General features: G+C 38.5%; 2 protein-coding genes across 2 annotated transcripts; both read left to right on the top strand.

The window, feature by feature from the left end:
- The first annotated feature begins 34,612 nt into the window (after nt 1–34,612).
- LOC113287484 lies at nt 34,613–38,006 on the top strand. Its single transcript, XM_026536255.1, has 2 exons — nt 34,613–35,420; nt 35,553–38,006. The coding sequence occupies exon 2, from the start codon at nt 36,120–36,122 to the stop codon at nt 37,107–37,109; it is 990 nt and encodes a 329-aa protein (XP_026392040.1). The 5' UTR covers nt 34,613–35,420; nt 35,553–36,119; the 3' UTR covers nt 37,110–38,006.
- Nucleotides 38,007–42,324: 4,318 nt separating this feature from the next.
- Nucleotides 42,325–45,604, top strand: LOC113287483 (multiple organellar RNA editing factor 8, chloroplastic/mitochondrial-like). The gene is made up of 4 exons (XM_026536254.1): nt 42,325–42,835; nt 43,070–43,167; nt 43,259–43,324; nt 44,737–45,604. The coding sequence occupies exons 1-4, from the start codon at nt 42,426–42,428 to the stop codon at nt 45,360–45,362; spliced, it is 1,200 nt and encodes a 399-aa protein (XP_026392039.1). The 5' UTR covers nt 42,325–42,425; the 3' UTR covers nt 45,363–45,604.
- The last annotated feature ends 26,485 nt before the right edge of the window (nt 45,605–72,089 follow it).

Genomic DNA, 72,089 nt, shown 5'->3' on the forward strand with positions numbered 1-72,089 from the left:
AGTTTGTTTATTTTGTATTCCATATGTATTGATAGTTTTGTCACTAAAATTGATAAAGGGAGAGATTGTTAGAGCATTGCTCGGTCTAACTTGCAAGCGTTGCTATCTCAAGCTTGTTTGTCAAGTTTAGTTTCCAAAACTAGAAGTCTTGATTTCTCGTCTACTTATAGCTAAGTCTCGGACTATGATAGTAAGTGTAGTTGAGCTCTAGACTCCACGGCATTCATCATGCAAAAACGAAGAACTACTCAAGGAACTGGTGGATCTTCATCGACAAAAAGGTATGTGGAGACTTGAACTTATCTATCACTCAAAAGTCTATCTATTTTATCTCCTATCTTGAGACAAAAGTCGTATTTCTATATAGACTTCGATTATACACATTTGCTATTTTGATCCGAGTTTATCTCGCTTATCTATTTCTCGAAATATGTGTTGGTAAGCTTTTGCGTTGGACAAGTTCATCTTTACTCGTGACGAAAGTCATGTTGATTGTTTCAATCTCTTGAAAATCGCTTTGATGTATGAATAACCACTATATAACATCCTCTAAAAATGTTTCAATGATTGAAATGAGAGTTTAGAATGTATAACATTGAATGGATATAAACATTGTATGTGAACTCATACTTGTGTAAGTCCAAATTCCTTGAACCAAAGTATGCGTACTTTACTGGATTAGGATGTCCGGAGCTAAGTCCGCGTACCCGTACGCGTACTACCGGAAGTTCACATCCCGTAAATTTCTGCGTGAGTTTGTGAACTAAAAACAAGCTCAATCCGGGTACTTAGGTACGCGTACCGGTATGCGTACTTAAGTGGGTTATTTTCTAAAAACGGTTTATTCGTGAACTAAGACATATATAAATTAAGGAATGCAACCTTTGCAAACCGTGGCTATAATGTGAAAAGACGAGGGTACCCAAATACACCACAATATTTTTATTTGATCACAACCTATTCAATTTCTACCGTGTATAAACCTCTTGCAGATACAATCACTCAAGGAATATTTCAACACAGTATCCACTTGAAATAGGGTTAATCCGGACTGGCCTAACTCATGAATAAATATCAAAGTCAAGTGGAGAAATCCAATACACTTTGTGTGTTAGTCTATGTATATGAAATCGGGACAATACTACAACAAAGTGTTCACTTGATAATTGTATGGTATAACCGAAACCTTATAAGATAAATATCCAGTGCCTAGTTAACGTATAAGTGTATTTGCTTTAACTATAATATAAACACAATTATAATGAGGAAATAAAGTAAAGCACACACTAGAATTTTGTTAACGAGGAAAAATACAATCTTGTAGAAAAACCCCGGGACCTAGTCCAGATTTGAATACTCAATGAATTAAGACGCTACAAAAAGGTAAACTTGCAAATTCGTGTAGACAATACTAAGTAAACTAAAATCCTAGTTACTCAGCTTCAAAAGTATTCTTGTTTGATAATATCTAGCAGAACCGAAGTTCTCAATAGATATTTGATACTAGATATCCTAGCAGAACAACGTTCTCTTTAGGACTAAATCTAGTATATCTTCTTAATGGTTCACAACAACTTCTTCTTAAAATCTTCAAAGTCTTCAATATTTGATTTAATCTTCAAAGTTACAACCTGCAGAAAAAAAGTTGATTCCTTATTGATTAGTCGTACAGAACGGAGTCTGTTAGCAATGGAAAATCAATGAATCTATCTACGGATCTAGAAAAACTTAGATCCGTAGAAACGTTAAATATTTGATCTAGTTTAAGTGAGCCTTATATCATAAGAGAAGGTTCTCAAGAATAAACAAACTAGGTGCAATCAAATATTCAACAACCGTTAGTCAATCAAATCAATAATCGAAAACTAAAATAACAATGCAATTATCTAGTTTCCCACCAACGGTACTCGTAGAGCTTCCCAATCCCAAAGAAGTCTTTAAAACGAGCGGTCATAAGAGATTTCGCCTAATTAAGGTACTTTCCTCTCCGAATATATGGCTCCACCAGTAACAACACAACTAGGTAGTTTTGCTGGCTCTGAGGATTAATTTGCTCGAAATGAAAACTTCAATATTTATAGACCAAGGAATTTTTCAAAACCGAAAATATTCTCAAGATATGCAATCTATTTCCAAACTTGGTTTTCATAATTCCTGGAAATGCTTTGTCCAAATATTGACCGAAATCTCGATAGAAAATCTCTGATTAGTAAATGCACATTACCAATTTTTATTTTCTAAAGATATGCATTTTAATTGTTGGAAATTAAAAGCATATAAAACTAAAAACCTTAATTAAAATATTCTCAATTTATTTCGATCCGGGATTCTCCTTTAGTTATTAAGGAATATATTTAAATAATAAAAGATAAGAATTACTGCACATGTTCAAAGTATGTCGACATCTTTACTTTGTAAATCCTTTTTCATGTTTACAATCTTGGAACCGATTTGCCACACTTCCAAACGAGTTTAGCATTGGTTCATTTGATTTCCAAGAACTATGTAATTGATCAAAAACATTCAATCACCATTCATGGGTTTAACGGTTCTACCAAAACAAGTTTCGGTTCTACCTCCAAGTGGCTACTAGGATCAGTCATATAAGTTTCCAAAACATTGTTAACTAAGTACCAGGATCGGTTACCACTTATTTATGGTACTTACTTGTGATCGGTTGCACAAGTTACATGATCGGTTACATCAATTACTAAAACTTGGTAACCTACTACAAGGATTGATTACACATCTTGTGATTAGTCCCAACCAAGTTTTAGGATCGGTTACCCAATGACTAGGAATGGTCACACCAATTACAAATATCGATCATACCATCTAGGGTGATTACTTAAGATCGGTTTCACTAATAAAAGTCATACCAATACAAAAGTCAGGCATTGTGAATAGTTTTACCAAGATACATAAACAAGTTATGAGCGGTTATACTAAACACACATATTGGTAAACCAAAGATTTGCAATGAATAACAATACCAATAAGCCTAGCGATTTCCCTTTCGATTCATAAAACAGGTTTATGAATTGTACTTCCTTTAAACTAATGTAAAACGTTGTTTCCTATGACGAAATCTTCACCCATACCCATACATAATCACAATAGCATTCATACGATTATGTCGATGTCTTATATACGAAGTTCAAAAGATAGACGTTATACTTGGTATTGTAATTCCTTAATACTATGTCTAACTAGAGTATGGTCATTCATAGCTTCGCAATTATGTTTTCAATATGCACGACTTGAAAGATACGTTATGAATAAAACAGTTCAAGTCAAATATTACTAACATCAAGAGGAAGGATGATGTCGTCGTTGTATCTCTTTACTTCTTCACATTCTTCAAGTCTTCACGTAATACTTGTAAGTCTCATATCCTAGTAACTTTCCAGCTAACCTATACGAAGTTGACTCTAGTAAATAATCAAGAGACTATTTAAATGAGTTTTGATTCACTAAAATATGACAACCAAACTTGACATACCAACACTTGGAGGGTTCAACCGAGCAATGCTCTAACAATCTCCCTCTTTGGAAATTTTAGTGACAAAACTCTTACATCATATGGATAAACAAATTACAAGAATTCATTATACATACGCTTGATTCCAAGTTTCAACAACACAATAACCTGTATACATTCAATCCATAAATGCCTACGTTGACATAATAATAACAAAGCTAATACTCCCCCTAAAGGTAAGATAAGTAGATTTTCAATCCGCACATCTTTGTTATTCCCTTTGTAGTCCATATAACTACAAGTATCAATATGATATGTTACTCCCCCTTAGTATATGCTATACTCTTTCGTTAGATATAACGTTTAAGCATCATTGTCCTTTCCTTAGTGATACTAAATCACTTGTTTACTCCATATATTTCTCCCCCTTTTTGTCACAAAATGACAAAGGTACGAGCAAATAAAGGATAGACCGAAAGGACTTACAAATCTGAAAAGACTTGCAACCTATAAGAGTTAAGCACGAGGGTTCCACACACCACTTTAGATAACCAATAGCAAAAACCGAAACTACAAAGTAATATTGTTTTGGTATGTTACCAAGGAAACAATTTCCCGAAGCAATTTTCCCTAATAGTTTAGCAAATCAAAAATTGACTAAGCACCTTAATTCTTTTGCTAAACCGATTGCACAAATACAATCGCTTGTTCGATAAGACCAAAATAAAGATCATAATTAACTTTATTTTTCTCATCAGGTTCTAATTATTCAAATAATAACTTATACCTTTCACTTTTAAACAAGACAAGTACTAGGTTAGTTAACTAGCATTTCTTGTTAAGGCCTTCGATTAGACTTGAATAACCGAAACCTCCATTTTGGTAAGTCTAACTAAGATCGGAATTAACTTAGTTTCTCTTATCCGGAATCGAATTGGACTAAAAAATTCATCCCGAAAACCCTTTTTTATGTCATAAACAATTCATACAAACCTAATATATCAACTTGCATAATTATTTATCTCAACCGGAAGCAATTGAAACAAACATAGACATTATAGTACCGCAATTGCACCGAAATTTCATAAGCCTAAACGATTGATACCAAACCATAAAGAAAGATAACAATCGTTTTTCTTAACCGGAAACAATTGAATCATACACACATCCATACACAAATAATGGAATAAACATCAATTGTACCGAAATTTTGTTAAGAAAAAGCAATAAATATATGCAATAAAATCAGGTTTTTCTTAAACAAGAAAACAATTAACTAAAAAATTCGTTACCTCAAGTTCCGCATCCTCTTCTCCATTTATTCACATATTTCCAGGGAGGAATATCACCATGTTGTCATCCTCTTGCAAGACAAAATAACAACAACAAAAACCAACCTTTACCAAAGAAAGGTTGAAAACCGGTTTTAACTAGTGCGATGCAATAGTTGAAACCCCGAAACACATATATTTTTATGCTAAACCAAAAATGATTCAACATATTGTGACTTTTTCACACATGAGTTTCAATCGGAACCCCTTATGATCATTTGATAAAGCCTACCAACATGGGCTAGAACTTAATCCTGCTAAACCAAAAAGTCACCTAAACCATAAGGGTTCACACAATATGAGATCGAATATTAAGGTTATGAAAACCGAAAGTAAACATCCCATAAACACATAGAAAAAATTCATTCACATAGATTCTTGGAATTGGCCATACCATACGAATTCATACACAAGACTGTTTTAGGCATAACGTTTGCATACGAAGTCCAAATTCAGAAATTTTTGGCTCGTTTTAACCGTATAAATAAGAGATACGCATATATGATAAGTAGATATCAACATCATAAACTCAAAATTACCGTTTCTATCAAAATCGCAAATATAGATAGAGAAAGTATGAGTATAGAAGAAAATAAATCTCCTTAAAGATGTTAATTAGTCATATAATAACTGATAGACACATTTTTGTGTCTAATTTGTCCTCAATGTATGTATTGTTGGAACTCTATTTTTGTACTAATATTGTGTTTTTATGTATTTTTAGGAAATAAACATTTTTGGAAAATTCGGCTCGAAAAGTTGATTTTGGCACCCGGAGGACAAGTGTTATTCGGACTCTCGCTTTTGGATAAGGGGTAACCTAATTACTAAGGGGCACCCCCAGGTCACCCCCAAGGAATCTTCTATTCGCACCCCAGTCCAGGATAGGGGGCATATCATCTTCAACCTTTTGAAATTCAAATTTTGGCGGGAAAAATTGCTCTTGAACTGCCGTGACTAAGGTTGAGAATTTGAAGGTGTTCCAGTGAGATTCAACGGCCCAAATTAAATGGGTTTGTTCCTAGGGCCTAGACAGAGATGGTATGGGTTTTGGATTCGGTCAAATTTGGTTAGATAATCGGTGGGAATCAAAACAGGGAAGATATTCTCAAATAGGGAAGATATTCTATTTTTGGAATTGTTGGATGGAAGAGACGTGCATGGGTTAACTCTATTGGCTGGAAACTTCTCCTACAGCTCAGAGATGATGCGTGAAAGAGATAAACCAGGAAACAATCCGTAACAAATCAGAGAAATAAAAAAAAAAATTCGAAAAATATTCATTTTATGGCCGAATATTCTTGGAGTTATTACAAGGATTGGAGCGACCTGTTGTGTATAAATAGGTCCCTAGTGTCGATCAGAAGAGGTTAGGCAAGTTTAGGGAGAGTTTGGAAGAGAATAGAGGCGTAAAATCGAAGAACCAGGCGCTGGAAGAAGAAGTTGTTCTGCTAGTGCTGCTGAAGAACACGAAGAACATCAACCCACGTGCAACAGTCGCAGAATACTGTCGTTGTTTTACAGCACTTTGCAATACAGCAGTCTTATTTCTTCTGTGTCGTTGTTTCTGGACGCCTTCTGTGGGTCGCAGAATCCTGTTTTATAACATTTACTTATCTTTCTCTTCATTGTAAACACTTGTGAGCATCAATGAAATATTTTGAGAGGTTTTCCAACATGATGAGCGGCTAAATTCTTGGTGATTGAGGCAATGGAGGATCTATTCACTCATGTTTGATTGGTAATATTTTTATTTATAATTTCTTTAATTATTTACTTTATTTAATTCACTTGGATAAATATAAAAAAAAGGATAAAATGGTTTTCTTAATTAGTTGTGAATCAGTTTGATGTTTTATGCTTAGAATAATTCTTTGATAAATCATGCTTAAGGATTACAACTTAATATTTGGACACCTTTTAAATTAAAAAGTGATTTAATAAGAAAAAGAGCTTAATAATAATTTCTGAAATATTATTTATAACCAATCAACTTGAAGTGGTAGTGAATCCTGAGCCTTAATCCTTCTAAAATCTTGACATTACTATCAAAAAAAATTAATTTCCTTCATTCATTTATTTGTTTAAATCTTAAAAAAAAGAGTTACCTTCACAAGTTCGAAAAGAACCCAGTTTTTACCACTATCTACAACAACTTTTGAGTTACATCAAATTTTTGGCGCCGCCGACGCGGACCTGTGCTTAGGTAGAATTTTTTTTTTAGGTTTATTATTTTTTATTATTTTTATTTTTTTTTTCCTTTTTACGTTTATTTTTGTTTTTGATTTGCAGGTTCGAAGTGGAGTACTAAGGACCTTGGAAGGAAAAGCTTAAAGCGGAAGGAACGAAAAGAGAGAAAAAAAAGAGAGAGAGAGAGAGATTTTTTATATTTTTTAGGTTATTTTTTTTTCTTTTGCACTTTACTTTGTTTGAACTTTGGACTGGACTCTTGGACTTTATTATTTTTTTTAAAAACCCTACGGAAGGGTAGTTAAATACAAACTGTGTGCAGGGAAGGACGGTGATTACAATATCACCTCGGCCCCTCGGGTTCGTACACGGCATAGGAGTCGTGGTCCGAGTCGACGATAACGGTCATCCCCCGTCTGGTACGGGAGGTAAGTCCAATCGAAACACTCGTGAATCCCCTGCAAGCGAGTTACTGTACTCCTTAAGGTGCTAATTGTTTGAGGACGAACCGGACTGTCTTTATTTTCCTAGTAAAGGGCAAGGCCTGGCCTAAACAAGATAAGGGTTCGGATTTCATCACCGCTCCCTTCTTGCCCGCTTTAGGATAACAAAAACTAACGCGAACCCAAGCTTTAAAATCTGATTAGAAAGAGACCTATAGGGTATCGAGCTTGTTAGGAAAAATTTTCGAAGGATATTGGTTATTCTTTTAGCATACTTCGAAGTTCATGACGGTTTCTGTGAGTTGAATGCGTGACTGCGCCGCCTTGTACTGCGGTGAGGCCTTGGGTATCAAAGCTCCACTAAGCTTCCCTCGCCTCGATTCAACTTACTTTGACTCGGATTGATTCCAGAGGGGTTTGCTTAGATTGTAACGAATTCCCCTTCGAGAGATAGAAGTTGGTCTAGAAACAATCTAAGTGATCCATCATGCTTGTTGTTTGCTAGAAATCTCTAGGTTTGCTGTGGTAAAGTCGAGTCAGCCTGCTGTGTGATTGCTAGAACCTTCCTGTTAGGATTTTTATTTCTTTTTGATTTTTTTTTAGTGTATGCCCGATTTTGTTAATAGGGATTGGAAAAGAGATACTCTAGGTCGATTGATTAGCGAAAAACCTAGTAGTTATTCTGATATAAGCAGGGAGCTCGAAGATTGTTCATTTGAGAGCCCTGTTTTTGGAAACTTCAGTTTTAAGAATCTGTCTCTTCGTGAAAATCTCATAACTCCTAGTACTTCTGTTGTGCCAGCGATGGCAACTTTGAAAGATTACATGTTCCCAACTAGGACCAACCGAGCTTCATGCATTAAATTGCCAGCCATTACGGCTAATTTTGAGATAAAACCTAGTATTCTTCAGATGATCCCTATATTCTTAGGAAAGGATGATGAGAACCCTTATTTTCATATTAGAGACTTTGAGGAAATTTGTGGGACAATTAGAATAAGAGACCTTACTGATGAAGTCTTGAAACTTAAGATGTTTCCCTTTTCCTTGAGAGATAAAGCCAAGACCTGGATGAACAACCTACCATATGAATCCATAGAAACATGGCAGGAACTTATCGCTGCCTTATATATGAAGTTCTACCCTAAGCATAAAACTGCAACTGTTAGGCAGAACATTAGTACTAGTATGCAACAAGAGGGAGAGTCTCTTTATAGATTTTTAGAGAGATTCAATGATCTTCTATCCCAGTGTCCTCACCATGGATTTGATAAGATGAAACTTGTAGAGATTATTTATAATGGTTTGGACTATTCGACCAAAGCCATGGTCGAATCTATGTGCGCTGGTGAGTTCACTAGTAAAAATGTTGATGATGCTTTTACCTTCTTAGGAGCTATCGCTGAAAAATCCCAACAGTGGGAGTCTTGTGTTGAACCCCCTAAAAGACTCTTGGTCAATAGAAGTAGCACTAATGTGGTAGATACAATTTTTGGGTCACATGCTAAGTTTGATGCTTTATCTAGAAGGTTAGAAGCTTTGGAATTGAATCAGCCTAAAAATAAGTCCCTTGTTGAACCTAATAGAGCCTCTCAAATCTCTAGTTGTGGAATAGAGCCCGATAACTCATTTTGGGAAGGTCAGGTTAGTGAAGAGCAAGCTCATGTTGTCTATAACAATGCTAGGTTTAAAAACCGTCAGAAGTTTGACCCCTACTCAGAGACCTACAACCCTGGTTGAAGAAACCATCCTAATTTCTCTTGGTCTAAGGGCCAGAATCAAGGCCAGTCTAGTAATTCTCAGCCTCCCCCAGGCTTTGGTTATACTAAGAACTCTTCAGGTCAGACCCAGAACCCATCTGAGAATAGAATAACTATCATAGAGGAAACCCTTAGTATATTAAGGAAGAGTCAGGAGATGCTATCACAAAGCCAGGAAATGTTAGTAAAAATCCAGGGTAATTTTCAAGAGGAAACCAAACAGAATTTTAAGAATAGTGCCCAGTCTTTTGCTAAATTAGAACTTCAAGTCGGCCAAATAGCTAAGTATATTAATGAGAGAGAGAAAGAAGGTTCCCTAGTCATACTGATCCTAACCCTAGAGGAGAGAAATCATACAGTCATGTTAACTCTGTTACGACCCTTAGGAGTGGAAGGAAAGTTGATAATAAGGTCGACATGCCTGATAGTGAACATGCTGTAGTTCACCCTTATGAGCCAGAAAATGAGGAGACTGATAGAGTCTCCAAAGATACCAATGAGGGTCCTGATGAGCCCGGCTTTATTCCCAAAACCCCGTCCCCCCAGCTGCTAGTTCCGACTAAGAGGGAGTCCAACTTTAATGATATATTGGAGGTTTTTAAGCAGGTTAATATCAACCTTCCATTATTAGATGCAATTAGGCAGATTCCCTCGTATGCCAAGTTCCTTAAGGACTTGTGTACACGAAAGCATAAGCTCAGTGTCCAGAAGAAAGCCTTCATAGCTAGTCACGTGAGTTCTATTATTCAGAATACCACTACTCCTAAGTATAAAGACCCAGGGTCCCCTACCATTGCTTGTACAATAACTAAGTACCGTGTTGAGAAAGCTTTGCTTGACTTAGGAGCCAGTGTGAATTTACTTCCATATAATGTGTACCTTAAGCTAGAACTTGGTGAGATGAAACCTACTCAGATGACACTTCAGTTAGATGATAGGTCCGTAAAAATTCCTCGTGGTGTGATCGAGGATGTTCTCATAGAGGTTGACAAGTTTATTTATCCAGTGGATTTTGTTATCCTAGATACCCAACCTGTCCCTGACCCAGAGAACCAAATACCAGTAATTTTAGGTCGCCCGTTTTTAGCTACATCCAATGCGATCATTAACTGTCGAAATGGTATTATGAATCTATCTTTTGGTAATATGACTATTGAGTTGAATATTTTTAATGTCAATAAGCTACATTCTGATCTAGATGACACGTGCATTGAAGAGGTCAACATGATAGGAACCTTAGTTCCGAAGTCTGTACCAAACACCAAATCGGAAGATCCATTAGAGAGTTGGCTAGCCCGTTTTAGCATGGATTTCGACGATGATAACAACATTGAACAAGTAAATGCTCTGTTGGATTCTATTCCTATGTTAGATACCGATAGATAGAAATCTAGGTTTGAACCATTACTAGCTACCGAATCTACCTTAAGCCCTTATTTCGAAGAGCCTAAAGATCCTCCTAAGTTGGACCCCAATTATGCATTTGTAGGCCCATCTGAAATTTTGCCTATAACTTCCGATTTGGATAGTGATCATGAGATTAGGCCAGTAACCGTTCTTCAACACAATAAGGAAACTCTTGGGATGACCATAGAGGATATGAAACATATAAGTCCTATAGCTAGTATACCTCAAAAGAATTTAGAGGATGAACCACCTGATTATAACTCAGAGAAAGCAATTGACCTTTTTCAGGAACCGGATGGTCTAGAAATTAGGAATATTGTGACTAGTTTATGTAGAGACACCCAAAACTCTAAGTTTGGGGGTAAAGATTGTCAATTATCCCCAGAAGAAGTCACTAACTTGGGACTCAAGCCTAGTGCATCTGAGGTATCGCTTGAGTCTATTCAGACTCCACAACCTGATCCGCCTGATACTGTTCAGGAGGAAATCCATATATTAGAAACCCGTTTTTCGGATGAATCTATTTTTCAAGACACTCTTATGAAGCCCAACTGTAGGCTCTGGATAGATCCGGTTGTCTTGCAAGAAACCTTAGATGAGGATGTGCTCCTTCTGTTCATTTTTCTGAACCAGTGCAGTTGTCTTATATTGGTGTTAGCTCTATTTGGTATTATGGACCCACAACTTTTTCGGCTATTGGTATATGACTTTGGAAGGTGAAGATCCTTTTTGAGGTATTTGATGTCTGGCTGAAGACTTTAAACTTAGCACTTCTTGGGAGGTAATCCAATCTCATGCAACATGGTAATATCTTTCCTTAACTCTTTTTCTTCAAGTGGTAACAGTTTCTCCTTGTTCATGCTTTTAATTTTATCTTTAGAACATCGAGGACAATGTTAGATTTAAGTTTGGGGGTGGGGAAGAAACTTTTTGTTAGTTTTTAGTTGCAATAAATAAACTCCAGAGCCTAGAAATTTATGCGTATTTAGGATGGCACTAACTAATCTAAGTGGATGGAAACATTTTTGTTTTAGGAGTTGAGGAACCAATCTGACTAGATGGAAACATCTATAGAGTTTATTCATAAAAGCACAGAGCTCGGGTGTTAGAAATAACATGATAGTTTCGCCATATCTCGTCGAGTCCTTTTCACTTTCTATTTTTAGTTTTCTTTTATTTCAAGTGATTTGGTGGGGCACACGATTCAAGTTGTTACCTTTGCTAGGGTGAAATAGAGTGACTGAGTTACCTTTTCCAAAAAAAAAAAAAAAAAAAAAATTTAGACCAGACCAGTAGACCAATCGGAATAAATACTAACACTTGGATAGCAATACGTGTGTGTTCTCCCTGTCTCCGTCGCCTAAACAAGCGTGGAATGCAGGATCCACGGGAATCACCATGTAATCTGCTGACAAGAAACATGCGCTTCGGTCCACAAGGTCCAATCATGTTGTTAGTTCTTAAATAAATGTGTGTTTAATAAAGTCGACCACTGGTACCCTTGTATATGCCAGTTGTGTTGACCTAGAGTTAGGATTATTAACCACTGGTTCCCTTGTATACGCCAGTGTGTTAACATTAGTCAGGCCGGTATCTCAGTCATTTAGGTTAGGTTCATCTTGGCAGAGGCCTTCAGACAGATATGAGAAACACCGTTCGCTTTTCAACCATCTACATTTTTCTTTTTCCATCTTCTTAATCTTTTCATGTGATTAGTCTGACTCCGAGTATGATGCCCATCGTGAAACTATCTTAGTAGAGCTCTGTCACTTATATGAATTTTAGTATGCTTGAGTGCAAACTCGTGTACAGCAATTGGAATTTCGCATCAGGGTACTTCCTCCTATAATTAATAAGTATGCCAACCAAGGAGATTCCTTAGTGCCTTCCAAGGTTCGTTGTAGATAGATAGGGTCTGGAGTAAAGGTTTTGTGGGTACACCTCTGATAAACCCTCCGGAGACAACACTCCGCCACTAGGGCCACCTAGTGGTTTAACGGCTTGCTGCACATGCTAAGTGTAGTCATTTTATTAGATTTGCTCGAGGACTAGCAAATAATAGGTTTGGGGGTATTTGATAGACACATTTTTGTGTCTAATTTGTCCTCAAAGTTTGTATTGTTGGAACTCTATTTTTGTACTAATATTGTGTTTTTATGTATTTTTAGGAAATAAACATTTTTGGAAAATTCGGCTCGAAAAGTTGATTTTGGCACCCGGAGGACAAGTGTTATTCGGACTCTCGCTTTTGGATAAGGGGTAACCTAATTACTAAGGGGCACCCCCAGGTCACCCCCAAGGAATCTTCTATTCGCACCCCAGTCCAGGATAGGGGGCATATCATCTTCAACCTTTTGAAATTCAAATTTTGGCGGGAAAAATTGCTCTTGAACTGCCGTGACTAAGGTTGAGAATTTGAAGGTGTTCCAGTGAGATTCAACGGCCCAAATTAAATGGGTTTGTTCCTAGGGCCTAGACAGAGCTGGTATGGGTGTTGGGTTCGGTCAAATTTGGTTAGATAATCGGTGGGAATCAAAACAGGGAAGATATTCTCAAATAGGGAAGATATTCTATTTTTGGAATTGTTGGATGGAAGAGACGTGCATGGGTTAACTCTATTGGCTGGAAACTTCCCCTATAGCTCAGAGATGATGCATGAAAGAGATAAACCAGGAAACAATCCGTAACAAATCAGAGAAATAAAAAAAAATGTTTCGGAAAATATTCATTTTATGGCCGGATATTCTTGGAGTTATTACAAGGATTGGAGTGACCTGTTGTGTATAAATAGGTCCCTAGTGTCGAGCAGAAGAGGTTAGGCAAGTTTAGGGAGAGTTTGGAAGAGAATAGAGGCGTAAAATCGAAGAACCAGGCGCTGGAAGAATAAGTTGTTCTGCTGGTGCTGCTGAAGAACACGAAGAACATCAACCCACGTGCAACAGTCGCAGAATACTGTCGTTGTTTTACAGCACTTCGCTATACAACAGTCTTATTTCTTCTGTGTCGTTGTTTCTGGACGCCTTCTGTGGGTCGCAGAATCCTGTTTTATAACATTTACTTATCTTTCTCTTCATTTTAAACACTTGTGAGCATCAATGAAATATTTTGAGAGGTTTTCCAACATGATGAGCGGCTAAATTCTTGGTGATTGAGGCAATGGAGGATCTATTCACTCATGTTTGATTGGTAATATTTTTATTTATAATTTCTTTAATTATTTACTTTATTTAATTCACTTGGATAAATATAAAAAAAAGGATAAAATGGTTTTCTTAATTAGTTGTGAATCAGTTTGATGTTTTATTCTTAGAATAATTCTTTGATAAGTCATGCTTAAGGATTACAACTTAATATTTGGACACCTTTTAAATTAAAAAGTGATTTAATAAGAAAAAGAGCTTAATAATAATTTCTGAAATATTATTTATAACCAATCAACTTGAAGTGGTAGTGAATCCTGAGCCTTAATCCTTCTAAAATCTTGACATTACTATCAAAAAAAATTAATTTCCTTCATTCATTTATTTGTTTAAATCTTAAAAAAAAGAGTTACCTTCACAAGTTCGAAAAGAACCCAGTTTTTACCACTATCTACAACAACTTTTGAGTTACATCAATAACCGAGAGTTCATGTGCTTAGTTTTTCATGTGTTTACTCACCTTTAAAAAGATTGAGCACCAAGGTGAGCATGCACATTCTAACAAAACTAGGTTGTGTTGAATTGAGCCTTGTCTTGTTCGTCACGAGTGACTAAGACAGAATCATCATTCTTGACCTCTTGTTTGGTTTGTTTTCTCTTGTTCCATCTCTTGTTTTTCTTATTTGACTTGTGATGAGGAGTATCATTATCACAACGTTCACCAGTACAAGAGACTTCAGACATGATGTCACTCTTTAGTCTTTCAAGAAAATCTTGTAATTATTGTCACCAACAATTAACAGTTGAGAGTCATTCTTGTGACTAACTTTTGGTCCCTTCTTGGCTATGGAGGACTTTGGGACCCATTTAGAGTTGGGTTTCGCAAGAGCATCTTTCTCCTTCGTACCATTAGGATCATTTTCCTTTTGAAAATTTTGCGAAACATCCTTTCTCCAATTTGGAACATCAGATCTTGTGTTTACATTTACAAAGTTATATCTCTTTCTATATTCGAGTCTTTTATGAGATGATCTTGTCGAGCGATATGCAAAATTTGAACTATCATTATAATAATTCTTTTGCCTACACTTAGAACAATATCAATCTGAGTTCCTTTGGGGAGAAATCTTAGCCAATTCGTTTGATACAAAAGAAAGTGTATCTTTTATCTTACGAATATTGCATCCCCATTCCACATGACCTTTATTACCACAATAACAACAATGCTTAGTAACATACGAAGTGTGAGTGGAGCTTGACGATTTTTGTTCTTCTTCTTCTTATCTTTGTTCAACATTGTTGATTTTTTAATATTAGCAGAAGTGCGTTCTTTGGTTGCCGCATTTGAAGAGTCTGGTTAAATATGATTCTTAGGCTTGACTGGTTTCACTTCTTTACAAGAAATATGAGCATCTTTTACATTAGTGGAAGCCTCTGGTTGAGAAGAATTAGTAGCTTTAACAAATTTTACCTCTTTGCTAATATTTGAAGCATTTATTCCCTTATAGACCAATTCTCGTGTATCACGATGATTTCTACTTGCTTATAACATTGAGGTTAAATTGTTTGAGCTATCATTGAACTGTATCAGGTTCAAATTTTCTTCTTCCAACATCTTGATTTTATCAAGAGCACCAGTAAAATCAGCTTTAAGGCATTTTTCTCATGAAAGATATTCACTTTCCTTCTCATAAAAACTCTTTTGTTGAGAGTTAATCCTTGCATCATATTCAACAAGTTTCTCTTCCAAAAAGTGAATTTGTTTAAGAGCAGCATCACGCTCCCTTTTTAACAATTCGGTTTGAGACAGACTAGCTCTTGTTTTTTCCTCAAGACCATGTATTTGTTGAGAAGCATCTTCCCTAAACTTTTTGTGATTTTGACACATACTTTCACATTCAATAGTTAATGCTTTAAAGTCATCCCATTTTTTCTCAAATATCTTTTTGGAAGTAAGGAATTTCTCACAAACATATTATGAGGGTGGTTAAATAACCTCTTGCGATACGTTAACTGAGTCTTTCTTTAGTTTTCGCTCTCGCTTAACTCTACTTTGACTCATGTCTTATAGGTTGGATCGCACCAAACACAGATTGTTAGATCTTTTCGTGTTTGCCTGCTCTGATACCAATTGAAAAGACGAGGGTACCCAAATACACCACAATATTTTTATTTGATCACAACCTATTCAATTTATATCGTGTATAAACCTCTTGGAGATACAATCACTCAAGGAATATTTCAACACAGTTTCCACTTGAAATAGGGTTAGTCCGGAGTGGCCTAACTCGTGAATAAATATCAAAGTCAAGTGGAGAAATCCAATACACTTTGTGTGATAGTCTATGAATATGAAATCGAGATAATACTACAACAAAGTGTTCACTTGATAATTGTATGGTATAACCGACACCTTATGAGATAAATATCAAGTGCCTAGTTGACGTACAAGTGTATTTACTTTAATTATAATATAAACATAATTATAATGCGGAAATAAAGTAAAGCACACACCAGAATTTTGTTAACGAGGAAAAATACAATCTTGTAGAAAAAACCCCGGGACCTAGTCCAGATTTGAATAGTCAATGAATCAAGACGCTACAGAAAGGTAAGCTTGCAACTTCGTGTATACAATACTAAGTAAACTAAAATTCTAGTTACTCAGCTTCAGCAGTATTCTTGTTTTGATAATATCTAGCAAAATCGAAGTTCTCAATAGATATTTGATACTAGATATCCTAGCAAAACAACGTTCTCTTTAGGACTAAATCTAGTATATCTTATTAATGGTTCACAACAACTTCTTCTTCAAACCTTCAAAGTCTTCAATCTTCGATTTAATATTCAAAGTAACAACCTGCAAAAACAAACTTGATTCCTTATTGATTTATCGCACAGAACGGAGTCTGTTAACAATGGCAAATCAATGAATCTATCTTACAGATCTAGAAAAACTTAGATCCGTAGAAACGTTATTCTTTGATCTAGTTTGAGTGAGCCTTATATCAGAAGATAAGGTTCTCAAGAATAAAAAAAACTAGGTGCAATAAAAGATTCAACATCTGTTAGTCAATCAAATCAATAATCGAAAACTAAAATAACAATGAAATTATCTAGTTTCCCACCAACGGTACTCATAGAGCTTCCCAATCCCAAAGAAATCTTTAAAATGATCGGTCGAAAGATATTTCGCTTAATTAGGTTACTTCCCTCTCTCTCTCTTTTCTTATTCTTTCTTCTTTTTATTTTTCTTTCTCTTTCCATTTATCTGTTCTTATGTCTTCTTCTTCCTGTTGATTTCAAATTGAAGATTAGAGTTAGTTGTTAGTGAGGATGAGTCACCGAAGCTTCATAGCTTGATGATTTGAAGAAGAATATGATGCAGATAAAGAATAAAAAACAGGTAATTTAGGGTTTCGAGTTGATTGTTGTTTATTTATGAAGAGCGTCTTGAATATAGGTAGGTTCATTCTTAATTGAACTATAGATGATTGTATGAAGTTTAATTTTAGTTTCTCTAAGAAATTAGTTTCACAGGTTAGGGTTCAATGAATTGAAGGTGAAGAATAAGGTTTCATGAATTGGGTAGTTCAGATGAAGATGAAGAATTGAGAAGTATTATTCGGATTTGAGTTGTTGATTTAGGGTTTTGAATCTTATTTTGGGTTGGTTGAAATTGAAAAGCATAATGGTGGATTGAGGTTAAAGTTGGGGTTTTCCTGTTGATTTGAGTTACATGAAGAAGAGCTAGACGAGTAGTCTGTGAAGTTGAGAAGTTAAAGTTGTAGGTTGAGTTACATGGGATGAAGACGTTTTAGATAATGAAATTGCAAATAGTAGTTTTCAGATTCAAAGAAGCTTGCAGTTCTGTGGGTTGTGTTCCTGGCTTGAAGTTGTAAAGGAGATAGGTTATGATTCAGATGAACTAGTGCTGCTATTTGTGATGATTAGGAGGTATTATAGTCAGGGATGGTGGTGTTGTTTGTATTGGAAGTTGCAGGTGTCTGGGTTGAAGTTTAAATGAAAGTTTAGGCTCTTGCAAAAGCAATGGAACGAATAAAAAGTCGGGATTTGGTCTTGATATAAATACTATTGTGGTATGTAGTGTTATTGAACTGGGAGAGGACTTAAAAATGATTGGTGAACATATGAACATTTATTAACAGGACTCGAATGAGTCGTAACTAAAACAGTTAATGATGTTAGGGATGTTCTGGTGTTACGTTGAGTGGTATCTGTAGTTCATGGAACTATTCATTGAAAATTGCTGTGATGTAGATTTGATTGTTGCTTGGTGTTGGTATTGCAGGTGTTGATGAAATACAACTGAAGTATGAAATGATATGTTATTGTTAATGGTGATGGAACTGAAACTGGATTTGGATGGAATTGTGTTTGAAGTGCAATGATGTTTCAGAGAAGGTGTAGTGATGACAGGAGCTGGGTACTAATGGGAATTGATGAGGTTACAGGTGCAAGTGAAATGAACTGGAAACGGTAATGAAGCTGATATAGTTCATTATGTAGGATATGTATCAATATATTGAGAAGAATTGAAGATATGATCGTAAGAAATGGAGGTTGTAATTTGGTGAAGCTGAAGATTTGCAATTGAAGTTAGAAATGCATTTATATATAATTTTGTATTGCGTTGTTGTATGGAATAGAAGTTTAGCTTAAACATTTGGCCTATTAGTCATCCCAGTCAGTTGTCTGACTAGTTTGCTTAGCTTAACCTAAGTCGAACCAGTTTGACTCACTGTGTCATTTGACCTGATCTTGACCAGTTGACCATTTGACTTGACTAAGACTTTGACTTAACCCTAGACGTTGATTGTTAGTTGACTTTTGGACCGTTAGTGACAGTCAGTTGACCAGATTGATCGGGCCTTAGATTAATGGGTCGGAGTAGTGAACTTGGGTTTAGGGCCAGTTTTCTTAATTAGACGTTTTAGACCTCTTGTGGTCCGAATTACCCCTTGGCTTCTTCTACAAAGTTGTAGATATTCATAAGAGTTGGCTAATGAATTATAGAACCAATCTAATTAAATCGATAAACCTTTAGATGAGCTAAAGATAGATAATGAAAATGTGTAGAACCATAAATGGGATTAGAATCATTAGATAGTTCACTTAGCCTATAACTAGAGACTTGTACGAGATTATGTTATGAGCCTTTTGGCTAATTTATTGGAGTGCTTGTGTGATTAACAATTACTCTTTATTAACAACGATCGATTCAAATGATGAACCGGTAGATCGTGGATCTTGTGGTAGGCATGGCTTGTCATCAATTCAGGTGGGAACTTTGTAACCTTCTTGTAATATATCATTGAGTTCCTTTCCTTTGCGAGCATGATGTGCTTTTACTATCTATATGAATGTATATTGTAATTTCATTGAAGGTTGTCTCTATTGAATGTAATTGTATGTGTGTGATATGCGTTATGTGGTTTCCCTCGCGAGGAGTATCTGTGTCTCCCCACAAATCCTTGCTAAGTTAAGTAGGGAGGTATGCCATCCGTAGGCAATAGTATTAGTAGAGCGGTACGCCATCCGTCGGTAATAATATTATATTTTCTGCTTATTGAGATAGTAGGGCGGTATGCTATCCGTCGGCAATAGTATTAGTAGGGCGGTACACCATCTGTCATAATATTATATATACTATTTTATATAAGGGAAATCACTCGCGTGCATATTATGCTTGTTTGACTAACATTTGCTTCTTGATACGTGAATTGTTGAATGTTTCCTTTCACCATTGTCTCTTTTAGAACTGTGAAGCATGTTAGTGATTACTTGAGAGTTATTTGTTTTCATTGGGCACCCCTTTGGATGATGTGTTCACTTGTTCCCACATCAGTTTTTCAGTAATGTGAAGGAATGGAGCGCTCGAATATATCCGTTTCGTAGCTATGAACTTTATTAAATCTAGTGTTGTTGTGTATCTTTTACTATATTGTATTCTTTCTTATTATGTAAACAACACATTTATATATTCTTAGAACTCAAGAGATTTTCATTTATTCAATATCAGAGAGTTTGGGCTTTGTTATTTACCACTTTCTATAGTACCAAACCTTTAACCCTGCATACGCACCGAGAGTGTGTAAAGTGTTTGTACGTAAAATTCATATTAACTAACCCCTACATGATTAATTTGTACTACAACCTCATGAACTTTGAACTCCCTACCTAGTTTGTGATGCATAAATGGCATGCAACAAAGGAAAAGTATACCTTGATTTGTATGCAGAGATGACATGCAGCAAAGGCAAAGTATAGCAATATATGTTGCACCCGTCGATGTAAAAGCAAACATCGAATTGTATTTTCTAATGTTGTTCCGGAATCTTTTTCTGACCTTGGTCCGTTTTTATAGTCCAAAATTTCCTTCTAAAATGGAGTAGATTTTAGGGAATTTTGATTAAGTGACACACTTTTGAATTAGTGTAAATAAAGTGCCCCGTTTTTTTGATTTTTTTCAAAATGTCCTGTTTTTTTTCAAATAACGCTTTCCATCCAGTAAAATGCAAGGTGGCCGTTATATCACCTATTAAAAAGTCATATTTACCCTTGAACTATGACCTGAACCCCTAACCATGAACCATAAATCCTAAACCCCTAACCCTGAACCCTAAACCATGAACCATGAACCGCTAACCCTGAACCTTGAACTATGAACCCTAAACCCCTAACCTGAACCCTGAATCCATGAACCGAGTTCGATTAACCTGAAAAAATGAAATACTCCCTCCGTTCCATGTTAGATGACATTCTTAGAGTTTTTACGCATATCAAGAAAATGAGAGGGATATGAAGATTTTCCACGTATACCCATAAAAAGTCTTCAAACATTAATTGTTATTAGTGTATTTAAAAATAAACTTATAGTTTCAAAACAAAAATAGTGGTGTTATTGATAGTTTTGTGGAAATATATGAAAACTCTCAAGTATTATGGAACAAAAAACAACCCTAAAACATCATCTAAAATGGAACGGAGGGAGTAGAAGATAAACGTGACAAGTAAAGGGTAAATAAGTAAAAATTTAGATGGAAAACTAAATTAGATGGAAAACTTAACAGTGGGGGCATTTTTGAAAAGTTGAAAAAAAATGGGGGTAGCTTATTAAACCGAAAATTGAGAGTAGGGCAGTTTATCAAAATTCCCTAGATTTTATCACCAGATGTAACCTTTTCTTGTTGACAACGTATCAAACATTTGGGATTTGAGTTTTTCTTGCTTTTATAATTTCTTTCATACCGTAACATGGCTCCACAATACGAATTTATTTTGTTTTGCCAATTAAAGCAGCCACTTGTGGTTAGGCCTGTCAATGGATGCTAACGTAACGGAAATAGGCTCTGCCGCTGCCGTTTCCATTAAAATTTAGCGGATATCCGTTACCGTTCATTTCCGGCGGAAATAAGAAATTCAAAAACGTTACCGTTACGTTGGACTTACCGTATAACGGATATTTTCCGCTGCCATCCGATATGTCACAGGACAGCCACAAAACAGGCTAAAATCAGTAAATCACAGAACAAGTACACATAACAGCTTTAAAATGGGGAACTTAGGCGCAGACCCAGAATTTTTTTTTCCTTTGATACTTTCACTTTCAGTTAACGAAAAATAAATGTGGATAACAAGTTATGCAATACAAAAATAAATGTGGATAACAAGCTATGCAGTAATTTTTTTTTTTGCATAACTAGTTATGTAGTACAAAGAAAATGTGCATAACCAGTTATGCAGTACAAAAAAAATGTGCATAACTAGTTATGCAGTACAAAGAAAATGTGCATAACCAGTTATGCAGATGCATTACAAGTTATGCAGTACAAAAAAAAAGTGCATAACTAGTTATGCAGTACAAAGAAAATGTGCATAACTTGTTATGTGGCACAAAAAAATGTGCATAACCAGTTATGCAGATGCATAAGACATTATGCAGTATAGAACAATGTGTATAACTAGTTATGCAGATGCATCAAAGGTTATGCTTATCATAAATCACTGCAGATGCAAAAAAAAATATGCATAACTAGTTATGCAGTACAAAGAAAATATGCATAAATCCATGCCACACCAAAAAAAGACATACAGATGTTCATGCCATTGCCACACAAGAAAACAAGTTCATAATCTTCATGTTTTTTTTGCAAAAAAAAAGACATCTCCATTTCCATTTGAGTCAACAACTGCAAATGCATTCCTCCTCCATCTCCGGATTCTCCTCTGCCAAGTCCCAAGTGCCAACTGCATCTGCAAATGCATTTACCTTACTCCTTAGTCCTGAACTTCTGTATTTTGAAAGAAAAATCAAAAGTGTTAGACATTTTACCTTACTCCTTTTACTGTCTTCTTTCCAACCTTCCTTTCAAAATCAACCCATACATCAGACCTTACTGAATGCATTTTTTTCTTCTCTTCAACTATAACTGGGTCTTCATCTACTTCTACATCTTCTTCTTCTCTAGGACGAATTGCAGGTGTAATATAAGCAGGTGTTGAATTCACTCCAGAAGCTTGAACTTGGTTGGATGCAGCAGCAGCAGCAGGAGGTAAATGTGATGCAACTGAAATAGAGAGATTTTGTGAAGACCCAACATGGTTTGATGCTCCTCTTTCGTTTTGGGACATGATTAATTTCACAAATCTGAAATTGTGAACCCTAATTTCAGAAACCCTAAATTGAAAATTGAGTTTTGAAGATCGAAATTAAACTCAAAGGAAATTGAAGAAGAGAACCCTAGTTTCTAATCAGTAATCACACAGAGAAGATGATGATTTCTAAGGCAGAGAAGACGATGCTTGATTCAGCATCCCTAATTTCTCTCTTTTTCTCTCTGAGAACTTCTCTGTTGTGTCGAAGTGAAGAACAGAAGAATGACTGAATGAGATGAGATAAACCAAACATAAGGTATAAAAATTTACACGTGCAGTACGCACGTTAGCGGATAACGGAACTAAACCTAACGGAAATACACCGTTCCACTACCGTTACGTTAAGAAGGGATTATCCGTTAGCTTATCGGTATCGGATATCCGTTTACCGTTATGTCGGATGGTAGCAGTAACGGCTAACGGATTATCGGTATCGGATAACGGAAAATCGGTATCCATTGACAGGCCTACGTGTGGTATAGTTGGTAAGTTATAAAGGACATGCATCTTTTTATCTCTTACCAAGGACCCTCAATCTGACTTGTGCCTTTTCAGATTCTTCACGACTATCTTTTGCCATTCTGAACCCCTGTGCAAAAGAATTAGTATTCCCCCTACTAATAATTTCCCTCTTTCTAGTGACTTCATTTGCAGTATAATGTATCAAATCTTATGATGATTACCTACATAAGGTTCTTGCCCTCAATCCACTTGCTGTGCAAATATGGTCGGTTTGAATCATTAGTTTTGTTTTATCAAGGGTTCCACCCATCGATGTGAAAGCAAACATGCATCGAACTGTATTTTTTTTTCCCTTGTAATCCAAGGGTTCCTCCAAACTGTTTATAAACTCGCAAGATGTAGTACAATTCTGGACTTCCAACTCGTTCAATTTGGAGTAGCCTTTGTATTGTTGTCATAAACAGGTTGAGTGTACAAACCAATATCCACGGGCATCGGCTTCAGATCATGTACGTCGCCTTTCCCCATCCTCAACATTCAACATTCATTCTATAGACTGGTTATGTGTGCTCAACTATTCTTCTGGTATGCATGCTTCTAGGAAAACGCGTATTACGTGATGATCAAAACATGGTCTAGAAAAAGGAATTAGATATCTGACAGAGTCATCAGGGATAGTATTTCACCTCTGAATTGGCAATCCTCTTCAAAAAGGATCAAGGAGGAAGAGATAATGCCTGGATGTGTAGAACTGACCTATGATGGGTTCACAAAGAAGCGAAACGTATGTAGTTGTACGATCAAACATACGTACCTGCTCTAAGTCACATCATAGAGTTAGAGACATGGAATTTTTTGGAAGAACAGACATGAATCACCAATATCAGTTCTATGTTTATATAACAGACACGGAATTTTTTGGAATGCGACACAAATCATAACGCAATACACATTTCTCCCTAAGTAAGTTAATGATAATCTATTGAAATAAATAACAAAGATGGGCGTACCTTAATGTTTCGACACACTGTTTTAAGAATAATAAATATAACCCGAAGACGTAAAAAAAGAAAACCTAAGCGAAAATTAGTTGGTAGACAAATATTTCTACCAATTCGAGTGATTCCTCATTAGTGTAATCTAATTGCAATCGTTTTTCATTCCCCTCCCAAAAAAAGCAACACATATTAAGAAGATCAATGTCGTTTAAAAAATTTACCAAACGTTTTGCAAGCAAACAGAAAATTTCTCGAACCTGCGAGATCAAACGTCATGTTTCGTTTGAGATTGAAAGTAGATGAACTTAATTAAAAATGAATCATGGTTTCTTGTTTGGATTATCCAGCTTTGAGCAAAAAATAGCAAACATTCAGATAATACTTAAATCGATTATCAATCCAAAAACAACAAACACTTTTAAGTTTATTTCAGATGATTTCTTCTTCTATCAGTTTGGCAAACTCACCTCTTGAAGACCGGAGCAACTCTACTGGAAGCAGTTAGCACGTTCTCGGGTTTAGCGATCAGCAGAAACTATGGATTAAAGAAAAATATTCCCTCTGTTTTTGGAAAAGGGATACTTTCACTTTTTCGATTTAGCCTAGAAATATGTCAAATTGAAAAAGTGAAAGTATCAAACAGAGGAATAACTAATCCAAAATGAATAACCCATCATCCAGAAATTGCATCAAACATCTATGTTCCACTGGCTCCCACCATGTCACCCTGATGAATATTTTAAGAAAACTAAATGAATTTCATCAAACATTTATGGTCGACTAAAAGAATGCAGATTTTGCCTCCCACCATGTCACCCTGATGAACTCTTTAAGAACATTAAATGGACCGAAAGATTATGAGAACGACAAAATCCAAAACGCCAATGGAAGCTCTAAGAAGATGTATCTAATTTTCAAAATTCTGCACATTTTCTCTTGGTGCAGAACTAATTTATAGTGTTTCAATAGTTGCATTTAGATTTCGATGTGTTCTTGCATTAGTGTCTCTTGGCAAACCGTTCCTTAATGTGATTGTAAACATCAGCAAAATCATTCATCTTTATATTAAGAAGAATTGTGTCCGTTCACGGCTTGAATTGTGTTTGGTTCCTTAGATAGAGATCGAAATACCTTAAAAGATCTGTAACATTTATGTGATGGTGTTGCCTGAAAAGATGGAGCCAAGCAAGATCATTCATGATCACAGTAGAAAAGTTGAGACTCCAATGACATATTTAGATTCAAATCTGACTCCACATATCTTTTCTTGTTCTTCTGGATGTATCTTCGGCAATGGAAATAATGGACGAGATGTTATGAAGCCCAGGAGATAATTACTTCTCTTTTTCTTGACTGATATGCTTTGATAAATACCCATTGCAAGATAGTACCCTTTGGGTTTACACTTTGAAAAGACGCGACTCATCGTTGTAATTTCAGCAGGGCCGTTTAATGTAAAAAACTGCAATAACTTTCTTTTTTCTTTTCAAATTGCATCGGTTGGACATTTTGGTGTTTGCAACTGTTAGTGGTGAAGGGTTACTGAAAATTGCATCCGTTGATTTGAGCATTTGAAAATTCTGATGGTAGGCCGCAGATGTGACGGTTGGAGTTGCCTATTGTGTCTTTTCCAAGTGACTGTTGGGGTTGCCTATTGGATTGTGTTTTATTGGAGTAGCCAATTAAATAGCGATGATTGGGATAGTTAGTGTTTAGGTGGCTTCTCCTAAATCAAGAGTGATTACGGGATCAACATGTGGCGATTTGGGGTCTCTTATTATAAAGAAAGATGATTCTTAAAATCGGTAATCTAGTTTTGATGCTTCAATTAGGTTGTAATCCTATCAGATAAGCAGGTTTAGTATTTGGGGCGTCACATTGAACAACTCTCTAACTAGTTCTTTTGAGTCATTTGAACTAGTTATGGTGAAGATGAATAAGGTTGATATGAAAGTGCTCATATGGCTAACTATTGGTTAACTATTGTTGAACCAACTAGGTGTACACGTTTAGGTAAGGTTACTCAAACCTAAATGAAGTTACATTTCATTTGTGTATAACAAGTTACGTTCGATCTAACGGTTGAAAGATATTAGCTTGAATCTAATCAGGTTTTCATCTAACGGTAAATATTGAATGCTTTGTTACCAAGGTAACTTAGATTACATACCCTGATTTGGAGACTATATAAAGGAGAACTCTAGCAACTGGGAAACCTAATCCCCACACCTCTTGTGTGTACTAGTTGTATAAGCTAGAGTCGATTCTCCTTTAACCTTAGGTTTCCATCGAGACCCTATAGGTTAACGACTTGAAGATTTCATTGGGATTGTGAAGCCAGACCCAACTATTTTCTCCGCAGTTGCGTGATATGATCTTGTTGTTTCTATCGTATTTGAGTACAATTGTAAGATTGGCTTGAGATTAATTTCTCCGATAGGAAAGATAGAAAATTAGTCACAAACATCTTCGTCTCATCGTTTGCGATTCCACAATATCTTGTTTCGCTAGTCGATTAAGATTATTGTGAGGTGATTGATATTTCTAGGTTGTTCTTCTGGAATATAAGTCTGGTATATCAATTGGTTCCTCTTCACCTTGATTTATCAAAAGACGGAACAAAACTCGTAGGTATTTATGTGGGAGACATATTTGTCTATTCATGTAGACTTTTCTATGTGATACAGATTTGTTTATTAAAGTCTTCGACTTTAGGTCGTAGAAACTCTTAGTTGTGGATGAGATCAGCTAAGGGAATCAAGTGTGTAGTATCCTGCTGGGATCAGAGATGTAAGGAGCGCAACTGTACCTTGGATCAGTGTGAGATTGATTGGGGTTCAACCACAGTCCAGACCGAAGTTGGTTTGTAGTAGGCTAGTGTATGTAGCGGCTTAATACAATGTGTGTTCAATCTGGACTAGGTCCCGGGGGTTTTCTGCATTTGCGGTTTCCTCGTTAACAAAACTTCTGGTGTCTGTGTTATTTCTTTTCCGCATTATATTTTGTTATATAATTGAAATATCACAGGTTGTGCTTGTATCAATCAATTGGTAAATCCAACCTTTGGTTGTTGATTGAAATTGATTGATCCTTGAACATTGGTCTTTAGTACCGTTCAAGTTACTTCTCTTGTATTCAATCAGACTCGCAGATTTCTATTTGTTTGGGTTGGGATTGAATCGAGAAATTGAGATATAACTCTTTGATATATTTTTCATAAGATTGAGTCTGACTGTCTAGTTGATTCTCTTAAAAGTGTATTGGTTAGTCCATACAGATTGCTAAGCGAAATATTGGGTGAGGTTATTAGACCCCCCGCTTTTTTAGTTTGGATAAACGTTCATTCAAGGAAAACCTCTACCAATATTCACATATGTTCCAGCATCCAATGAGCGGTTTTGAAACGAGTAGGGATCTTAGCAGTTCCTTTGGGTCTCAAGTTATACCGAGAAGAAGAGGAAAGTCGGTCACCCTGGTTCCTCTACAACAAATATTTTCTTTTCAATTAGCCACTTATTACACAATAGAAAAAAAAAAGAATACTTCATACCGAGTTGGGTGCTTCAATTCCCCGCCTTGATGGAGATACGCTTTGAGGAGATGATCTATCGTCAGACATACTACTACAAGGTATGATGATGGTTAAAATTTCTTCTATACGATGAAACTCGGGAATGGAAGAAAATATTTGCGTAAATGATAAACCCTAAGTCTTGAAGATATATAATACATAATGGATACTTATCTTCTACGAATGGTCAAATCAGTTGCGAGTTTCAAGATCAATACTAATGACGCAAATGAAAGTGACGCACTGGGGACTGACAATGATCGAGGTATGCGGTAAGAGGTCAACATCATAGTTTGGGATTGATTGTTTATGCGTATTACACGTTTTCCCCAACTCATGCGATGTTTGCACAGTCTAGCACTTTCTACAGACGGAGATCACTAAACAGGAGTCTATCAAAGAATTATGATTGATTGTGGCACATGAATATTGGTTCATTTTATTCAGTGCAATTGAAGGCGAAAGATAAAAGAACTGAACGCATAACAAAAGGGTTTTCACCAAAAAAAATAAAATAATAAAAATACTAATTCAAAGCAAAGTTGCTCAAATGATCAAGAAGATATCTACTATGAAGACTAAAAGACATTGAAATATTCAGGAAGATGGAAAGAAATAATAATCATAAGATTCATTAGATTCACTGTTATCTTCACGATCATCATCTTCCGTAGAGCTCCCTTCGAATTCTTCTTCGGAGTCGTATCTGGAATTCTCATCAGAAACTTCTTCCAAGTGATCTTCAGGATCGTCGTAGATTGCATCCAAATAGTCGTCATCTTCACATTCGGCTCGGAAATCATCCCTAGCCAATCTTTCAGCCCTCATGTCAGGTGGATATGGCTTAACCTTGCGTTCGACAGGTTCCCAGACAGACTCGACTTCGTCCGCATCTGAATCTGAAGATACACCGTCAGCATAAGATAGAATTTCATCCTCAACTACTAGCTTTTTTTGTTGAAGTCGGCGCCGTTTTTTATAAGCTGCAAGCTTTTCATATTCGGCTTCTATCTTTGAAAACCTATCACGAGCAACTTTAAAATGATCCAGAGACATATCGTGTATCAGCTTTCCAGCATTTCTTAGAGACCGAGCTACCTCGGCACGGGCATCTGCAGAGGTTTTCGTCTTCGGCTTGGCCGCGTTGGAATATTCCTCAAAAGAGCTGGAATAATGGTCACTACTTGAAATCACCATTATCTGTTACGAAGAATGTCCAGTCAAAACACATCGGTAACAACATGCGTGAAAATGGTAACAATATAATCCTTACCTGATTACACTTTTACTAGCAATTGGTGATTTCAAAACTTGCTCGTCTCCTCAACCTGCATAGACGGGCAAAGTTCTTTTATAAAAAAAAAATCAAAATCAAAATTTGATTTGTATAAAACCGTGAACAAATCACGAAAGCCACAAGAAATTTTTTTTACGACAATAAGTCACGTATTTTTGATAAAAAAAGATAAAAAATTTCCCTCGTAGGAGAATTTGTCTTTGAAACGAGGGTTTATATTTTGTGAAAATTTTCACATCAAAATAAATTTTGGTTTTCATGAAAGCTCATAAACAAAATTTTTATCACTAGACACAAGTCTATGTCAAAAAAAAAATCTCTCCTAAGTTAGGAATTATTGTTCGTTTCTTAAAATAACGAACAGACATTCGTTCCTAAAACAAGGGTTTTTGTAAAAAAAAAAACTTACGTCCACATATATTTATATACATATATATTTTTTTTAACATGAATAAAGCATGAACAACTCATGAAACAGAAAAAAAAAAGAATCATGTACCTAGTCGGCTCCGGCGAAATTTTTCGCTCCTCTTCTCTATTGCTCGGACGTGAGGGGAGGTGAAGGAAGCGGGTGGTCGGTCGTTGGAGAAACAATTCAAAAAAAAAGGTGTTTTTTCCCTTTTATAATAATTTTATTTCATAAAACCTAATTCCACAAGGATTTCCTTTCTTGGGCCGGTCTTGTATGCTAAGTCGACCAAGATTGAACGTTCCACCACCCAAATCAGCGGTGCCACACCAATTTATGCTCTCCATACGATACTCCATCATGTTACCGGGACCTTCATTCAAGCAGTGGATCGCTCGTACGCGACATTATTTGAGCGAATCGAAAATCCGGTAATATTCTATTTACGACTAAGTTCAATTACTTATTTCGTCTATGGTTAAAAATCACCATCCAGTGCTGACTGAGGAACATGATTGTCCCTCACTAAGTAGCGGATTTAATTTTGATGGTGGATTTTTGACAAAAGCAAAAATCATAACCTTACATATTCCTGATCCAGTGATCATACGAGTATTGAGACTCATGTCTCTCGTTTAAGCATGAAATCTCATGCCCACGATGATCTCTGACTGAGTGTATTTCCTCTCAGATCATTTGTAAGAACCTCTGACTGAGTGTATTGCCTCTCAGAGCATACATGAACATGCAGTCTCTCAATTGAAACCACGACATATTTCATCAATGCTGAACAATTTCAGTAATCACTTTTATATAGAATCGAAAATGATTGGACGGCTCCTAGACAGCTGGCCTGCTAGTATAGAACGATAACGTCTTCAGGATATGACAATGTTTTCCCTGACTATGCATAATAAGTATGACGCTATAATTAGCTCATATCGCTTAATTCTCGAGTAATCATAATGCTCCTAGACAGCTTGCCTGCTAGTATAAAGCCATCAATTAATCAATTAACTTTTTCTAGTCGCAAGATTCATCAATTGAATTCCTAGAAAGAATTCTACGTTAATCATAATATCTCGTTACTTCAATTCATGGCTTTTCCCAGTAGAATTCCATGGGTTAGTAACAAATATTCAACGTACGACATCTGGGCCACTACCGAGTAAGCCCCCAGAAAATGGTGCGAGTGTACTTAATAATAATATGCACAAACGAGCACGCACAAACGAGCATTCAAAAATATGGACGAACGAGGAAACCTATTGAAAATAGGGAATAATAATAATAATAAAATAATAAAGAGGCGCCTAAGGGGACCGGGCCCACCGACCGGCCGGTCATGCCGTCGTGGCCGATCCCACGCCTCTCCTTTTTATTTTCTCTTATTTTATTATTTTTTCTAATCTCATGAAAACTCCTTCATTCGAGCAAATTCCCTCGTTCGAGCAAAACTCCTAATTTCTCCATATTTCCTCACACGATGAAAAATAATATAAAATAAGGAAAAGTTTCATGAAACCGGGTCTACTACCCGGCCGGACATGCCCTATCCGTGGCCGGTCCCACACTTCTCTAATCCCTTATTTTATTATTATTCCTTCTCTCATCTCAGGAAACTCCTTCGTTTGAGCAAAACCTCATTTCAATCTTCCACCAATATTGCTCAAACTAGCAAAAATCCAGAAAGTCAAATGGTCACATGACCGATTAGGCTTCTCCCGTAAATATTAAAATATTGGCCGCACGAGCAATATCCTACTTGCTCATTCGAGCAAAATTGAGTGTTTCGGTCAAGATCAAACTCTTCTGAAAATTCAAGATGTTGCTCGAACGCGCGTCAGAAAATATCAAAATTCTTAGAATTGAGATATGAGCAACTTGGTGAAACGGGTATGCCACCTTGATCGACCAAGGTCGGCCCTTTGGCTTGCAAGGAGCCGGTCCCATACATCTTCATAATTTGACCTGATTTGTTCATATTGGGTTCAAACTCTTTCCAAATAATTTGGAATTTCATCAAACGATCGTCAGTCCGTCCTACGACCACCAAGGGACGGTTCCATGCCCTCTTGGTCGATCCCTCATCTCTCCATAATTAGGTTTTATTTCCTAATGCTCAGACAAGCACTATTTCAATAAATGATTAAACCGGCATTTAATCATCCTTTCACCAACTGGTCTTCAAAGGACTTTGATGCATGCTCATTCGAGCACCTGGGAGCTACATGGTCAGGACATTATCCCATATAGCTGGTCCCTCTCTCACTCAGTGATTGATTTTCAGTAAATCATCAATTGATCAGCACTCGATCAAAATTAAGGTTTCGAACCAAATTCTCTGCAAAGCATAATTTTGAACAGATTCAAACACCAATATTTTTATATTGATCCAGCAATCAACATTCTAATTAATTATATCTGGTCCAGCTACCAATATTTTAAATTAATATTTTATTTGGTCGCACTACCAATAATTTATGAATCGAGCAATATTTGCTCGGGCTAGGAATATTGGTTCAACTATCAATATTTAATTATTCACGTGAGCAATACTTGCTCACACGAGCAATATTTTCTCAAATTAACAATATTGATTCAACTATCAAAATTCAGATTCATCAAATGAAGAATATTCTCTCAGACGAGCAATATTTGCTCGGATTATCAATATTCATCATGTTGATTCAACTATCAACATTCATTCGAGAACTATACATCTGTCCCAACAGACATGCTCAATCCATGAGTCATAGAGCATTCGTCCACCATGCTCGGCTCAACAATACTAAGACCCATCGTCTAGTGAAGTCAATAATTGACTGAATACACGTCTGCCTTGCAGACTCCACATTCATGAGACATCGATCACGTCACATGGGGGGATATTAACTAGGGTTTTGGTTTGGCGGCCTACGGCATGTGTGTTCACCCACGATGAGAATGTGATTAAGTCGTGCAAGCGTTTAGAGGAGTTAGCAAAGTAGTGGGTGGACAATCAACCAAGTCTCTGCATGGTGAGTAATTGGTTTTAACACGATTTCCCACTTTCCGACTCTTTCACTCCAACAACTGTCATACTTACTGGTATCAATGTGTATATTATTCTTGCAACATAAATAAGTCTCTGAATCCATGATTGAAGGGGGAAGAACGCTCGTCTGAACAAAAAATTCTCACCACAGAAGAATTCTCATCGTTTGAGCAATCACTCTCAACATAGAAAAAAATTCAATTAATCATAACTTATCTTGTTTCTTCACGCAGAATACACAACACAACCACAATCCTTGATCATCATTGATCTCACACACTTCTCAGCTTTCCTCCTACAGATCAACTCATCCTCTCTGGTGGCCGAATTGACTATGGAACGACCATTGTCTTGGTTTAGGACAGAGTCCTACAGATTGATCTCTCGAACTCAAAGCACTCCCGTGCAGTGCATCTGTTTGCAAAAGATTAAAGCAATTTTCTCGGTCGAGGAGTCTCCTCTGCACGGTCGTCTCTTCACTTTCCCGTAAAACCAGCAAATTATTTTCTCCCATCAACAGTCTTGTATACTTTTATGAGAATATAAACAATTGAACAACTCTATGAGTAACACAATTAGATTCATTTGATTATCATTTGATCTATAAGTGTTAGATGAATGTGGTTAATACAAAAGTTTTCATATGGATAACTTCAGTTAACTGTTATTGAGCCAACTTAATATACATGTTTAGGTACGGTTACCCATGTCTAAATGAAGGTATATTTCATTTATGTGTAACAAGCTAAGACCATCTAACAGTGAAGAGATATTGCTTTCGTTTTAAGCAAACTTAGCTTGAATCTTAAATCAGGATTTCATCTAACGGTGAATATTGATTCCTTTGTTTCTTAGCTATCAAACCCTGATTTGAGGACTATATAAGGGAGAACTCTAGCAACTGGAAAACCTAATCCCCACACCTTATATGTGATACTAGTTGTGTACTATAGTCGATTCTCCTTTAACCTAGTTTTTTCCTAAAACTGTTATAGGTTAACGACTTGAAGACTTCTTTGGGATTCTGAAGCCAGATCCAACTATTTTATTTGTAGTTGCGTGTTCTGATCTTAGTTGTTCTATCGTATTGAGTACTATCTTATCTAAAATTTTCTCGAGATTTATCTCCGATAGGTAAGATATAAAAAGTAATCACAAAGCTCTTTGTCTCATTCTTTGTGATTCCACAATAACTTCTTCTACTACCATATAGTTAAGTTAATGTGAAGTGATTGATATTTTTAGGATGTTCTTCGGGAATATAAGATCGGTTATCAATTGGTTCCTGTTCACCTTCAAAACATCATATGTACTTTCGTGGGAGACAGATTTATCTATCAAAATAGACTTTTCTGTGGGCGACAGATTTGTTTATAAGTCTTCGACTTTGGGTCGTAGAAACTCTTAGTTTAGAGTGATATCAGCTAAGGGAACCAAGTGCGTAGAGTCATGCTGGGATTCAGAGGCGTAAGTAACGTGACTGTACCTTAATCGGTGTGAGACAGATTTGTGAGGTGATTGATATTCTCAGGCTATTCTTTGAGAATATAATACCGGATTATCAATTGGTTCCAGTTCACCTTGATTTATCATAAGACGGAACAAAACTTCATAGGTACTTCTGTAGGAGACAGATTTATCTATCATAATAGAATTTTCTGTGGGAGACAGACTTGTTTATAAGTCTTCGACTTTGGGTCGTAGAAACTCTTAGTTTCAGGTGAGATCAGCTAGGGGAATCAAGTGCGTAGAGTCATGCTGGGATTCAAAGATGTAAGGAACGCGACTGTACCTTAATCCGTGTGAGACTTGGTTAGGGATCAACTGCATTCCAATCCGAAGTTAACTTGTAGTAGGCTAGTGTCTGTAGCGGCTTAACACAGTGTGGTATTCAAATCTGGACTAGGTCCCGGGCTTTTTCTGTATTTGCGGTTTCCTCGTTAACAAAACTTCTGGTGTCTGTGTTATTTCTTTTCCGCATTATATTTGTTTATATAATTGAAATATCACGGGCTGTGTTTATTTCAATCAATTGGTAAATCCGACCTTTGGTTGTTGATTGAAATTGATTGATGCTTGAGCATTGGTCTTTGGTACCACTCAAGTTATATCTCATATCAATCAGGCTCACAGATTTCTATTTATTCGATTGCAGATTGTATTGAAATAACTCTTGGATGTTTTTCCTTGATTGAGTCTGATGTCATGTACCTGCACAAGAGAGAAGAGTGGCCCTTATCATATTCAGGGTGGTAGTTGGTCTTTAATAATAGTTGTGTTAGTGGTTAATTAAAGATGATTATTAGTAAATGATTGTTGTAATTGATGGTTGGGATGTAACCATTTGTGAGGCGTCGAAACGTTAGATCTAGTTGAGGGAAATGGGGGAAAGCCTAGTTATAAAGAGTGAGAGTCTGTAATGAAAAGGCAATGAATTCATAATCAAAAATATCGTTTTAACGATTAGGCTGTGTTCGTATGAACCAGTAGACTTGGTTCTTCGGAATTGAGAGAATTTATCAGTGTTTTTGATCCAGATCTTGATATGTACATCTAGGTACATAACATTGGTATCAGATTCACGATCCTGCTACCTGATTCATGATGGGAGGAGGTGATCCAACACTATAGAAGGTTGCTGCTCAGCAACAACTTCAGGGTGAACGATTATCAGTGTTAGAAGATCATATAAAAGATATTAACATCAAATTGAGTTCGATCCAGGAAACTCTGAATCAAATACTGCTTCGTCTTCCAATACCGGCTGTTTCATATTCAAATTCACCACCAGATCCAGGTTCTATACATGAAAGGTTCCAATCAAGTTTTAATTCTTACTAACTCAAATAGAGATTTCACAATTCCTCAACCTGAGAAAACAACATCAATTCCTACTGGTGTTGATGAAGATTCTCTCGATTTGGAATTGATCCCTCCATTTTTCTTCATCGAGAACGAAGATGTGGATTCGCTTCATGGTGTGAGGTTACAATTTGACGAAATTGCAAAAATAGAGATCCATGGCTTCTCCGAGTTATCTCCAGTCACAACTGAAAGATTAAAAGGTTTTGAGCTGCAGTTTTGCGTCAAAATTTTTGAGGAGCGTTGCACAAATCCTGCGTACTTGAAGAAGCTGTTCTTTCTTCACAACAAGTTACTTCGTATGGATTGTTTTGGTCTCCATGTTGATTATACACGCTCCATATTCGATCGAGGTAAGTGTGCTGTACTCTCATCACTTACTTCTTCAATTGCTTCTTAGCATGGAGTTTGACTCAGAATCGCGGTTTCAAAATTCGTTTCCTCAATTCTGTGTTACTGATTTTGCAACTCTTCCTGCGACGAAGATGTTTGTTCACAGGCCTGAGAGGGATAGATTTTTGTTACTACTCTTGTTTGCTAGGGTCATTACTATTGAGATTAGCTGTGAAGACCTTGCAAGCTCAAAGGTTATAATCGTCCTTGATAACAAATTGAACTGTAAGGATTTTGTTCCTATTCTTTTGTTACTAACCTTGCAGAGGGTAGATTACACTCGTTCATTATTTGATAGAGGCAAAGAGGTCGATTTCAGTTTACAGACTTCTCGTTTTACTAAATGTTCTAAAATTATGTCTGAAATTGATGTGTACTTGGAATTATTGAATGGATACTCTTAATTTACTAGTGGATGGGAATTCAGTTTCGGTTTAACTACCTCTTGTTTGTTTGTTCTAGATGTTTGTTCAATTGTAAGGGATGCAAACAATGGGAATTTTGTTTCTCTGCTGTTTTTTAGACATGGGTTTCGATTATATTCATTCTCTATGAATTATATCTTATTAGTGTTCACAACTGGTGATCTTGGTGATGTTTATTTGTGGTGTTTTCAACTGCTTGAGATGTAGATAGTCGTACATTTTATTTTGCAGCAGATGTATGGTGGGTGTCATGGGATTTCAATTCATTCTCTCGGATCATTGGTAGTCATTCAAATTTATTTAGAGAGTTTTGACCGTATGTTTGAGTTTATTACGTTTTATAGCTTAACCTTACTTCTCCATGGGTTCTTATATCTACAACCATGTAGTCTCTTTCGTACTTTGCTGTGGATTCATACGGATCAAGGTGACTGGATTGTCCAGATTGCTAGTGCTTGGTTTACCGACATTGCTAGAACTTGTGAAATTGTTGGACAGGTATCTACGCATATGATTCAAGTGGTCAGTTCAGCTGATGATTATTCTTATGCAATTTTTCTGTTTGTGCTGATTCCTAGCTTGGGGTATCAATCATACATTTCGACTGTACATTTGATTGTTTCTTTATCTGTTCATGCTGATGCAATTATTTTTGAGAGGGAACTGAATGTTACGGTGGCTACGAGATATGGATATTTGGGTAATTTGGCTAAGGGTTTAGTGCGGCAATCGCGTATTAGTGATATTCTCACGGAACTTAAATGTGGTGTGTTTAATGCTATAGCATTCCTACTTGCTGACTGGTTGGAGGTTAACACATGTGAACAAGAGTACATAAAGGTTCTGCCAAACCCTTCGGAAGTATACATGTTAGTGGATTCATTCAAGTGGACATTTATTTTGTGTTCAATCGGTTTCTGGACTGTTAGAAACACTACTTGGGTTGATATAGATTTTGCTTCAGATGTGTACCTTGCCGCCAGCTCTATTTTGCGACCCACTACATTACAGGGAATTCCAACTTCTCAGCACATTACCGCACCCTACGGGAGATTTTCGACAAATGAAAGCCTTGATTATGTACGTTTGCCTTCTACATCTTTTCCTTCTGGCACAATCGATTTCAGCAAGGTATACTTCTTCAAATACATAATTCTGATTGATTTAATACTGCTGAGTTTCTTCGCATCATATTTGATCGTGGTAAAGAAATTTCACCTGTAGCAAGAGGTTCTGTTTTTGATAGACATCTTTCCAAATTCTACTTTACTTCTTGTATGATTGTGAATAAGAGGTTGTTTTTCACGGATGCTTTTGCGAGCAAATCTGTTGTTGAGATGATTTTGCATTTTGGGTACCCTTTGATTTTGTTCCTTGGAGTATTGATGTGCTTGAGTTTATTATAACTGGAGAAAGGTGTGCTACTAGTCCGTTGGTTAATGAAATGCTGCAGCCAGATTATATTCTATGGTCTATTTTGATACTACAACTGTCAAGGAAAAATGGGGTTGGCAGTGCACCAGAACTGTATGATGGTTCTTCAACGCTCCCAGTTTCCAGCCAAGGGCTTTACTCCCTGTCAATTTCGAGTGGAATGGAGAAGCTACACCAGTCACTCTCACCCAAGGCCAATGCGGATATGAATAAGGGTGCTGGCAGTGGACATGTTCTCGCGGCTATTTTATCTCCTTCACTCGCTAATTTAAAAGCTACAGCCTCAGATGCCTACCATCATGTACCTGCACAAGAGAGGCGACGTCTTGGCAACTCAGTTTACATCCTTGAGGACAAGGATGTTCCCAAGGAGTAGGGAATGTCATGTACCTGCACAAGAGAGAAGAGTGGCCCTTATCATATTCAGGGTGGTAGTTAGTCTTTAATAATAATTGTTGTTAGTGGTTAATTAAAGATGATTATTAGTTAACGATTGTTTTAATTGATGGTCGGGATGTAACCATATGTGAGGCGTCGAAACGTTAGATCTAGTTGAGGGAAATGGGGGAAAGCCTAGTTTTAAAGAGTGGGAGTCTGTAATGGAAAAGGCAATGAATTCATAATCAGAAATATTGTTTTAACGATTAGGCTATGTTCGTATGAACCAGTAGGCTTGGTTCTTCGAAATTGAGAGAATTTATCAGTGTTTTTGATCCGGATGTTGTTATGTACATCTAGGTACATAACATCTGACTGTCTACTTGATTCTCTTGAAATTATATTGGAGTTAGTCCATACAAATTGTCCATAATGGTTATATGCAAAATACAGTGTCGCACTTGGAGATCCTTGCTTTTTTTCCGGGTAAGACATAGGCGTGTTAAAGTGGTGGAACCTGTGGAATGTTTTTGGACGCCTCTAAACAGAGATGAGCTCCAACTTTGCTGTGATGGTGCGGTTAGGGGGAATAGATGGGGTGCAGGTGTGGTTGTAAGGGATGCTGATTGTAATGTGTTAGGAGCTATGAGTATTGGACTTGGTGTAACTAACAATTACTTGGAGGAGCTAATAGGCATAATTGTAGGTATAAAATGGGATTCTAAATGGGGTGTAGTCAATATGCTTATTCTGTCTGATTCAATTAGAGCGATTAGTGGTTTGTCTTCATCCAATATGCCATGGTTTCTTATACAAAGGTGGAGGAAGATTTGTGAGAGTTATGGGTCCATTCAATTCCAACACACTTATAGATAAGCCAACTTTGTGGCGGATGTTATGGAGAAAAGAGGCTGCTTACTTGATACTGAAGAGGGAATGAATTATGATGAGAGACCTTATTTTTTAGGGGAAATTGAATACTCTAATGTTGCTTATTATCGTTTTTAAGTAGTTTGTAAGTTTTTTTTTTGGTATTTTGACCTCTTTTCTTGTAAACTATGTGTACATTTTTTCATCTATCAATACAATTTTGGACTTCCGGAAAAAAAAATATCTTATTCCTTTCTCTAGGTTGGGGGAAGAAAATGATAGACCTCAAATAATTCTTATAGGCCCCAAACTAGCCAAGATGATTTAAGTGTAAAAATTTCCAAACAATAAGTCATTGTTGGATTATGAAAAATGTCCAGGCCAGCAAGAACAACAACACGAAATGAAAGAGGTACGTAAAAATAAGAATAAGTCTGGTGGTGGTATGACTGCAAGAAGAAGTTTCACTTCTGTTAATTTAGATGTACATGTTTTGCAAAATACTCCTATAGTTGACGCCTTATTGGAGGGAGAGAAAATTAAAACAAGGAACAAATATGATGTTTTGGAAGCTGAATTGGGTTTACGTAATGATGAGGATAAAGTGGAAGAACCGGACAGTAAAGTGGAGAAACACTCTGAACAGTTGGTTGATGGTGAAGTTGATGCAATTTTCCTTTCCGCAGCTGGATACTTTAGGTCACAAAGCCAAACAGGGGAAGTCGCCTAGGCCTATTCGAAATAAGGTAAGTGCTAGAAGTTCATTTCAGTTAATGAAAGAGGAGCATGATATTTTTTGTACAATAAAGAGTGCTGATATTCAAGCAAAGTTTGTTAAGAATATAATTTTTAAAAAGGAGTACTTCAAGGAAATACAAGAGCAGTCATAAAGAATAAAAACTCCAAAGAAGAAAAATAATAATCCAATTTATGTTAATGCTAATGGCACTAAATTAATAAAGGAGGAGGTGGAGGCACTTGATCTAATTGAACTTAAGGATTTCCAGAAAAATTTCATTGAAGATGACTCTTTTATAAGGGAGTATACGCTAGAAATCAATGATTGTAAAAGAAGTGAAGAAAATTAGGCGTTTAGTCTTTTTTCTTTTTGTTATGTTTTCCGTCATGTATCTCTTGAGTCTATTTTTTAGCCTTTAAGGAAGTTATTTTTTTCTTTAACCCCTTTGATTTATGGGAGTGGGGTCCTTGAGCCCCCTCTTTGTAATTACGTTTTTTTGTTTAATAAACTACTGGACTTACCAACAAAAAAAAAAAAAAAATTTTTGGTAAGTGAGGAATATGAAAAAAAAAGTTTTTCTCTTTGATTACGAATGAAAGAGAATGGTGATTGCTCCACCTATACAGACTACAATACACACATTAGTGAAAACTACTCAATCAATAGTGAAGAAAGTAGTTTATCCCATTATTGATTATAAAACACACTAAATCTTATCGAGCCCCTTAGCTTCTTAATGAGCATTGTTTTCTCGATGAAGATATAAAAGAATATCTGAAATCCGGGTCAACAGTGGTTACCTTCCCCATTTTAAAGATGACAGAAGAGAAAAGAGTGCATGACCGGACCAAAAACACTGCCAAAAGGGTTTTGTTAACTTGTGTATCCATGAACAAGCTAACAATCGATCATTGTATTAGAAAAAACAAAAAGCAATTAAAAAATATGGGAGATGGTATTTTTTTTGCTCTTAAGTATGCAAAACCTCATTTTCTGTAAAAGCATATTTGAAAAATCCATGTTTATTTACGTACTCAAGTGCAAAAAAAAACCATTTCTCATATCTTTTAATTGTTTTCTGCATTTTTCAATGCAATGATTAGCTGTTACCTTGTGCATTAATGCACTTTTTTTTGTTGTTGGTAGTATGTAATGGATAAAGGTTGATTTACTGGTGCTAAAAATATGAAAACATAAATCAATCTAGATTACTATTTTTTAACAGTAGATTTTATAATTTGGGCTACGTATATATACCATCTTAAATCAAACTTGGGTTCCTCGGATATTTTCAGATTTATTTATTGCCAGAAACAAGATCTACTTTGAGTCCCAAGTCAATGGTACAATAGGATTTACAAGCCAGGTATCTTGAATCAACCAACCAAAACAAAAAACTACAAGTTTTGTGTAGCATTTCTTCGAACTGTTTGGACTGTTTGTTTTTTTTTAACAAAATTTTCGTATAATATAGGCTAATTAGAGATCACAAAATTGGTTAAAAAAACCAAAATCAACAATTCCTGGGTGAAAAAGACATTTAGATTTTGATACTGTTTAAATGGACAAAAATGTAAAAATAGCCAGGATGTAAACAATATCATCCTACCCATTTTCAAATACTTTTTCTTATTTTTAATTTACATCAGGATGCATCCAGTTTCATCCTCACTATTTTTTAAGTTTAATTCAGGATGAATCCAGTTTCATCCTTGTTATTTTTTTGGTATCCATTTCACCCATACTAATTTTTACTCGTCCATTAGAACCATGTTTTAAAAATATTTGGACAAATGACCCATTTTCCGATTAGAGGTCTACCTAGAATTTTTTTTTTCGTATAATATACCATGACTATTTGTTAAACCAAATTATACCGGTGACGAAGTTTCGATAACAAGAAGAATTTTTCTTACATTCAAAATAACCTCACCATAATTATTTTGCTATTAATACAATTCACAATAGCAAATCAAGGTTTATATGAAGGTTGTACACAGTCACTGTCTTTTGTAGGCAAATCATCATAATATAAAGCTTATTTTAGAGGAAATTTTGATTATCAAATCAATTTTGCCGCTAGAACAATTGGTTAATGGAGGAAAACTCAGTTCCGACGAATATCATTAAAATCTAATAAAACCATAACATTATTGAAGAAAAGTGTACACCTAAGCGAAAACAGAAGCCAATAACGTGCAGTGATGAATATTTTTCCTCCTTAATTTTAAGAAAAAATGAAAGTCAAACATGAAACACACACAATAACCATGACAGAAGCTATTATAATGCTTTCCTATACGACGGCACGGAACAAGGCACACCTTGGTTATTAAGCCAACTTCAGTCTTGTGGTTCTCCCATATCCAAACTTCAAAGACAATGTTTTTCTTCCCAAAAACATACATTTATTAAAAAACTAGAACTAGATTAGCATACCGAGAATCATGGAAAATAATTTGATTAATAAAATTTTGGATCGCCTGGTCCCAGATTTTTGTTGATTGATTTATCGTCTGATTTCTATTTTCACATAATTTGCAAGCCATCGCCTGGTTTCTTTTCATGTACCGCATAATTTGCGCGCCATCACCTGGTTTCTTTTCATGTATGTAGATATGTTGGATAGCTGTTGCTGTGCTTGATTTCCTTCCTTATAATTGTACTGGACAACATGTGCCCTATCTGTTGCATTTCGTGATGTTTGGTCGATTTTGTGGAGTGAACCGTTTTTTCGCACATTGGCTGTAGTTAACGATTTGCCTTCGGGTTGTGCAAGGTGTGGGCTGGCGGCGTAAAAACTATGTCTAACTTTTCGGGAGTTAAATCTCCTACCCGATCCCGTATTTGCTACTGGAAAAGATTTTTGGTCTTTGGCTGTAGTTAACGGATTTACCCATTTGAAGTCGGTGACACATAATGAGCATCGAATATCGAGTCTTTGACGTACCCCAAACTGCAAAGGACTCTATTGTCATTTTTCCGTATTCAAAGGGACACCTATTTCATTTTTCTCTCTATCTATCTAACAAAACCACGAATATCCTAAACCCTTCTTCGCTCCTCGAAAGACATTTCTCCCATCCTGAAACTAGGGTTTTACAGAAAAAACAATTTCAATGTCGGTGGCTCTATGTAGAGCTCTGATGATTAAAACAATCCCATCATCTGCAGCCTTATCTCGATCTTTGTTGACATCTTCTTCTATTCCTGTATCTCAAGTCCCACTATCTGTTCGATGTTTTTCTCATCTGACTCGTGTTCGTCCTCTTGTTGCATTTACTGAGTTCAGAAATCGGTTTCCATCAACAACACTCGGTGGTTTGAAATGTTTGTCTACTCGTGCTACATCATCTTCTTTGAATGATCCACAACCTAACTGGAATAATCGTCCACCAAAGGAAACTATTTTACTCGATGGTTGTGATTTTGAACACTGGCTTATCGTTATGGAGAAACCTGAAGGTGATCCTACTAGAGATGATATCATTGATAGCTACATCAATACTCTATCTAAAGTTATAGGAAGGTTTGTTTTCGATGCCCTTGTTTTTGCTTTTGTTGAATATTTTAACAAGTTTTGTGGTGAAATTGGCATTTTTATACTGTACTACATGCTTATATTTGGTATCTTTAAAATGGGTTTTGTTCATCTACTATACTAGTAGATAGATAAGAGTGATGTGGTATTGCTTTTGTACCTCAATTGGGATATTGCTGTGGAAGTGATTCTTCGATAATTTTATGTGTTAATATTTTATAGTGAAGATGAAGCAAGGATGAAAATATACTCAGTATCAACCAGACATTACTTTGCTTTTGGGGCCCTTGTTTCTGAGGAACTTTCTTACAAGATCAAGGGTATGTCCAGTAATGTTTATTCTTTAGTTTGTTTTAGATTTATTGCAAAATCCTACATTTGTATGTAATTGGTTTCATTCTACATGTGCAGAATTGCCTGGAGTGCGCTGGGTTCTTCCTGATTCTTACTTGAATGTGAGAGAGAAAGATTATGGAGGTGCATAGTTTTAACTCGTTTATGTTTTCTCTTGCTTGTTCGTAATATTTTTGAAAATGGAATTTCGCACATTTAAATATCTACACACTGATTCTTATCTGTAATATAAGCATCAATTCTTAGAAGTGAAATTTCTATTCTTGTTAATATGTCTGCACCTGCATATCCACATCAAAGTATAGGCATAAATGGATAGCTTCAAATTTAACAGCATATACCAGGTTGGGCTGAAAACATCTACCGTTCTCATATTTGCTGCACTTTCTTGGCAAGTGAGATTGTTTACTCTATTTGGATCAAAACATTAATTAATAATTACCAATTTTTAATATCAAAATGGTTGGATGTGATTTCTGAGTATTTTACGGACATTTCAAATGATCTGTAGCTAAGAAGGCATGGTGGTCACAACCTTAGATGCTAATTCTAGCATATCACTGCCCTTTTTGACTTCTGGTTTTGGTTTTTTCCTTTTTCTTTATCTAAGGGCTGTTTATACCTTTTAGTTTCTTTCTTATTTTGTAATTGTGTCTAGTTTCTCTATCCTGTCACTTATATCAAAATTTTAATAATTGCTTAAAATCTGCATATTGACTGGTTCTGTTTTGTAGACCTATTATTATCTGTTGTAATGAATAGCCTCCTGCTGCACTATCATGTTGATTAGTCATAATCATATGAGGGACTAAAGTTTGTTATTTCATTTTATGTCTATCTTTTAGCTGCGGTTAGTTGTCCTTCACTCTGTTTGATATTTACAAAGGTAGTATTGTTGGCAAATCCGTAGCCAAGAGTTCTGTGTTCATTTGTTGTTGTCATTTTGAATCTAGATATTTTTTAAAACAACTGCTGCTTCTCTCGTATGACCTAAAATACTTAACTCTCTTTGATGGATTATGGGGATATGGCGATACATTTAATTACAGCCACTGTTGCGATTCCATTTATGCTCAAATTTGCTGAAGTGGTAGTAGAAGCAGGTTTTTAGCTACGAAAACTACATATCTGGAAAGCTCCGAGTTAATGGTATCTAGAAATCTCTGAGTGAGTTGGTTGATAGCCAGTAAAAAGGGTTCATTGGCTTCTTTTTGTTCTCAGTATCTGTATTCGTTAGTTTGATCCAAATTCTTGACCGCTACAGAGGAAATGCTATCTGTTTTAAGTTAATAAGGGTGGGCTGGGCAAGTCCAGCATGAAAGACTATGTGGAGACCAGGATGTCTGTGTCATTTTATTTTGTTTCTGTTTTGTCAATCTGCTAAGCATTTCTATATCATGAATTACTCTTTCGTTTTTCTATACATACTCGATACTCAGGATGTGAAACTGATTTCAGCAACTAAAAATTCTAGTGTAGGCTTGATGGAACTTACTTTTATATATAGTTTGCTGAAATTTTGTTGTCCTCTGCAGGTGAACCTTTCATCGATGGAAAAGCTGTTCCTTATGATCCCAAATACCACGAGGAATGGGTGAGGAACAATGCACGAGCAAACGAGAGGTCCAGGCGCAATGATAGGCCACGTAACAACGACAGGTCCAGGAACTTTGAGAGGAGGAGAGAAAATATGCAAAGCCGCGATTTCCAGCCAACCCAACCAGGATCTCCTCCAGGAGGTATGCCACATAATCCCAACATGCAGAATCCAGGAGGTATACCACCTAATCGCAACATGCAAAACCCTGGTCAAAACATGGGAGGTATGCCACCAAATAGCAATATGCAAAACCCTGGTCAAAACATGGGAGGCATGCCACCAAATGGCAATATGCATCAAAACATGGGCGGTCCACCTGGTGTACATATGCAGCCAAATGTGGGAGGTATGCAACATAATGCATATGCACAGAACAATATGGGAGGTATGCCCCCAAATGCAAACATGAGAGGTGCACCATCACCTAATGCTGGACATTATAATAACAATATGCCGAACAACGGAGGAGGACAGTATAGAGATGCTCCACCTCAAGGTGGAGGTGCGCCCTACCAAGGGGGGCCACCTAGAGATTTCAACCCAAATGGCAACTATCAATAGGGCTTTGAACTGTAGATAATTGGTTAAGTACCAAGTTGGGGGTTTGGGGTTATAGATCTGTTGCTCTTGCAAAGAAACAGTTGTCGTTTCTCTGCCTGGATGTTACCCGTTTAGGCTTAATGTAGGCAGTATTAACAGTATGTGTTTGACCTTCAAATTTGGTGTTACTCCTACATTTCTACTCTTTTTTAAGATCGATTTATCAGTAGTTCCAATGTCATCTTGTTCTGTTGCTCTCTCTATGGTTGTTTGAACTTTTTTTTATGCCTACGCTTGATTGCTTGTTTTACAAACCTGGTCATCATAAGCAATGGTATTTCTGTGCTGCTATGGATTGAAATTTGCTTGGACTACATCATGTTTCCCTGCTAAAAATTGAAGGTTGTTCCTATTTGAGTGCTTTATAAACCATTTCCTGGTGTAGAATATGATAACCAGTTGTTGAGCTGAATTGCCATATTAGTTGAAGCCGTATGAGACTTATCTGAGGGAATCCTGTCACATACCATTATTGCTTGGAAAAAACCGGAGAATATGTGATCTTTTTTTTTCTTTCTTTTTCCTACTTCGTATCTTCAAAGTCGGTATGAAATCTATGTGCCTAACGACCATAGTTCTGGTTGTCTATTCAGTCTACTAGATACATCAATTTTTCTCGAGGTGCTCAAGGGAAAATCTTATGGTGGAAAAAAAATTCCAATCTTCCAGGTTCAGATGCCTCATGGAAATGTGCAAGTCTAAATGCTCAGCGTTATTTGGAATACCGGTTTTGTTTGGTCTACTTTATTTGACATAAGCAAAAAAAGGTTGTTTGAAAATGATATGTGAGCGCGGGCTGAGTCTCACGGTCTGTCTCGCCTCCCGCACAGAGGTGAGACCAACACCATAAATACCCTTCATGTTAATCCATGGTTTGGTTGGGGCAAAACTCGGTTCAATATAAAATCGGTGTTACGCAAATTGGATTGGTATAAATTGTTATTCAAACTACTGTATTCCGACATATTTAGCGTGGTTTGATGTTGCGTCAGCGCAGTTCTGATTATCTTTATCATTTGGAATTCAAGATAGTTTTAGTAAATTTTTGCAAGCTTGGAAAAAGTGAATGACCCGAATTTAAAAATCATTAGATTTGACATTCCACAATTTTTCCAAGCTTAGATTACATTAAAAAAACTTGTTCTAAAATCATAGTTTTGAACAAGTAACCTTATGTTTGACATATAACATGCACATGTGCCCTTTTTTTGGTCATATAGGTACAAGTTCACCGCCCTGCACGTAAAGAAACCCAAGTATAAGAAGATTAGCTTATATTACAGATGCGTCGCGTAGAATCATCTCCAAAGTTACTTTAAACCTATTTCGAGATAGATTCAAAATGGATAGCTCATATACGGTCTCCTCCGACAACGATAAGACATGACCGAGAGAACACCTGTCTATGCGAGGGATATGCCACTTATCAGTATTAAATGCAACATACATAAAACACGTGGCAGTCATTGCATGTCCGACACGAAGATATGCATGCAGAGGGGAAGTGAGACCGCGGACCGCGGTAGAAGAAGCTTAGCCTGATAATGTACGAAGAAGAACTACCTCAATATCAGGATTGGGTTAGTGCGTGACAGTTAAGATGGTGGTGGCCCCAATGTAGTTAATATCGGATATCGGTTTATCTCGGCCGGGACCGATACACTGGTACGATTTTATATCGGGGATATTATCGTTGAAATATCGGTATAATATCGGTTCTATATTTAGAGACTATAATTTTATGTTAAACATTTTCTCCACACATTTTCGGATAAGATATAATAGATAACATCAATTTTATCAAAAAAACAAAAGAGTAACTTTAGTAACTTGCTTCGAGAGCTACATGCACCTCTACTACCACCTGGAAGACTTTCTTCGCCAAAATTAACCTTAAACTTTATAGAAAACGACCAATACCGTCTCATATCGGGAAATGTAGGAAAATTTCGTATCTACCGATACGACCGATACGGCCGATATTATCGGACGAATATCGTATCCCCGATAACCTTCTTATCGTATCGTTCTGGGCCGATATCCGAAATATCCCCGATATATCGGCCGATACGGCCGATATTGACTACATTGGGTGGCCCTACCTGAATTTCTATAAATACCCAACTCATCCAATGGATGAGGGGTTAACAAATTTGGATAGGAAGAGAGAAAAAGAGAGAAGGTAAGGTAGAGAAATAAATCATCATTAAATTTGCAATACGTTAACTGAATCAGTTATTGGATTAGATCGTACCAAATACAGATTATTAGATCTTTTCGTGTTTGCCTGTTCTGGTACAAATTGAAAAGAAGAGGGTACCTAATTATACCACAATCTTTTAAATGTCAACCTATAAGTCGGGTATCTTAATATGATCGTCTATAGACAGAGTCGAGACAATACAACTTAAGTCATATACCTTGTGTGATTGTCTATGGACGAGGTCGAGACAATACAACAACAAGATATTTACTTGAAAATAGTTACAATACTACCGATTCACTATTAGGATCAATGTCAAATAATTCAGATTAACGTACATGTGTAGTTTACTTAATTATAATGAGGAAATAAAGTAAATGACACAGCGATATTTTGTTTATGAGGAATCCGCAAATGTAGAAAAACCCGTAACCTAGTGCAGTTTTGAACACTCTCAGAATTAAGTCGATATAAAAAATTTAATACCAACTTCGTATAATTGAGACCAAGTAGACTATCCCTAGCTACTTAGTTTCCTCAGCATCCTTGCGCCTTCGACTTCTAGAGCCACGCACGTGAATAGCAAGTCCTTTGGATCATATTAATCTGTTTGGCAACCACTCTAATCAATCTTTTTAAAAGATATTTTTGAGTTGTTGACAAAGGCTCTTCTGATTAAACTAATAAACTCCTTTGTCTGGTTAGATCAATCTTTGATTTCCGAAATAAGCAAAATCTAGATTCATGTATATGGTGGTTTTTAGCTTAGGATTAAAATTGTAAAACCTTGCATATGATGTGACGTTACTCTGCAAGGAAACATGGCCATGAGTGTCAAACTCTCCACTGACACATTTATTGAGCAACTCAATATTTTCTTATGAAATTTACCCAGAATGGTGCATATAGCAACAATACCAGGCATTCTGTAAATTTTGGCACCTTGCCCACACTCAATTAATATAAGTTTCTTTGAATGCTTTCTGTGCTATGTTCCCCGGCTGAACCCTTAATGTTGATATGGCATGAAAATTTGTGTTCACTCGCAGCAGAGTAGCACGAATTTCCAAATATCAAGGATAAGGTCTTTGCATAAGGTATTCAATCAGAAAGCATGCTGCTATATGGCAACGAACTTAAAAGAGCTCTGTGTCAACACATAGAATTCAATCAATTATCCTGACTAATTTGCAAAAGTTAGGGATTTGTGCCTTGCACAATATATCATACCTTGCTTGTCGAAATTAAGCCTACGCAAACTACGTAATTAATCCGCCATGGATTAGCAGATGCAAAATCTTGCCCAGAATCAGAAAACAAGGAGACGCAGGATAGGAGCGGCAACAAAGAGAGGCGTGGCCATGCCTTAGGCCAACCGGTGCCATTTTCCATTGTCCACACCCCATCCTAAACTGGCCCTATTTCCCTCGACCAATCAGGTCGCCTTAAACTCGCCACACGCACATAAGTTGTGGTTGGGCCCATACTCACCGGCCCTATTTCCCTCGACCAATCAGGTCGCCTTAAACTCTCCACACGCATATAAGTTGTGGCTGGGCCCATACTTTCCGGCCCTATTTCTCTCGACCAATCAGGTAGCCTTAAACTCGCCACACGCACATAAGTTGTGTCTGGGCCCATACTTGCCGGCCCTATTTCCCATTGACCAATCAGGTTGCTCTAAACCTGCCACAGCTTTAAAAATGGTGGAAATTGTGTCAAAATATTACCCTACCAAGTTGGCTTCCTAAAACCATGCCAACATGCTAACGACATGTCAAACATGCCAGGCGCACATGCCAAACATGCCAAACGCGCATGCCAGGCGAACATGCCAAACAACATGCCGAACATGCCAATCACACACGCCAAACAGGCATGCCAAGTGCACATGCCAAACGTGCCACCTACTACATACTACATGCCATATACGCTAATTAGGGTTTCGACATGCCAAACCCTAATTTAGGCAAAGTTCTCGCGCCAACCGAGCCAAACAATGTTCCACAGAACATGGGGATCAATGTGGCCATTAAAACTGATGTTGCCACACCACGTTTGAATCTAACACCAACGTGCCCAAAATCCAGCGGCCATGGTTACACCAGGCGCCACTTGCACTATCGTGCCGCTAGCATGCACAAACTATGCCAGCCATGCCGCAACGCCACTAGCATGCACTAAAGGCGCCACTGTGCCATTGCCAGGCGCCAACGGAAGGTAGCCACAATCAAAAGCTACATTTCCCCATGAGATGCAATCTCAGCCATCCAAGTTTGACGCCAAATCTCCAGACTTTTAGAAACTTTTAGGCGACCCGCCGCCTAAATCTAGTGGCCATGGCTACGCCAGGTGCCACTTGCACCACCGTGCCACTGACATGCACGAGCCATGCCAGCCATGCTGCAATGCCGTTGGCATGAACCAAAGGTGCCATTGCGCCATTACCAAGCGACTAATGGAAGGTAGCCATAATCAACGACTACCCTTCCTCATGAGATACAATCTCAGCCATCAAAGTTCGCCAGTGAGCCGGCAGGCTTGTGGAAAGTTTCAGGTGACCAGCCAAGACAAGCCTAATAGCATCGCATGCTAATTTCCTGCGGCAAGCCTCTTGATTTTAACTTACCACACGTAGCAAAGTGATACATGTTTTCCACGGAAACACTCGAGACATCAAACATGTCACAACTGGGGGATACTCATCAGGGTATTGGTCTGGCGGTTTACAGCGTGCGGCGTGCAATACGCCCGTTACAATAAAGTGTCATGAAGAAGGGCGCTTATTAATGGCAATAAGTAATGGTGTAAATGTTTCCTTCATCATGGAAGCATAAATTCTGACGTTACACGTTACTCCACTCTTCCACTACTCAATCGTTTCCACTTCCTACGATACCATGGTGCGTTTTACTACGACTTGTATAAATAGGTTTTACCTATTTCCACCAAACAACAAGTTTTTGTCAGGAGAGCAACACAGTATCCAGAAATCACTTGGTAGCTTTCCATTCTGCTAGCCAGTTCTACTTTCTGATACAAGTCTGTTGATGGTGGTTTTTAGCTTAGGTTTGAAATCGTAAAATCGTACAACTGACATGCCGTCACTATGACCATTAGAAAATTTATTGAATCGATCAGCATGCCTACGTAAGAATTACCAGGGTACCTTTTTTTTATGTGTCATGTTCCACGGCAGAACCCTTAACATTAACCAACATCATCTATGCCAAACCCTAATTCTTATGCTACCGCGCCAAGGCATGCCAACCATGCCAGCCGCACCACTGTGCCAATGGAAAACCATGCCACCCACATCTCCGCGCCAAGGCATGCCAACCATGCAAGCCGCACCACTGTGCCAATGGAAAACCATGCCAGCCACTCTACCGCGCCAAGGCATGCCAACCATGCTAGCCGCATCATACGCCAATGGCATGCCAAACCCTTGGCCCCACCATGCCAAGCCAACCGCACCTAGCCTTGGCCCCAACCATGCTAGCCGCACCATGCGCCAATGGCATGCCAAACCCTTGGCCCCACCATGCCAAGCCAACCGCACCTTGCCTTGGCCCCACCATGCCAAGCAATCCGCGCCATTGGCCTTGGCCCCACCATGCTGGCCTTCCCTATGCGGCTACCAAAACGAAGGAGTGCGACGATCAACGACCACCCTTCCATCCTAGATGCAAATCCTAGCCGTCCAAGGTCTCCAAACAACACATGGTAACCTTTGGCCCAAAACCCTAGTTTTGGCCACGCCAAGGCATGCCATGCCACATGTGCCAATGGCATGCCAACCTCCTTGCCGCGCCATACCATGTCGGCCTTCCCCATGAGGCTATCAAAACGAAGGCGTGCGACGATCAACGACCACCCTTCCATCCTGGATACAAATCCTAGCCGTCCAAGGTCACCAAACAACACATGGTAACCTTTGCCCCAAAACCTTAGTTTTGGCCACGCCAAACCGCGCCAAGGCATGCCATGCCACATGTGCCAATGGCATGCCAACCACCTTGCCGCGCCATACCATGCCGGCCTTCCCCATGCGGATGCCAAAACGAAGGTGTGCGACGATCAACGGCCACCCTTCCATCCTAGATGCAAATCCTAGCCCTCCAAGGTCGCCAAAAAACGCATGGTAACCTTTGGCCCAAAATCCTAGTTTTGGCAACGTCAAACCGCGCCACGGCATGCCATGCCACATGTGGCAATGGCATGCCAACCACCATGCCGGCCTTCCCCATGCGTCTACCAAAACGAAGGCGTGCGACGATCAACGACCACCCTTCCATCCTGGATGCAAATCCTAGCCATCCAAGGTCACTAAACAATGCATGGTAACCTTTGGCCCAAAACTCTAGTTTTGGCGACGCCAAACGCGCCAAGGCATGCCATGCCACATGTGCCAATAGCATGCCAACCACCTTGCCGCGCCATACCATGCCGGTCTTCCCCATGCGGCTACCAAAACGAAGGCGTGCGACGATCAACGGCCACCCTTCCATCCTGGATGCAAATCCTAGCCGTCCAAGGTTTCCAAACAACGCATGGTAACCTTTGGCCCAAAACCCTAGTTTTGGCCACGCCAAAACCCGCCAAGGCATGCCATGCCATATGTGCCAATGGTATGCCAACCACCTTGCCGCGCCATACCATGCCGGCCTTCCCCATGCGGCTACCAAAACGAAGGCCTGCGACGATCACGACCACCCTTCCATCCTGGATGCAAATCCTAGCCGTCCAAGGTCGCCAAACAACGCGTGGTAACCTTTGGCCCCAAACCCTAGTTTTGGACACACCAAGGCATGCCATACCATATGTGCCAATGGCACACCAACCACCTTGCTGCACCATACCATGCCGACCTTCCTTATGCGGCTACGAAAACGAAGGCGTGCGACGATCAACGGTCACCCTTCCATCCGAGATGCAAATCCTAGCCGTCCAAGGTCGCCAAACAACGCGTGGTAACCTTTGGCCGAAAACCCTAGTTTTGGCCACGCCAAACCGCGCCAAGGCATGCCATGCCACATGTGCCAATGGCATGCCAACCACCTTGCTGCGCCATACCATGCCGACCTTCCCTATGCGGATACTAAAACGAAGGACTGCAACAATCAACGACCACTTTTTATCTAAGATGTAGATCTTAGCCGTCCAAGGTTACCAGCTAACACATGGCAACCTTTGGCCCTAGTTTGGTCGCGCCTAAACAAAGCCAAAACCCTAACTTTTGGCCGCGCCTAAACTGGGCCATATTAAAGCCATACTGATCATACTTTCATGCCACTGGCTAGCAAACGAAAGGTTGCAATAATCAACGGATACCTTCCTCTTAAGATGCAAAATCTCGACCGCTGGGTCACCACCGAGCCGGCAAGTCTCCCAGGCTCAACTTGCCGGACAACAACAACATGCTACATGTTTTCCACGAAAACACTCGAGACATCAACACATGTCACAAGCTGGGGGATGCTCATTGGGTATTGGTTTGGCGGTTTACATCGTGCGGCATACACTACGCTCGTTATAAGAAAGTGTCATAAGGAATAGGCGGTTAGTAAATACAGGGAGTAATGGTGAAACGCTTTCTTTTATGGAATATCAATTCCAAGCGTTACCGGTCACCACCTTCTCCCATTTACTCACCTGTTTTCCATTTCTTAATGAGACCAGAGTACGTTTCACTTCGACTTGTATAAATAGGCATTACCTATTTCCACCGAACGACAAGTTCAGGTCAAGATGATACAACACTCAGAAAAAATTTGCTAGTTTCCCATTTGTTAGCTTACCACTTTCTGATATAAGTCGTGAAACAACTACTCTTCCAGAATCAACTATTCTGGTCTCAACACTTTCTTCGCTTCCCTCCCCAAAACCAACCCTTCTCCTTCACTTTGTGACCGAAGCAAGTCTAGAATGGCCATTTCTTGGTTTAGGCCAGATTTGTACAGATTTATCTCTCGAACCTAAAGTACTCCCTTGCAGTACATTGCTTAGGGTTTAAATTCGTTTCTCACCCACACACCCGAAATTACCAAAATCAGCAGAAACCATTTTCACCCTCAAACAATTGGCGACCACAGTGGGAGATTGATCTTTCGGTTACAATGTCAATTTTCGACCATCGATCTCATGCTTCGACCCAGACATCAAGGCGGTAGAAGCAGGCGATCCGCTCAGGGATCGACGACTCAGTTACCAGACGACCCGATTGTCAGTCTTGACACGGCGAGGGATGACTGGGGACTGCCTAGAGGTTAAAAGCGAACGATCCAACCAGGGATCGACGACTATCAGATGAGACGACTGGGGACTTTTCACAATCACGGCGGTGCCTCCCGTAAAACTCGGTCTTACACCTGGAAGATTCCCTTTTCATCAGGAGACCTGAAAAACCGAGTAAGTCTTACCTAGACAAAATACATGGTTTGCTATTCAAGTTTTCACGGGAATGATGAAACCGATATCCATGTTATGTTTCACCCCATGTCATCTACCGACACGCAACGCTCACGGTTCCATGGTTTTCCTGAGATGTTTGCGTCACTTGCAATCGTAATCAAGACAACATCATTCCAAAAACAATCCATTCCAAAACAATTCATTCCAAAAGAATAATCTAAAACCCTCAAGGTAACATATTTCTATCAACCAAAAAATCCAGGAAATCAAAACCATAAACTAGGTGTCTCATTTGTCTTTCAAAAAAAAAACCTAAAAATAAGAAGTTCAGAAGACAGAAATACATTCAAGGAAAGTTTTTCAACAATGGCTTGCTCTTCTTAGAAAGAGCCTCCTTCGTGCTTTGGAGAGACGCCCTCTTCAACTTCAGCTTCCTGGGAAACTTTTCGACTTCCGCTTCCTGCTTCTTCACCGTATCCGTAGAAGGACCTTCGACTGTTTCAACCAGCAACTTTTCAACCTCAAAGAAACCTTCAACGAACCAAGGAACATTTAACTCGAAGTTTACACACATGTCACGATGGAACCTCCAACTCGAGATTACATCCTCAGAAACATTATTACCGGTCACGTTGCACATGTCGTCAATCGAAGACAAAGCTTCCTCCACACGCTTAACCAATGAAAATCGACTAGTAACCTTCTTGGTCGTGGAGATATGTCTGTAGCTTTCCCATATCTTGGTGTATAGCGCCGCATGTTTGGCTGGCACGCTAAATCCCCCGATCAACACATGATCCGGATAAGGAACCAGGTATGGAGGGTTGAAAGTGACGCCCACGTCTACATCAGCAACCGGCAAGGGATTCCTAACGACAATTGCACCTGCGGCCACTGGATTACTCTCCATTTTCTGAGTCACAACGACGTTTTCATCTCGATCAACATCCATTCCAAGGTCGCCCGGTGCGCCTGCCATAATTGGAGACAAAGATGTATCACCACCAGTCTTCGTCTTAGGGTCATCTTCAGAAACGGTTTCCCCCTATGACATCGCGGATTAGATATTTTCCAAAGAGAAAGAAAAAAAACATGCGGGAGATTCACTGATTCGCTTTCAGACTGGATAGAGGAAGATTCAGCATTGCTGTCGGAAGAACTACTCTCGCCATAACTGAACTCTGAGCTTTCATCCTTCTCGGGTTCCCCATCGCCACAGATAGGCTCAGTAATGCCACCCTCCGTCTCGAGAAGCGATGTTTACTGAATACTTGCAAGTTTGGTAAAGGCGTTCACTGCTGAGACCCTAGGCAAGATACAAAGACGGATACTCAGGAAAGAAACAAGGATATACATGATCCAACTAAAGTCAAGAGGAAAATCACACGTACCCGCATATTGGACGAACTGAAAGTCGGTAGGGCTGTCGAAACTGTCTGGGAACCATCTGCACGGCTTTTAGATCTTTGCTCCTTCACTTGGAACCTATCTGCATTCAGGCTAACAGATTTTCTCTTGGGCGAAGAAGGATTCCTCAGCAGTTGATGCTCCGCTAAAACCGCAGGAGAAGGCTTACCGCGACGGTTTTTTACCACATCATTCACGAATCCATGAAAAATGAGAAACTCATCCTGCCAAAATATGTTATATTTGGAGGTTGTTGATGGATTTTGTTCCGCAAGCAGGAAAGGGAGACTTTTACTCGACACAAGAACAGTAGCATCAAGAACAGTTGGCAACGAGACTTCTGGAACAACCAGCTGACGGACAAGTGGGACCCATTGGTCAAAACCTATATGCCGAGACGCCCTATCAATATTGTAAGAGACTGCTTTGCAATATCCTCGAAAGAAAGACGACACATAACCGGGCTTGCAGCTTCGCATGAACACCATCTCTCCAACACTCATATCCTCTTTATCAGAAGACAAATACATGCTCGGAGCAGGAGCAAAGGTACTGATTTGAGTTATGGACGCATGCACCAGATCCCATGGACGAAAATTGACCGTGTGCGAGTTGTCAAGGAATCCAACCAGGTTCGAACCAATCTTTGGGCGCCTATTCGACCAGCGCAGTAACCTAGAGCCACCCCAAGACTCGGGATGTACGGCCAACGGTTTTGGAGCATACCTTTCGAAGTGCTTCCACAACCACGCTTGGAGAAAGGCGTCATGAATATACGAATCCACTTTCATGTAAACTTTTGAAACGCACATGTCCGCGACCATCTGATCCAAGTGTGTGCACAGAGAACCAAGAAACAAGACGCCAATAGGGAGAACGACACCTTTCGCCAATATGGCAAACTTGATAAGTTCCTATCTTATCTTCTTCTTACCCAAGCCGTCATCGAAAATATCTCTGGATAACCAAAGATCCAAGAACACCGCGACATGAAGCGTACTATTCTTCTGATTCGGCTCCAACTCATCGGGAAACCACTGGGACACCCACCAGCCATATAAGCACCTCGTCTCCTTTTATTTCCGAACGAGTCGTTTTGATTTCGCAACCAGAGCGGCGCACATTTCTTCTTCATCTGCAGACAATTTGACATCGAGGTTTCCTATTACAGGAAGGTTCAGCAACACGGCCACGCTCTCTAAGGTGATAGTTGGTGGACCCGGGAAAGCGTATAAAATTGAAGAGCAATGAAAACGCGGGCCTACAGTAATACCGCAAGTGCACGGTCGTCGGTTGTAGCTCGTGCAAGTACGGGTCGATCCACAGAGATTGGGAGTGTTTTGTAGTGTTTAGCTATTTGGGCTCTAAATTGCTATTGGGCCTTGAAATGGACTATGGTCTTAAGGTTGAGAACATGAAAATATGGTTTATTGGTCTCAAAACCTTATGTTGGGCTTATGAACTCTTAGCCTAACCCAAGAAGTAAATGTGGACTGGGCCCTTAACCTACTAAACTTTTAAACAATAAACTGGGCTTGGGCCTTTGGATTGCTGTGAGCCAAGCTCAGTTGCAGCGCAGCAGCAGTGGAAGGAAAGCAGCAGCAGCAGCAGGGTGCAAGGCAAGGAGAAAACAGCAGCAGGGGGAGACAAGGCAGCAGAACAAGGCAAGGAAGAAAGAAGAGATGGCAGTGAAGCAAACAATGCAATAAATAAAATGTAAAGAAGCAAAGACAATGAAGTAAAGAAGACTAACAAAATAGCAAAGAAAACAAAACAAAGAACATCAATGACAGTGGAGGAAAACAAAAGTAACAAGGAAACAATGGAGGAAATGGAACAAACCAAGGCTGTTTTAGCCAAGGGCAGGGGTGATGGTGAAGGTGAGATGGTGAAGGTGAGCCTAGGCATACTACTAGAGTGGGAAGAGAACTAGTTTGCTCACAGTCACTAGTGAGCACTAGTTTCTCCCCACTGCTCAATCAATCCAAAGCTTCAAAGCTAAACTTCTACCACTAACAGTGAACAAAACATGAATTTAAACACAATAACATAACATGGGAAGCACATAACAGTGAAGGTGAAATGGTGAAGGTGAAATGGTGAAGGTGAGATGGTGAAGGTGAGATGGTGAATGTGAGCCTAGGCATACAACTAGAGTGGGAAGAGAACCAGTTTGCTCACAGTCACTAGTGAGCACTAGTTTCTCCCCACTGCTCAATCAATCCAAAGCTTCAAAGCTTCTAGCCTAACATTCCATCATTTCACAATGAACAAACTTAACATTTGAGCATTTAAACTAACATTAACATTAAACAGAATTAACACTAACAGGATTATCATTAACAGGGGACAAACAGGAACAATGAACAATATTAACCTAAACATGAACCCTAAACAGAACACTAAACTGGACACTTAAACAGAACAAGAACAGGAATTACAGTGAGCAAAACATAAGAAGAATATGAACAGTAAGCATTAAACATCAAGTAACAGGACATGGTATTCAGAAATTAAACAGGTCATGGAATTATAAAAACAGCAAATATTAAACAGAAATATAACAACAAGAATTAAACAGCACAAAATAACAGAATTGAGAACAAATTAAACATAACCCTAAAGATTTAAATTGATTTGAAGTTGAAATTGAAAATTAAAAGTGAACCTAACCCAAATTGGGTGGTTACTTGGCTAGTCCAAGAACACCCTTAAATTGCTCTACACACTCTCTATTTATAACATACAAAATACCCAATTTTTGTGAACCCTAATTTTGAAATTAGGGTTTTGAAAATCCGAAATTTACTCACCAAATCCGCTGAATTGGTGGTGACCCATGCCTCTTCTCTTCTCTCTCGATCCTTCTCTGCCCTCAATTTCAATCTATAGCCTCATCTATCTCATCAACTCTTCACGCCTAGGGTTCCAGCGAGAAAGAGGGGTGATGGGCTGATGTAATAGATGGCTAGAGAGTAGGGGGATGTATAGGTGATTGAGACAGAGGAGTTGGTGGTAGAAATGGTGGTGACAGAGCGATGGATGATGGAAGTAGCAGGTGAGGTATGGTGGTGGTGGTAGTTTCTCTGCAGAGGATGGAGAAGAAGGAGGAAGTCGATAGAATGGGAAAAGGGGCTGTTTGGCTAGGTCATAGGGTTCGGTCACTATGGTGTGTAGCGAGATCATCGAGTTCGATGTTCGGCGAAGCTGAGCGGTGGATGGTGGAATTTGGAAGGAATCGAACGGCGTCAAGGATACTGGATTAAGCGACCGTTGGATTGCGAGATACAACGAATTTAACGGCACCAGATGGAGTTAGGTGCTGTAGTGTGAAGCAGGATCTTCAGACCTCGATGCACTGACGATGCTGCGACCATTGGATGTAGATGGATCCAATCTGACGGCTACAGGAGAATGGGCTTTGGGTCTTGTTATTTGGCTTGGGAGATAAGTTGAGCTTGGGATAATTCTGAGCCCATTTCTTCTTGTGAGAACAATCTCTTCCTTGTTAAGCCCATTGCTAGCCTTTTGGTCTTGTGCACAACATTCTTCGCGGCTTCCTTGCGTAATTTCTCCCGGCTTTTCATTACTTTTCTGCTCTTTTCCGCTCTGCTATTCATCCAAACTTTATTTATTACTTAAAAATGCAAAATTAAGTAAGAAAAATATTTATTCTTGAAAACAATGAAAATACAGAATATGGGATAAAATGTAGAATTAATGCACAAAAGATGAGTTAAAATGCCAACAAAAATGGATAAATATATACATTATTTGGCACTCATCAATAGTCATTTCACCCCACCTGCATGTGGACGTGTGAGTGTATGGACGCCATCTGAAAATAAAATCAACCAAGCCTGGAACATCTTTCCTAATTTGAAGCACTGTGGAAGCCGCGACAGCATCAATGATCTGCACCTTGGTCAAACTGGCTTTTACACATTCCTGGCTCATCATGAATCGCATCCATTTCTCGAAGGGACGCAACGGACTCACAGAAATTTTAAAGTCAATAGGAGAAGCATGATACTCTTTCCTCTGAAGACAAAACCTTATTACACCTCCTGGCCGAACCGACCGGACCTCTCCTTCACTTTCCAGACCAGTCAGAAGAATCGACACATAGTTGGGATGATTTCTCCTAATCTTGGCGGATGTTGTAAAGAACTCACCATCTATGTTCGGCTTGGAATTGCCAACATCTTTCGGTACGGTAGAACTTTTCTCAAATGACATCCTAACGAAAATTCTCTCACGCTACTTCCACCTTCGAAATAACTACAATGGAACAGTACGAAGAGAAATTATTACGGAAAGTGCATGGAAATTATTTTATCAGACACAGGAGATCCATCCTGGACGCAAGCCAATTTGTTTCAAAGTCATCATGCGCATATGCAAAGAAATGGGGACTGACAGACCCTGCATCACCACCTCATGCCAAGACCATACCCTGCAGCGGGAAATTTACGCCCGACCGAGGAGGCGCGCCCCACCACGGGAACCATACACACGGTCACACCAGGAAAAAGGAGTAAACCATATAAGCTAGATTTTCGCGGGAAGGGAATGACAATTACCAGCTCATGCATGCCTACTTTGCACGGTAATTGAGGCGGCCAACATCACTAGTGCATTCACGCCTAAATGTTACTACAAGTTCTTGCAAAGCATACCTACGGCTAGGATTCATACCAACGCATAAAGACAACATTTTTACAAGTTCATAAAAAGGTACGCCTACATCTAGGGTTTGCACTAACACAAAAAAAAAACAAACAAGTAAAGCAAGTTAAAGAGGAAGTGTTGGAAGACATACCTGGGATTCGCTCGTCCGCTTTACTACTACCACACGGGCAGAATAAAAAAAAATAGGTGTGAAGTAAAAGGAGAGGACGACCTCCTTTTATAGGCATGATATTTGGGAGTTTGAATAAGGAAAGGACTTCCTATTTGAGTCAACACCGACAACTCGCCAAGCCAGCGTCATGATGTTCCCTAACCCATCCAAGGTGATGCATAGCCAGACTAAGCCGACGATCTTCATCTCACCACTTCACGGTCTACACCACGAATAGAATCTACACAAGTCCGCCAAACACGAGGATTATGGACTCTCCTTACCTCTCGAAAAGGTTAGTCGGACCTTCCTGACCATCTTTCCACGACTTCTCTTTCGATTTTTGTCCTTGCCCGTCACCATCTTATGCTTACCTCACAACAATGCTCCTGTTCCGAGCTCAGTAGGAGACTTAATGTTGATGGTGGTTTTTAGCTTAGTGTTAAAATTGTAAAACCGTACAACTGACATGACGTCACTATGACCATTAGCACATTTATTGAATCGATCGGCATGTTCCACGGCAGAACCCTTAACATTGACCGACATCATCTATGCCAAACCCTAATTCTCATGCTACCGCGCCAAGGCATGCCAACCATGCCAGCCGCACCACTGTGCCAATGGCAAACCATGCCACCCACATCTCCGCGCCAAGGCATGCCAACCATGCCAGCGGCACCACTGTGCCAATGGAAAACCATGCCAGCAACATCTCCGCACCAAGGCATGCCAACAATGCCAGCTGCACCACTGTGCCAATGGAAAACCATGCCAGCCACGTCTACCGCGCCAAGGCATGCCAACCATGCTATCCGCACCATACGCCAATGGCATGCCAAACCCTTGGCCCCACCATGCCAAGCCAACCGCACCTTGCCTTGGCCCCAACCATGCTAGCCAAACCATGCGCCAATGGCATGCCAAACCCTTGGCCCCACCATGCCAAGCCAACCGCACCTTGCCTTGTCCCCATCATGCCAAGCCATCCGCGACATTTGCCTTGGCCCCACCATGCTGGCCTTCCCTATGCGGCTACCAAAAGGAAGGCGTGCGACGATCAACGACCACCCTTCCATCCTAGATGCAAATCCTAGCCGTCCAAGGTTGCCAAACAACGCATGGTAACCATTGGCCCAAAACCCTAGTTTTGGCCACGCCAAACTGCGCCAAGGCATGCCATGCCACATGTGCCAATGGCATGCCAACCACCTTGCCGCGCCATACCATGTCGTCCTTCCCCATGCGGCTACCAAAACGAAGGCGTGCGACGATCAACGGCCACCCTTCCATCCTGGATGCAAATCCTAGCCGTCCAAGGTCGCCAAACAATGCATGGTAACCTTTGGACCAAAACCCTAGTTTTGGCCACGCCAAACCGCGCCAATGGCATGCCAACCACCTTGCCGGCCTTCCCCATGCGTCTACCAAAACGAAGGCGTGCGACGATCAACGACCACCCTTCCATCCTGGATAAAAATCCTAGCCGTCCAAGGTCTCCAAAAAACGCATGGTAACCTTTGGCCCAAAACCCTAGTTTTGGCCACGCCAAGGCATGCCATGCCACATGTGCCAATGGCATGCAAACCACCTTGCCGCGCCATACCATGCCGGCCTTCCCTACGCGGCTACCAAAACGAAGGCCTGCAACAATCAACGACCACTTTTCATCTAAGATGCAAATCTTAGCCGTCCAAGGTTACCAGCTAACACATGGAAACCTTTGGCCCTAGTTTGGTCGCTCCTAAACAAAGCCAAAACCCTAACTTTTGGACGCACCTAAAATGGGCCATATTAAAGCCATACTGATCATACTTTCATGCCACTGGCTACCAAACGAAAGGTTGCATTAATCAACCGTTGAAGGTCACCACCGAGCCAGCAAGTCTCCCAAGATCAACTTGCCAGACAACAACATGCTACATGTTTTCCACGAAAACACTCGAGACATCAACACATGTCACAAACTGGGGGATGCTCATTGGTTATTAGTTTGGCGGTTTACAACGTGCGGCGTACACTACGCTCGTTATAAGAAAGTGTCATAAGGATGAGGCGGTTAGTAAATACAAGGAGTAATGGTGAAACGCTTTATTTTATGGAACATCATTTCCAAGCGTTACCGTTTACCACATCCTCCCATTTACTCACCCGTTTTCCATTTCTTAATGAGACCAGAGTACGTTTCACTTCAACTTGTATAAATAGGCATTACCTATTTCGAGCGAACGACAAGTTCAGGTCAGGAGGATACAAGACTCAGCAAACATTTGCTAGCTTCCCACTTTCTGATACAAGTCGTGAAACAACTACTCTTCCAGAATCAACTATTCTGGTCTCAACACTTTCTTCGCTTCCCTCCCCAAAACCAACCTTTCTCCTTCACTTTGTGCCCGAATCAAGTCTGGAACAGCCATTTCTTGGTTTAGTCCGGATTTGTACAGATTGATCTCTCGAATCAAAAGTACTCCCTTGCAGTATATTATTTAGGGTTTAAATTCGTTTCTCACCCACACACCCGAAATTACCAAAATCAGCAGAAACCGTTTTCACCTTCAAACAAAGTCATAAACAACCACACCTTCAGAATCACCTATTCTGGTCTCAACACTTTCTTCGCTTCCCTCCCTAAGAGCAACCCTTCTTCTTCACTTTGTGACCGAAGCAAGCCTGGAACGTCCATTCCCTCCCTAAGGGTTGTATAGATTGATCTCTCGAATCAAAAGTACTCCCGTGCAGTATATTTTTTAGGGTTTAGACTCGTTTCTCATCCACACACACGAAATTACCAAAACCGGCAGAAGCAGTTTTCACCCTCAAACATATATTAATCAATATAGAACTCAAAGAGTAACTATAAGGTGATGCCGATCTCACACAACTAGATAATCAAGTCCGTCAAATATAAACACGATTCTAGTTAGAACCCATCGGATCAAGGTTTGTACACTATATTCACAATATACGAAAAATAATAAGAAAATCTTATTCGTCTTCAATTGTCTTCTTAATAACCTTCTTATTCGTCTTCGATTGTCTTCTTAATAACATTCACAACACAACTTGAATACTCTTGTGATCAGTCACACACAGAACGTAGTATGTTAACAATGGATTATCACAAGATGTCTTTAAATCCGCAAACCGTTATAAAGATCTTGTCGATACCTTGATCTAGTTTGACTGAACCTTATATCAGAAGAGAATGCTCTCAAGAATAAACAAACTAGGTGCAATCAAAGTTTCAACAACCATTAGTCAATCAAATCAATAATAAAAACTAAAATAACAATGTAATTATATAGTTTCCCACCAACGCTACTCGTAGAGATTCTTGATCCCATAAAAATCTTTAAACGAGCGGTCATAAGAGATTTCGCATAATTAGGGTATTTTCCTCTTCAGATATACGGCTCCACCAAAAACAACAAGAATGAAGTTTGTCTGGCTCTTAGGATAGTTTGCAAGAAATGCAAACTCAAGTGTTTATAGACCAAGGTTGTTTGGACAACAAGGAAATTCCAAAACCGAAAATATTCTCAAGATATGCATTAAATTACCTAATTTCGGTTTTCCTATTTCCAATTAATTATCAAACCATATTTCTGAAATCTCTATTAGAAAACTTCTATTGTTAGTATAGCACATTAACTAATAATATTTTCCAGAAGATATGCTTTAATTGCTGGTAATTAAAACATATATTATGAGAACCATAACTAAATGTTTTTCAATATTTTAGTTTGGGACCACCTTGAGTATCAAGGTATATATTTGAACAATAAATGATAAGAGTTATGTACATGTTCAAATAATGTCGACATCTAGAAGTTTCTCTCAGCAAACCCTAATTCCAAGATCACACAAAACATAAAGAGACATGTGAATATTGGAAACTCATTTTTTCTCCTCGGGTACCATAACTCACAATTTAAGTTGTGACTGGTTATACCATCTTTCCAAACTAGGTTGTGACTGGTTACACCATGCTTCCCAATGGTAGGTTATGATCGGTTACACCTTACTTCCCAAATTAGCTTGTGGTCTGTTACACCTTGGTTCCCAAAGTATCTTGTGACCGATTACAACTAACTTCCCAAATTAGCTCGTGATCGGTTACACCTTGCTTCCAAAAGTAGCTTGTGACCGATTACAACTAACTTCCCAATGCATCTTGTGACCGGTTACACCTTGCTTCACAAAGTAGCTTGTGACCGATTACAACATGCTACACAGTATAGGCTATGACCGGTTATACCTCAATTCTCAACATAAATAAAGATAGGTTATACCTTGTCAATTGCATTGGTCATCTAAAATATATTCAATAAAGAACCGGACCGATCATGATTTCCTTTTCGATTATGAAATAAGTTCATACATCTACTTCCTTAAACCAATGTAATAATACATAGTTTTCTAGGATGAAATTACACATATATCTTACACATATTCAGGTAACTAAATACAAAGAGTATGTTGATGTCGTATTTACGAAGTTTCAAAAGATAAGCGTTTATACTTCGTAATTTAATAGATTCCTTGACACTTTGATCATAATGATATGACCAAGTATAACCACTAGAGTATTATATATATGTACAGCTTCGCATGTTATGTTTTCAGTATAATACGACTTGAAAGATACGTGGAAACAAGAACAATTCAATATTACTAACCTCAAGAGGAAGGATGATGTCTTCGTTGCAGTCGTTACTTCTTTTCATTCTTCAGGTCTTCGGAGTAATACTTGTACATCTCAACATTCCTAGACATTCTAGTCTAACCTAAACGAAGTTGACTATAGTATTTAATCAAACGACTCTAGCTGAGTTTTGATACTAAAATATGACAACCAAACTTGATATACAACGCTTGGTGGGTTCAACCGATCTATACTCTAACACATCGTATTTTCAAGATTAATTCTCACATGTTTTAATTGAAACCCTAATTAGGTTTCATCTAAACATATAAATTATTTGCTTAATTCTCAAGTTATCTTAGCTAAATTTCTAAGCAACCCTACTCTTAAAAATATATAATAGAGATGCTCTTTCAACTGGGTAATTCAATCCTTGACACTTTTTGTCATAGTTGATAGCTAGATTCGTCCTCTTTGAACTTAGGTTTTCTATGAGAAACATAATTATGTTTACGACTAAAAGACTTCACTTTGGGGATTCGTGAAGCCAGATCCGGCTATCTTTACCTTGATAGTTACTGTATCCTGATCTTGCTTTTCTGTTATCGAGGTTCTCGTAATCTCTTTTCGGCAAGATAAATAGAAATCGTTAAGTTCTCTTCGTCTCAGACTTTGTGATTCCTCAAGATAGATATCTGAAAATTAATCTTATGTGATTTTTTGAAGATTGTTCTTGAGAGGTGGTAAAAATCAAGGCTTCTCATCTAAGTGAGTGTGAGTGTTCCAAATTGTGAGGTTTTCTATCTTTGTCTATTGCAAACAAATTTCCAAGCCTTGATCTTTGATCTAAAGGGAAATAAAATAGGCTTATCTGTGAGAGGCGGATCGGTACCAAAAGTCTTCACTGAGGTTGAGGTTGAAAAAACTCTTAGGCTGTAAAGTACGTTAGCTAATGGAATCAACTGCTTAGAACCTTGCAAAGTTCAAGAGACGTAAGGAACGTGACTATAACGGAAACACTTTGAGGGTGGATTCGATCTCGACTACATTCCATTCCAAAATATGATAGTAGTCTAGTGTCTGTAACGACTTAATATAGTTTGGTGTTCAAATATGGACGAGATCTCGGGGTTTTTCTGCAATTGCGGTTTCCTCGTTAACAAAACTTCAGGTGTGTTGTGTTTTTCCTTTTCCGCATTATATTTTTTATCATTATAATAGGATTTACGCAAGTAGTATGTATTCAATCTTAGTAGATAAGTCCATATAATTATGATCGATTACGAGACTTGTTCTTGTAGAATTCGTATCTTGAAAGATATGTAACAAGTTTATTACTTGGCATAATTCTGATTAGATTATTTGGATGCGACTAGATTGATCTTGGATATTTATTTTTGAGATCGTCCAAGTACTCTTCTTAAAAATCATCAGGTTCACAGACTCCTTAGTCTATATTATTAATTGAGAAGAGATAGAGATAGAGATATACTCTATACACATATTTTCAAGGATCATTAAATTGGTCTACTTGCAATTGTACTAGGTTTTGTTCATACAAGTTGTCGTACGAAAAAGTTGGTGATGTATTTGGTACCCCGGCGTTTTCAATTGGTACCAAAGCAGGAGAACACGGTTAGACCTAATAAGTCTATGTTTGTATTTTGATCTTTAAAGCATGCCCTGATAGGGAATTGCTTTGGAAGGTTTTTTTCATTCACTTGTAACGTACACCAGAGTTCCTTAAGGAATCTTCTCTAGATAGTTTCAATCCTGCTGAGACCTCCAATCTCATAGTCGGGAATGAAGAATCTAAAGGAAAAATAATGGTTCCTTTGACAAGGATAAAAGTCAAGAATAGTCCCTCAAGAGCATTAGGTCGTGCAGTCTTAAAGAATTTTAAACGATTTTGATTAAGGAATGCAATAAAGGTAGACCTATAGACGAAAATCTCTTTATAGCCATTAAAATTACTCTTGAATTCTTGCACCGTGTTGTTGTGATCATGAAAAACAATGATTCCTCGCATTGTTTCGACTCTGACAATTTTTGTTTCAAGTATGGAAAAATTGGTAATGTCAAAAAATCTTGCACGCTCCCTAAAAAGAAAATTGGAAAGATGATGGTATCTTCCACATGTCAAGAAATTAAACTAGTTGATCACTACATCAACAAGAAGGAAACTGAATGGAAGGTCTCAAGTATGATCAAGCATTCTAACTCGTTTGATTATGCTTCAAACACAAGAGGTGAAAACTATCATTCTAAAATGGTTTGTGAGCATCCTTTTTCTCACCCAAATTTTTGGTAACAAGAAATAAAAACCAACCCATCATGCATATAATTAGTGGTGAACCATTTTAATCTTTATTTTCTTTTGTCATGATCTTATTCTCTTTGGTCTATGATCCCCCGATACTCATAATTTATTACGGTATCACAACAGAAAAATCCGTTCTAGATCTTTGTTGCCATTTTTATGGATTTTATTCGCGCTAATCTTCATTAGTAATCTATTTTTCTCTATTGATGATCATATAATTTTTTTTTTATCGTCTATCAGAGTTATCACCCAATAACTCTTAATCTCTTCCTGACGTTCTTTTGTAGTTGTACAATTTACCACATCATTATTACAATCGTAGTATCATCATCATATTAATCATTGTGTTCTTATATTTTATTTTCTTCGAGAACCAAAGATCTCCAAATTCCATTTTTGGATATCCCTACGGATGTGTCAAATATCACTTCTATTCGGCAATTAATATTATATCCCGATCTATCAGTTTTTTTTTATAGCTCATTTTTATTGTCTGAAATTGGTCTGTTTTATTCACGTCAAGACCCTAGTTAGCAATTCGGGATTCGACAAACGTACGGAACGGCAAACGTACGAGTATTATACGGTTTTGTAAAATCCAGATTCGGTCCAAAATTCGGTCAACGGGACGTGATTCTTCATTAATTCGGAACGGCATACGTACGTGTATAATTCGATTTATAAATGTGAGTTCGGCTCTGAAAATTCGGTATCTATATATAACAAATAATTTGTATTTATAAGGTCATAGACCAATTTTTATGCATATGTGTGAGTTATTTAAGGAAAAATAAACTCAATATGATGATATTAATAATATATACAACATTAGTTATCCAAAAGGACGTCGTATAGTGGTTTAGATGCTTGGTTAGTGAGTTTGAGATCTCTCTCACCTTCACCTTCAAATCTCTTCAGTCGTTTTTGTTTCATAAAAATTACAACACGTCTAATATTCGGTCGTGTATGTTCGGGAGGCAGTAAAGCCCAAAAAGTGGAGTCTTTGAAAAGTAAAAGCTAAAGAATTTATGGAGAATTAAGCGGACGTATCATTCGGGATACGTAAAATTCGTGAACGATTCGCGAATAATCCGGGAATGCCACATAATACGCGACTTGGGTTCGGAGTTGCAAACGTACGCGAATAAGACGGTAAAATTCGTGATACAGAAAAATTCGCGAATGACTCGCGAACTTACTAACTAGGGTCGAGACATGTTGCTTATGTCAGGCACATATCACCACGCATTGGCTTATGGGAAGTTATCCCTTTCATCAAAAGATTATTTGTTTGTTTCTTATTTTGTGTCTCAACAATACCTGAGTAACATGAGATCGTTGCTATAACTTCGATTTATTTATTTTTTGATGGCATGTCGAAATAGTGGATGTATGCATCAAAACCAAAATTGGTTCAGCGTATATTAGCATACCGGAAAATCTTGCATATCAATAATTCTGTCATATCCGGCATGCTCCCATTCACTGTATTCCAATATTTTACCCTTTCTCACTATATTTTACCCTTTCTCACTTTTATATTTTGTCCAAAAACATGCCATATTTGATCGTAAATTCCATTTGTTTGTGCAATTGGGTTTGGATCAGTTTTAACAAGCTACTCATCTTTGTTGATTTCTATGCAACAATTAATGGCAACAGATTAAAAATAAAGGAAATGAATCAAACTCTACCTCCTTTTTGAACATCTAAACCAGCTTGCATTCACGAAGACTTTTTGGAAGTTAGACGTCCATCGCTGTTTTTGTGACTAACTGATATCTCTTCAAGTCATACTCATTATCAGATTTTTGACATCGTCCTCCGTTATGCTCCAGTTTTCATGAGCTAATGTATTCCATCATCCAAGATATTCAGGATCTTTAAATCCAAGATCCAATATCCATATCTTGCTCTAATTTTCATGAGCTGATTTCATATTTTAGATCATTTGATGACCTTCCTAATTCTTGTGGTATGTCAACAGAACATAACAGATTATGTTCTGGCTAAGACTGTGTCGACCTTTCTCTGATAAAGGTTGTCTTGTTTGTTATTTTTTTTGTGTTGCATGGAATATCAACTCACAGGGGGGGAAATTTTATACTAAACTGATGCTTGAACGTCATATCTTTATGGGGAGAGTGGTTGTGGAAACCGAGGGAAGAATTATTTTGATAATTTTTCCTGATATGAAAACTTGATATGTTCGGATCTTAGTTTATCATATCGAAGAGTAAGGTAACGATTTATTTATGTTTGTTAATCGTTTTCCTGTGAAGAAAAGCTGATTTAAAGGCCTATTCTTGCTTTTGCTTAACAAAATAGGAAGTTCAATTGTTTTAATTCAATTGATTCTCGATAATAAAAAACTAAGTTGATTCTGATCTTAGTTTAGGCTTATCAAAACGAGGTATTTCAAGTCCAATCGGAGCCTCGATAAGAAAACTAGTAACCTAGTTGTCTTGTCTAAATGACGTACCATTATTTATGAATAATTAGATTTTGATAAGCAACCAGGTTTGTTTATGGGTGAAAACTATTTCTGCTGGTTTTGGTAATTTTGGGTGTGTGGATGAGAAATGAATCTAAATCCTAAACAAATGCACTGCACGGGAGTGCTTTCTGATTCGAGATATCAATCTATACAACTCTGGCCTAAACCAAGAAATATCCGTTCCAGACTTGCTTCGCACAAAGTGAAGGAGATGGGGTTGATCTTAGGGAGGGAAACGAATAAGGTGTTGAGATTGTAAGGATATTGGTTGTTTATGACTTGTATCAGAATATCAAACTGGCTTGCAATAATGTAAGCAATCAGCTCTGGTGTTTTCTGGATACAATGACAACACTTGGTTTTTCTGTGTTGTGTTGGAAATAGGTGAAGGACCTATTTATACAAGTCATTGAGCGCAAACCTCATCTCATAGGAAGTGGAGTGATGGAGTAGCGGGGTCATGCAAGTGATTGTCACACGATCACGTCTTTGCCCACTTTTCCCATCATCGTTAACCGTCCATGCCTCCTGACACGTTCTTGTGATGGCGCGTTGCATGCTGGACGCTGTAAACCGCCAGACCAATACTCCAGTAAGTATCCCCCTGTTTGTGACATGCTTGATGTCTCGAATGAGTGGATCGTGGGACCCACAGGAAGTAGCATACGGTGCTAGGTTAAATAACTGAGTTATTTAGGAAATTAATATTCATGAAATATTGTGTATACCCTATGCATGTAATGCATCGAATACAATCAATATATATGAAGCATCGCTATTTTGAAGCTTAACGGAGTAAGTCGCGGATTAAGCGTCTTAAAATAGTTGCATGCCCAACCATCATTGAGTGATCATTTGGAGGCCGCATGGGTGGGACATCCCTTGGACGATCACTCCTTGTGGTAGAGTGATGAACGGTGATCACCAAAGTGCCTTATTGGCCGTTTAACTCTTAGCCTAGGCTGTCCGACCAAGCTGGCAAAGTTGGACGGAAGAGATGATCTGCGACACATGTTTGCGTCCGATGGATTTTAGGGTTTTAAATAGGTGCGCAAGCATCACTCTTTAGCTTGACCGAAATCAAGCATGGACAAAGTTTTTGGTGGGACCGACCGAGCATGCGTGTAGACGGCTTGCCGGTGTACAAGTCCATGCACACTGTCTCGCGGAGGTACGATCTAGGACACTTAATTTGTCCAGCAAAGATGAATGGTCGTGATCGATTTGCGATAGAAATACTTTGCCGCAAAGGATTTTAGGGGGCCACGACATGCCATCTTTGGGGGCGCGTTTCGAGGCGCCTGGCCATGGTCCACCTTGGCCGACTGGTTACATGCGCAGGTGGGCCCACGATGATCATGTTGATTCTCTCTGTACCTCCTTAGTCTATATTTATACCCTCCATCCGAGATGGCGAAGATGGATGGTCATGATCAAACTGCGACATATATGTAATGTCGTAAACCCTAATTAGGGTTTTGGATCAGTCACACGTGCGCAACTTTGGCCAAACGGTTTGGCAGGCTATGCTCATCCTTTGGGGAGACCTACCGTGTGCGTCCCATGTTGGGCCGACGGTGAACTTATGTGCACCTTCCCGATGATCCTAGGCGCGATCTAAGCCATCCAAATATGCTGGCGAAGTTGGATGGTTGTGATCGATTTAAGACGCTAGTGGAATTTCCACGACCCTTTAAGCATCACGTCAGCCACACTTCGAGAAAGCGTTCATTGCTCTAGGGATAAGTTGTGAGAAAACCGATCAGGTGGGTGGGGAGTGGGCCCGCCAATGTGTGCATTAGCGGTTCACTGATCAATCGTCGGACGATCTAATACGTCCAACCAGGCTGGTGAAGTTGGAAGATCATGGTGATTTTAAGACTGCTTTGAGCGGTCTTGCTCGTTTGAGCCTTCCCCAAATCAACGCGGCCATCCCTCTTTGGGGCCGGCGTTTGACAGGCGTTAGGCGTATAACGTGGTGTTCGACCGGCTAGGGCATAGGCGGGCCCTCCGGTGAACATCACGGTGATTTCCTGCTCCTATTAGGGTTCATCTAGGCTAGTTAAATTATGCGGCCAACTTGCGTGTCCGTGATCGTTTCTGAGACTGACATGGACAGTCCAAATTTCCCTTAGGGAATTAAACATGCTCGATCGGGCTAATATAAGCACACCGACACAGGTTTCTCTTGGTTAGAGAATGATATGGCATGTACGGGTATTTTATGCATACCTCACTATTGACACTTGGAGATTCGTGTTACTCTGCTGAGAGTAAACACTCAGTCGTCATGTCGCATCAATAATGAGAGTCCTGCTGAGAATAATACAGGAAATAGAAGGCAACTCATGCATTA

This window comes from Papaver somniferum, chromosome 6 (genome assembly GCF_003573695.1).
Source record: "Papaver somniferum cultivar HN1 chromosome 6, ASM357369v1, whole genome shotgun sequence".
Taxonomy (NCBI): domain Eukaryota; kingdom Viridiplantae; phylum Streptophyta; class Magnoliopsida; order Ranunculales; family Papaveraceae; genus Papaver; species Papaver somniferum.

Coding starts and splice junctions, on each gene's coding strand:
- LOC113287483 (XM_026536254.1), top strand. CDS start 42,426: ATGTCGGTGGCTCTATGTAGAGCTCTGATGATTAAAACAATCCCATCA. Junction 43,168..43,258: donor ACTTTCTTACAAGATCAAGG/GTATGTCCAGTA, acceptor CTACATGTGCAG/AATTGCCTGGAGTGCGCTGG. Junction 43,325..44,736: donor GAGAGAGAAAGATTATGGAG/GTGCATAGTTTT, acceptor TGTCCTCTGCAG/GTGAACCTTTCATCGATGGA.
- LOC113287484 (XM_026536255.1), top strand. CDS start 36,120: ATGTATGGTGGGTGTCATGGGATTTCAATTCATTCTCTCGGATCATTG.